Raw genomic sequence first — 72,089 nt, 5'->3', positions numbered from 1 at the left:
CATAAATCTCTAAGTGGCTCAATGTCAATTTTGTTTTATAACATGTCTCTGAAGGGTCTTGATGTTTTAACACTTATTGCTCATTTCAAGCAGAATACTGAAGAAATGCAGCAGGTGGAGCAGCATCTGGGAGAGACAAACAGCTACCATGTGTGTTTGACAAAACTCTTCAGCAGTCAGAGTCACAGATGTACAGCACAGAAACAGACCCTTTGGTCTAACTCGTCCATGCTGACCTTGTATCTTAAATTAATCCAGTCTCATTTGCAATGATTTAGCCCATATCCTTCAAAACACCTTTAAATGGTAAGGTGTTCAAGTCCTGCCCCGATTTGCCTTTCAAAATGCAGCATCTCACATTTACCTAAATTAAACTCCATCTGTCACACCTCAGGCCATTGGCCCATCTGATCAAGATCCAGAGATAGCCTTCTTTACTATCCACTACACCTCCAATTTTGGTGTGATCTGCAAACTTACTAATTATTCCTCCTATGTTCACATCCAAATCATTTATATAAGTGTCAGAAAGCAGTGGACCCAGCACCAACCCTTGCAGCACACTGCTTTTCCTATTCATATACCCATCCAGATGCTTTTTAAAATGTTATAATTGTACCAGCCTCCACCATTTCCTCTGGCAGCTCATTCCAGACACTCGCCACCCTTTATGAAAAAGGTTGCCCCTTAGGTCCCTATTAACTCTTTCCCTTCTCACCGTAAACCTATGCCCCTCTAGTTTTACACTCTTCTACCCTGGGAAAAAAAAACACCTTGGCTATTTATCCTATCCATGCTAGTCATGATTTTATACACTTCTAAAAAGCCTCCAATGCTCCAGAGAAAATAGCCCCAGTCTATTCAGTCTCTCCAACCCTGGCAACTTGCTTGTAAAGCTTTTCTGAACCCTATCAAGTTTCACAACTTTTTTCCTATAGCTGAAAGGCCAGAATAGATTGCCGTATTCCAAAACTGGCCCTGAACAGCCACAACATGACCTCCCAACCCCTACACTCAATGCATTGACCAATAAAGGCAAGTGGACTAAACACCTCCTATCTGCAACTCCCTTTCAAGAAACTATGAATGTGCACCCAAAGGTCCTGCTTTCAAGCCAACTTTGCATCCAAATGGCTAGATCTCCCTGGATTTCACGTGATCTAACCCATCCAATAGGGGAAACCTGAAGTCCACACAGATAGCATTCGCTGCTCTTACCTTCAATCTTAGTCTCTTCTTCAAAAGAAAACTTTAAAAAAGTGAGACAATTTTCCATGAACAAACCCATGTTTACCCCTAATCACTCAAAATGTGTAATCCTGTGTCAGGATTCCCACCAACAACATACCCACCACTGACATCAGGCTCACAGGTCTATAGTTCCCTGGCTTTTCTTTACCACCTTTCTTAAATAATGGCACCACATTAGCCAACCTCCAGTCTTCTGGCACCTCACCTGTGGCTATCAACGACACAAATATCTCAGCAAGGGGCCCAGCAATTACTACCCTAGCTTCCCATAAAGTTCAGAGTTACATCGGATCAGGTCCCAGGGATTTAATACACCTTTGTGTTATAAGACATCCAGCACCACCGCCTCAGTAACATGGACACCAAGATTTCAATCTCTCCAAGTTCTTTGGCTTTCATATCCTTCTCTACAGTAACAGCCAACAAAACACTCATTTAGTATCTCGGCCATTTCCTGGTATGGAGTAGGATGCTCCAGCTGGAGCTAGAATGCTCTGCCCATTCCCTCCACCCCTCCCTCAGCCTCCGACACACAACAGCCCGGTGGCAGCCTGCGGTCGGACAGACGGCTCCCTGAGCAGGTCTGCTGCACACAGGCCTTGGAAACAGATGGTGATATTTGCCTTTTTAACTTTGTTTTTGTTTATCTGACTAAGGGTATACTGCGTGCAGCTATAGGTAACTTTTTCTTCTTCATTTTTATATTCTGTAACTAAGGAATATACCTAGGTACTCTGTATCCAAAACCTGCCACGTATTGATGACATTATTACAATCTTGTAACTGAAGCTGGACCTAGGTATCTTTGGACCCAAGATGGTGCTGTAACTAGTGATTTAGAAACTTTCATTGTATTCATTTGAGTACGGTGACAATAAAGTTAATTCAATTCCTGGGGGGTTCCACACATAGGCTAAGCTTTTGATCTTTAAGGGGCCCTACTCTCTCCCGAGTTACTCTTTTGTCCTTTATGTATTTGTCGAATCTCTTTGGATTCTCCTTAACCCTATTTGCCAAAACCAACTCATGTCCCCTTTTCACTCCCTCCTGATTTCCCTGGAGTACACTCCTGCTGCCCTTATACACCTGAAGGGATTGAGTCGATCCCAGCTGTCCACACCTGACATACCCTTCCTTTTTCTTGACAGGAGCCTGAATTTCTCTAGCCATCCAGCATTCTCCACACCTCTCAGCCTTGCCCTTCAGGTAACAGGAACATATTGTCTCTGAACTCTCATTATGCAATTTTCAAGCCATTCCTTTACCTGAAATAGCCTTGCCTTTGAAAGTTCTTGCCCAATACCATAAAACCTGGCTTTCCTCCAATTTAGAACTTCATACCAAAACTTTAAACAATAACGAATTTCTCTCCACACATGCTGCCAGACCTGCCAAGTTTCTCCAGCATCCTCCTGGATTTCCAGCATCCACAGTATTTTGTTCGTATGTAAACATTTGGATTGTGCTGCTGCTGCTGGTGCGTGAAGCCCAGATGATTATTTGGTATTAACAGCCACTGAACTGTCAATAGCACTAAGATAATTAGATTAGATTAGATTAGATTAGATTAGATTAGATTATTTACAGTGTGGAAACAGGCCCTTCGGCCCAACAAGTCCACACCGCACCCGCCGAAGCGTAACCCACCCATACCCCTACATCTATATCTACCCCTTACCTAACATTATGGGCAATTTAGCATGGCCAATTCACCTGACCTGCACATCTTTGGAGTGTGGGAGGAAACCGGAGCACCCGGAGGAAACCCACGCAGGCACGGGGAGAATGTGCAAACTCCACACAGTCAGTCGCCTGAGGCGGGAATTGAACCCGGGTCTCTGGCGCTGTGAGGCAGCAGTGCTAACCACTGTGCCACCGTGCCGCCCAAATCAACTCTCCCAATCATAATCAACTCTCCCAATTCAAGTCAGTAATTTATAACTAAAATGACCCTCTCCTGAAAATGTCAAGTTTTTCCTGGAATACAGGTTTGATCAAGTCATTAATGGATTTTTCATTTGAGAGTCTTAACCAGCTATCAGAATGCAGAAGACACCAAGAATCTAACCAAATCCCATCTTCAACAAACAGGTTTCCTTTCTAGTAAGGATAATAGTTGTATGGATAGTCATCTGTGGTAAGAATCCTCTCTTTCCCTTAACAGCTGCTTGTCAAAACGAAGCAACTGAGGCGACATAAGGATCCAAACTGTAATCCACCTGGTCAGCCCAACGGTATTGCAAGGGTCAGCTTTTCCAAAGCTGCCAGAGGTTGTGTTGCCCATGGATCCAGAGTTAGTAGAAAGCATAATACGCGAAGTAACCTCTTGTCTCTGAGATCCTGGCAAGTGTCTTACTACTTTTTTTTAAAAAGGTGGGGATTGGAGAGGAGAAAGAAAGGAAGGAAGGGAGTGGAGATTGAGGGTATTCACTCTTTGAAGGCCAAGAGAAACTTCATCCCCAATCCCAGAGTGAAGTATATTTGGGGCAGCTAGCCATTACCTCCAGGTAGTGGATCACCATCTCTGCTATTTTTCCTGGTTCCTGCTCAAAACACTCAGCCCAGAGAGGAACCAAGTTGGAAGCATAGAAGGCAGTGTTGCTGTGGTTAGTTATTAAGTTGTAGTCAAACCAGACGCCTTGTGTTTCATCCCAGAAAACATCGTGTACAGCATCAATGCGATGCTTTAAGGCATCCTCATAGTACTGTGCCTTAGAAAAATTACCTGAAAAATAAAGACAGGTGAATTAAGGATCATATCAGCCCGAAAGACTCTTGTACTGGGGCAAGACAGGAATGGTAGAAAAGTTTGAGATACCAATCACTGCCATTCGGTGCAACCTGTCCATGCAATCCAATCTAGTCCCACCTGCTAGCATCCGGCCCATATCCCTCCAAACCATTCTTATACATATACCCATCCAGATACCCCTTAAATGTTGCAATTGGACCAGCCTTCACCACTTCCTCTACCAGCTCATTCCATACATGTACCACCCTCCGTGAAAATGTTGGCCCTTTGGTCTCTTTTATATCTTTCCCCTCTCACCCTAAACCTATGCCCTCTAGCTCTGGACTCCCGACCCCAGGGAAAAGACTTTGTCTAGTCTATTGACCCTCTCCATACCCCTCAATTTTGTAAACATCTTGGTGCAGTGTAACTGAAGCACTTCTCAGGGGACTTGGACTTCTGCAGTGGGCTGAATGAGAGTGTAACAGCACGCAAGAATCTGAATCTTACCATTTCTCCCTAATGCACTCTGCTGCCAAATGCAGGAGGCAATCAACACCAGTGTGGGAATATGCAAATAAAGTTACAAATGACAGTTGTTCATTGGCAGCTTTAACAATGTATTAACGAATGTCACTTCAGACAGCATAGCAGGTCAGCCTGGACAACATGGTCAAGTGCTGGAATGCAGCTTAAAAATTACATTGCAGCTCAGGTGACCACAGTATGGAGTCCTTTATTTAGACTTCCTTTTTACATGACTAATGCATTGCAAGTCTTAAACAATAGCAAACTGGGATGTAATAAAACAAAAGAAAACGAATATTAGATTTTTATGCACTAGCCCATAGAAGCATACCAACCCAGCAGCTTGTGGAACATTGCTAGAATTCGCTCATTCTTGCAGAGGACAGAGTTCAGGTCAACAGGGAGGATCTGTGTGGTTTTTGTGTCTTTCAAAGTTCCATTATTCTTCCCATTGGGGTCAATGAACCAGCGGGATGAAAAATCCCAACCAGACTCTGCTCCAGTTTTTAGCTCTATCCACAGGTCTTCTTGGGCAGAAGAGGACAAAAACAAATAGTATAATTCAACCATTATAAAGACAAGCTTTATTTTACCTACAGCACTCTGACTCAACTTTTAGTTTTAATGTGCCTCACCTGGGCATTGCAGATTCACTGCAGAGTTTGGACTAGAGACTCTAACCACGACCTAACTGGAAACGCTCCTACAGTGCCCTCAAATCACCAAGCTCATGCAGCATGGAGTTGGATACAGCACAAAGCTGTCTTATCATTTTCCTCCAATCTCTTTTGGTATTAAAATGATTTTTTAGAATAAAAATTACCTTCAGAGACTGCCTGAGCCAATTCAACATCCTTACTGTAGGACTCTGGCCTGTTTTTGAAAAAGGAATAAATTTAAATAAAACAATTGTGGATAAGCACAGCAGGTCAAACAGAATGATCAGATGAATAACTCCAGAGGTTCCCAAAAACAGGCCCCTTCCAGAGTTGCTAGGCTTTGTCCTTGCCCAGCTTTTTCTTTTAAAGAAGAGAGTCCTGAAGGGTTACACCCGAAACGTTGACTTCTATACCGCCTGATGCTGCCTAGCTTGCTACGTTCTTCCAGCCTTCTACTTGTCTATTTTCTTTTTAAAGTTAGCATGCATTCCCACAAAATGCTAGCATAAATTTAAAGTGGAGAAGATCATACAAAATGTTCATCTGTTCCTCCCCTAATAAATCTGAGGAACATGTTGAATAAGTTAGAGAGAGCAGTTCACATCTGTACAAACCTGGGACCAGCTGCTTCAACAATATACCGATTCAGACGATGAGTTTTGCTTCCTACACTGACAGGCATGACTCGATTCTTCATCCAGAATTCATACTCCTTATCCAAGAGATCAATACTTTGCCTGATTTTTTAAAAAAAATTACATTTCATATTATTCAAGCTTGGAGATGTGAACAGCACAAGCACCTGTCACTTTTCTGCTCAGGAGCTAGAGAGATTCAGCTTGCCCAAATTCTTTCACTGGGGTGTCCTCTGATAAGACTGGTATTTACTACTCACTCATTGCAAAATCACCCGAGAGCAAGCCTTTGACCTGCTATGATGTAGTAATACACCTGTTTGGCTTGCATGGACTTTCTGGACATTTCACAAAGATTGGTTCAGGATTTGAGTCACATAGGCCCAGAGTTGGTACACACTGATATCCTGCAGGGAAAGTTATCAGTGAGCCAGTTGAAATTTTAAAAACACACAGTCAGACAATTTACTGACATACCCATTTCATATAAAAACACTCCCCAACGATGTCAATACTGTAGCACAACAGATGTTTGCTCATTCCACGGTGCCCAGTGTAGCCTTGGAGTGGAAGAAAATACTCAAAAAAACCAAAACAGACATCACAGCTAACAGTTATCAACTAGCTCACTTTAAGAAGTCTAGATCATTTGTGACATTGATGTAACTCTCCATCATCAACACCAGGAAGGGTGGCTGACTCCTGCGTTCATAGTAAATTCGCCCTCCATTTGGGATGAATTCAAATCTGGGAAAAAAAAATCAACATGTTAAACATTAGTTATGTCATTCTTCTCCTCATCCCTCAAATTTGTGAAATGGAAGCTCACAATGTTTAACAGTAGGATTGATGGTAGAAGCTAAAGAGTCAAAACAAGTGACTGGAGACTGTAGTGTCAGACTCACCACACAGATACAGACCCCTTGGTCCAAACTTGAACAAGCTTCCAACTAAACTGGCCCCATTTTGCCTGTGTTTCGCCCATATCCCTCTAAACCTCATGAAAAACTGAAAGAACTGCAGATACTGTAAATCAAAGAAATTGCTGGAAAAGCTCAGGACTGTGGACAGAAATCAGAGTTAACACTTCAGGTCAAGAGATCCTTGTTCAGAATTCCCTCCTAAGCCTTCCTTATTCACATCTCTGTCCAAAAGTCTTAAATTTTACAACTATAAGTGTACTTACTACTTCCTCTGACAGCTCATACCACATACAAATTCCACCCTCTGGAAAGTCTGCTTCTCAAGTCCCTGTAAAATCTCTCTCCTCGCACCTTAAGCAGATGCTCTCTAGTTCTGAGCTCTCCTATTCTAGGGGAAAACACACAGCTAAGCTCCACAGAGCTAAGAGGAGAAAAATAAAATCAAAACAAAAAAGAAAATCCAAGTGGTCAGATTTTAAACATATGGATCAATTCCTAGCCAGGTTAAAAGGAACATCAACAACTTGGAATGATTTACTCACTGCCCCTCTCCAGAAAGTCAAAAATATTGGAGTAGGGTATAGAATAGAAATTTATTGTCACATGTACATTTACAGGAAAGGTTTTAAGTCACTCCATCACAGCACCTACAATGACAGAAGTCACACATCATCACATTTAAAAGGAAAATGAAGATAAAGTTCATCAGTTCAGTTAATGGCTCCTAGGCTCAGGATAAGGCGATTAAGGAACAATGGACTACCCTGAAGATGCAGTCAGGATGAGACCGCCATGCCGAGCCACTGGAATACTTGGATACCAAAGATTACCACACAGGGACAAAGCCGTCGTATTTCTCCTTCATGTATTCAGGCCTCACTGTGGACGTGGAACCTCTGCCTAGCCGGTGATTGCAGGCCAGGGGCCCCACTCCGGGGTAGCTCAGCTCAGCCTGGCATTGTTGCCACTGCTGCTGGAGACCACTTGCCAGGCTTAGAAGAGAGCAAAAAAAAAGCAAGAGAAAAAGAGAGAAAAAACAGGCAGATGGGAGCAGATGATCCTCAGACTCAGCACCCCCCTACTTCACCACCATCTTGGGAAAAAAAGTGGGAAAGAAAGATGGAAAAGGAAATGGGGTGAATTAGAGAAATTAGGTACAAAGAAATTCAGTGAAATGAAAAACAGGATTAAAGGAGAAAAGAATAATTATACTACAGCAAGGCTGATCCCTCACCAACATTACTGAAAACATCACAACTACAGCAGACCATTTGCTGCAATGCGAAGTGTTAATTTCACTGTTCTGAAAGAGGGACATTGGACTTGAAATATTAACTGCGCTCTCTCCACAAAATGCTGCTAGTCCTGCCAAGTTTCTACAGCAATTTACTTTTACTTCAGATTTTCAGCATCTGCAATTACTATGTTTCATTTCACCCTAAACTATTTCACCCTAGTTTCCTTTGACTTCTCAAACATGGTGCCTCTATTTAAAAAGAAAAGAAATGGCTTTGATGTAGAAATTGCATTACTGCTCACTCTTAATTTGCTTTGAAAAAGACAGCAGTGAGCAGCGTTCTTGAATATCTACAGTCAATTGGGCGGCACAGTGGCTAGCACTGCTGCCTCACAGCATCAGAGACCCAGGTTCGATTCCAGCCTCGGGTGACTGTCTGCGCAGAGTTTGCACATTCTCCCAGTATTTGGGTGGGTTTCCTCCGGATGCTCCAGTTTCCTCCCACAGTCGAAAGATGTGCAGGTTAGGTGAATTGGCCATGCCAAATTGCCTATAGTGTCAGGTGCAGGGATAAACGTAGGGGGATGGGTCTGGGTGGGTTGCTCTTCGGAGGGTTGGCATGGACTTGTTGGGCCAAAGGGCCTTTTCCACACTGTAGGTAATCTAATAAAAAATACAGTGTTTGTAATGACACTGGGTGTACTAAATAAGTTCCAGATTTGACAGCGGCAAAGGAACAGCAATATAGTTCTAAATGCAAATAGGGAGACTCAGAGGATAACTTGCAAGTAGTGCTGCGACCATGCTTTCTGTTACTTTTGTCCTTCTAGGTGGGAGGCCACAGGTTTGGAAAGCATGGTCAAAAATTGGTGCAGCATATCTTGCACATGCATAATTGCAGCAGCAGGTACCAGCAGTGGCTGGAGAGCTGATCAGGTGAACATGGTTCTGGTGTCAAGCTCAGAACAGTGTTGGAGTTGAACTCATCCAGGCCAAGTGGGATGGATTTCATACATTTGACTTGTATCATCTTATCGATGATGGACAGACGTTGGGATGTCAGATAATCAGTTACTTGTTCCAGAATCCCCAGTCTTTGGCTAGCCCTTTGACCTACAACATTTACTTGACAATCAGACACTGAACTGGACCATAGTAACCCCCATAGCTAATATTAATTAAAGTATTCACTCTTAGGGTTATAGGTCTCCTTGCCCGTTCTATTTTACCTTTGCATGAGATACAGAAAATTTTCAATCATTCCTTTAGAAGTTTCCCTCATGTCAGACAGCAGCAGCCCTTTTATTATCCAATAGGAGTCCCTAAGAATGAGAAGAAAACAATTCAGTATGCAATCCTGGTATAGTGCACATTTTGAGCTTTCACTACAGTGTAGGACCATTCTGCCATGATGCTTACAAATCAGCAATGTCAAACTTGTGCAGTACAGTAAAGATTTACTGAGTCTGAGTCTGTCAGCACATGTGCCTCTAAAAGACCTTAACATATTCCTGGCAGGACCCACTGACCCACAGCCACATCTACACCAGAGGTTGGCTGCTGAATAAAGATCTTAAAAACAAACCAAGTCACCTAATAGACCACCATTGAGATTATGTTTTACAGATGTACACTGACTTCAACAATAAGTGGCTCATGCAATGTCATTTCAGTTATGGTGTCTACTCGAATCCACTGGAAATCAAGGAACTGTAAGAGGCTCCAACTGAATCTTGTTACAGGATTTTGAAATTATTGAACCAATGCCTCATCATTTACTCAACCATTTTAAGTGAAAAACAGGTTTGCAATAGCACATCTGCAGATTTGACAGCATGTTAACAGGGCCCCAAACCTAATTTCTACATGCCACCTCCCACCCTTTTCAGGCCACCTGTCCCCATTCCAGTACATTGGCATTGGCAGGATAGTGCACTGGGACGGACACACATGGAGTCATCACAAATTCCACTGACACTACCCCAGTGAAACTTCCCAGATTGGAATAAGATCTAAAACCTTGGCCAATAGACCCCTCCTTAAAATGGGAGTAATGTTGCAATGAGCTGGGCAGAATGAAGTCAGGCTATATCTGCTACTTGTGATCTCCACTCTCGCAACAAAGAACTTCCAACTTATGTTTTGACATCAGAGGAAAAAAGGAAATTTGCAACAGGGAAAGAAAGCAGCTGAAAGCCACGATGACAACAATATTGGCAAGGTCATGGACTTCAGGATCATTTGAGCAGTGCTAAAACAGTTAAGGTTGGACAGTGTCACAGAGAATGGTGCTGGAAAAGCACAGCAGGTCAGGCAACATCTGAGGAGCAGGAAAATAGGCATCTCAGGCAAAAGCCCTTCATCAGGAATGAGGCTAGGAGGTTCAGGGGTGGAGAGATAAATGGGAGGGGCTGGGGAGCAGGGGAAGGTAGTTGAGTGTGAATAGATGGATGGAGGTGGGGTAATTGAGAGAGGGTGGAGCAGATAGGTGGGAAGCAAGATGGACAGGTAGTCAGATCCTGAGGGCGGTGCTGAGTTGGAAGTTGGAACTGGGATAAAGTGGGGTGGGGAGTGGTGAAAAAAAAGAAACTGGCAAAATCCACATTGATGCCATGTTGGAGGGTCCAGAGGCTGAAGATGAGGCGTTCTTCCTCCAGGCATTGGGTGGTAAGGGAGGGGCGACGGAGGAGGCCCAGCATGTCCTGAGCAGAATGGGAGGGGCAGTTTAACTATTCGGTCACAGGGTGGGGGTTGATTGGTGCAGGTGTCCCAGAGATGCTCTCTGCAAGAAGGTGTTCTTTCTCCCCAACATAGAGGGGACCACATTGGGAACGGCAGATACAGAAAATGACATGTAAAAGTGCAGGTGAAACCTCGATGGATGGCTCCTTTGGGGCCTTGGATGGGATTGGCGGTGGCGGTGGGGGTGGGGGGTGGAAATGTATACAGAGGTTGGTGGGGTGGAAGGAGAGGACCAGGGTTCGAGGGCGGAGGTACAGGAAGTGGATGGGATGCGCTGAAGGGCATCAACAACGTGGGAGGGGATATTGTGGTCTTTAAAGAAGGCCATCTGGTGTGTTCTGTTGTGGAACTGGTCCTCCTGGGAGCAGATGCAGCGGAGGCAGAGGAATTGGGAATAAGGGATAGCATTTTTACAGGAGGCAGAGTGGGAGGTGGTGTAATCCAAATAGTTATGGGAGCCAGTGGGTTTGTAGAAAACGTCAGTGCCTTGATTGTTTGTTTAAGTCTTTCACCTGTTAGAGTGACCATGTTAGCTTCTCTAACAGGTGAAAGACTTCACAAACAATCAAGGTATTTTTCAATGTATAATTTCAGTTACATCACTAAACTTTTTTGCTATAAATTCTGTGTCTTACAATTGCATACTCCACAACCACCTGAAGGAGCAGCACTCTGAAAGCTAGTGCTTCCAAATAAACATGTTGGACTATAACCTAGTGTTGTGTGATTTTTAACTTAGTGCTGAGCCGGTCATCGCTGATGGAGATTAAGAGGTCCAGGAAGGGGAGGGAGATGTCTGAGATGGTCCAAGTGAATTTAAGGTTGTGGTGGAATGTGTTAAAAGTTGATGAACTGTTCAACCTCCTCATGGGAGCACGAGGTGGTGCCAATGTAGTTATCAACGTATTGGAGGAAAAGGTGGGGAGTGGTGCCAGTGTAACTGCTGAAGATGGACTGTTCCACGTAGCCAACAAAGAGACAGACATAGCTGGAGCCCAGGCAGGTGCCCATGGCTACCCTTTTCATCTGGAAGAAGTGGGAGGACTCTAAGGAGATATTGTTGAGGGTGAGGACCAGTTCAACCAAATGAATTAGAGTATCAGTGGAAGGGTACTGGTGGGGACATCAGGAGAGGAAAAAACGGAGGGGTTGGAGGCCCTCATCATGGCAAATGGAGGTGTACAGAGACTGTATGCCCATGGTGAAGATGAGGCATTGGGGGCCAGGAAAATAGAAGTCTTGGAGGTGGTGTGGAAGTCCCATGGGTGGTGTCCTGAATGTATATGGGGAATTCCTGGACTTTTTGGGGTGGGTAGGGGGTATAGGACAGTATGACAACAATCACTGCTAACGAACAAGTCTACAATACACTCTTACCAGTAATAATACTCCCTGAAACGACCACCAGGTACTATCAATGGTTTGGGCACATAAACCTGGGAATACAGTTCTGGGTGTGCCTGCACATCCAGTTTAATCTGAAAGGATCAAGAGGTGCATAATCAGATTCAAGTAGAGGGACATGTCCCTAAATCCAACAATGAAACATACATCTCACCGTGCTCCACAAATTAAGACTAAGCTGGTCTATAACACCCATTTTGGGATCAATATAGCACCAAGTTTACAAGCAGATAGGCTTAACCTCAGACAGAGATGGAAGCAGTATTTAGGGATTAATGTATGGATGGTGGCACATGAGAACAATTTCTGTCTTCCTAATATTTAATTGGAGGAAAATGCTGTTGATACAGTGCTAGACATTGATAAGTGCATGGCTTGTTTGGCTGTTTGTGTCTGACATCCTGTATAAAAATGTTTCACAAGAACAGGAGTGGCCAGTGACGAGTTCGAGTTTGACAAGGACTAGAGCGTGTCTCAATAGGAATGCTGCCACAATCCATGGAATTTTACAAAAGGAGGCCCGCCCACTTAAATTCAAAACTGGGGTTCTATGTTCTTAATTGCTTATTTGTGGGAAAGGATGAGCTTGCAGGTTCAGTCCACACTCGGTGAAAACTGAAGCACACACCTACTACAAGCTTATAGCATCACTACCCTACCTACCCACTTTCGAAATGGAATTGCAGTGTTCAAATGTTTGCTGTTGCAGTGACTGTATTGGATCAACTGGTCAATTTCCCCCATCTGCACAACAAATCAGAAGTAAATCTATGCCAGTGAACATGCTGCAAGTACGATTCCACATATACCTTCCTCCCCAAGGACTTCCAGAGAGCATGTAGTTCTGTAGCCCAAAGGCGCAGTTTCTGGTCAGAAATTTTCTGAAGGATTTGGGGGCTGTAAGAGATGGTTACATTTTCATTAAGAGACACAAACATAGAAGCCATAACAGATGTGATCATAATGGATCTGCCCACTTCCCAGCTCCACATTCCTCATTTCCACGAGAGAAAAATTCTTGTTGAGCCTGAAATACATTCATTCAACAGTGAAGTGCCCACTACCCTTGATGTGTGCAACTCCAAAGTCTTCAATTTCAAATCAAAAACTACTGGCTGGAAATATTCAGGTCTATTTAGTACTGAGCAGGCAGAGAAACAGCTAGCATTTCAGGTCCTGACCTTTCAATGAGAACTAGAAACAACTACTTTATTTTTCCATCCAGAAATGCTGCCAGGCAGCCAAGTACTACCAGAATTTTCTTTTAGCATTCCAAAGGTCCACAATCCTCCAGTGAAGAAATTTCTCATCTCAGTTTTATTGATTCACTAGAGTCTCTGGCCTAGTACATGGATGGTCCAGCTAGGGGAAACAACTTCAGTGTCTATCCTGTCAGGTTCCTTCATGTTTCAAGTGAGTTCACTCCTCATTCTCCTGAACACCAGGCAAACGTAGGCCCATTTATTCAGCCTCATTACAAGAAGCAATCTTGCAAACCTTCAGTGCTATGTCACCAATACAATTACATCCTTCCTTGGTTAGAATGAACAAAAAAAAACTGCAGTGTTCCTGGCACGATCTCACCAAAATCCTAAGCAAATGTAGTAACACTTCCTTATTCGTGGACTCCAGTCTCCTTACAATCAAAAAAAAAAGCCAACATATTATTTGCCTTCCTGACTGCAGTTGGATACAGCAAGCAGTGAGTAACTTCCAAAGTATGGCTCCTGTTGCAGGACAGTCACTGCCAACTCTGCCATAGCATGGGTAATGATTTGTTTAATACTAAAAGTGCTACTAATTATAAAGTTGATTTATCAAATCCAACTTTATTTGCATATGTACAGAAGCCTACGTCAATTCAAAATGCTTTATGAGAGCGTCTATAATTCAGACATGCTATGAATTATGCCAGCATATGCACCAGCCATTTTACACATACTCAAATCTTATAGATAAATAGTACACGTTTGGGAAAAAAGTGCTAACCAGAACTCAACTTGTGAAAAGGAAAGTCAGAAATTAAAACCTATTCTATTATATTCAAAAAGATATCGAACATTGTACTGAGGGAGTACAACACTGAAAAGCCAAGTAGATTATGTAATGGGGTTGGATTACAACCCACACCCTCTGATTCAGCTGTCAAACTGATGCACAAGGTCAATTTGCCATAACACATATTTCATTAACCAAAGTTTGCTCAGACACAATTGACAAATTGGGGGTACTATTTCTAAAGCGCAAACTTTTAAAACGTGTGTTGACTGTAATGCGATTATATAACCATCACATTAAGCTCAGTTTCACAATTGTCCTATAAAGACAGGTCAAGAAGTCTTTACTTCCTGATGAAAGGCTTATGCCCGAAATGTTGATTCTCCTGCTCCTTGGATGCTGTCTGCTGCATCACACAAATTTAAATATAATTCAGCCAGCCTTGGACCTTAACCTCAGAAACAAAAGCTAAGACAAAGAGATTGTTATTTTTACACTTACTGATCACACCAGTCAGCCGGTGTCCATTTCTCAAACTCCTGCCCAGGAGCATCGAAGTATGTTTTGACAAAGAGTTTCAGTTGCTCCTTAGTTATCTCTGGATTAGGGGAAGTGAGGTTTCGAAAAGCTGCCAAAACGACACCTTCAGATTTTCAGTGGGGATAAGAGAAAGTTAAAAATGATCGAAATACGAAATCGAAGTCACAAATCAGTAACTTTCTCTCAAATGACCTGATCCATTGTAAAAACAAAGTTCATGTAGCAGGTACAGCAGAGACACAGACCATTTGGTTCAAATGGCATATTTCAGTACCACCAGATCAAAGGAAAAGGTTACAACCTGAAATGCTAGTTTTGTTTCTCTTCACAGATGCTACCATTCCAGAGCAATTAAGCATTTTCTTGGTTAAGACTCACAACATCTGTAGTATTTTGCTATGGGTTTAATATTGGTGCTTACATTGAAGTAAGATGAGAAAAGGCTTATGCACAATAATACTTTATTCTGTTCTCCTTCATATGCTCCAAATTTCTCAAACACATTTGCGGTTCTCCCCAACCATTCATTGTGATAAAGAATGGTGAAGGTGTGGAACACTGAGTCAAGAGGTTTCTCCTGACCCTTCAAATTTTTTTTTTGTTGACTTATTATTTTGTCTACCATGCTCTGGTTAACCACTCATTACTAGATCATCTTTGCTAGATCTACCCTATCAAATCCTTCCAAAATTTAAGAGAACTCCATGAGGTCACCTCTTTTTCTAAAAACAATGGAGTAATAATACACAGCCTGACTTCCTTGATAGGTAGAACCCCTCAATTCTGTCAAACTAGTCAATCTTCTCTGCTCTTTCCCTTAACATATTCTTCCCATATAATTCTCTAGCATGTTACTGAGTCAGACAGGTTCCATCTCTAGGCTTGTGCTCAAGGAACCTAGAAAGCAGATGCAAGGGCTTCAACTAGTCTTAACTCCTTGGGTAAAAAAAAGGATGACTACCCAACTGGCAAAACCACCAAGTGAGAACAGAACCAAGCTCAACTGTGACACACCTCAAAAATTATCCGACTACCCAACTGTCTTAGGCTCTCATGTGACAAATGGTCAAACAGTTTAAAAACACCCCAGTATGACTTTTCAGAAGATGGGGAACTAAGATGAGATAGGAAAAAAGATAGGAATGGAGGAGATTCCATGTTGAACATTCGTGCCCTTTAGCACACACCATGTAGGTAATGAGGCAACCAGATATTGAAAGATGAAATGGATTCATCTCTGAAGTGTTTTCTATGCATTTTTAGTCTCATTAGTCAGGTTGCCAATGGCACATAGAGATAACATTCACTGGACTAGCAACTCAAAGGCCCTGGGGTCACAGGCTCAACTCCCACCAGACTGGCTGCTGGAATCTGGAACTGAAAGCTAGTTTAATGGTACCCTTTGAGACTATTGTAAAACCCACCTGGTGCATTAGAATAGAGTTGAGAGTGTGGAAACAGACCCTTTAGCCCAACAAGTCCACAAAGAGTAACCCACCCAGACCCATTCCCTACCCTATTATCCTATATTTTACCCATGTCTAATGTACCTAACCGAGACACCACAATATTCAATAGGGAAGGAAATTTTCAAATCTTCAACTGGTTTGGTCTACACATTACTTCAGATCCACAGCAACAATGATTAAAACTATCCTCAGAAATGGCCTCACAAATCAGTTTAAGGCAATTCAGAATGGGAAACAAATATTGACCTTGCCAGCATTGCCCACACCCCACACCAAAACAAAAAAAGGGGAAAAAAACTTATAGAGTCAGAGTTATACAGCATGGAAACAGCCTTTAGCCCAAGTCACCCATGCCAAACAGATTTCCTAAAGCGAACTTGTCCCATATCCCTCAAACTTTCTTATCCATATACCTGCCCAAATAGGTCTTTTAAAAACTGTTGTAATTGTACCCATCTCTACCACCACCACCTCTAGCAGTTCGTTCCATATAGATAACTCCCTGAATAAGTTGCACCTCCGGTCCCTTTTAAAATCTTTCCCCGCTCACCCAAAGCATACGAACCCTAGTTTTGGACGACTCCGCCCTAGGGGAAAAAAAGACCTGACTAATCACCCTATCCATGCCCCTCAAGCTTTTATAAACTTCTATAAAAAGTCACCCCTCAACTTCCGACAGTCCAGGGAGAAAAGTCCCAGCCGCTCCTTATAACTCAAATCGTCTGGTCTTAGTGACATCTTTGTAAATCTTTTTTACAGCTTTTCCAGATTAATAACACCTTTCTTATAGCAAGGTGACCCAAATTAAATACTGTACTCCAAAACATGGCCATACTAAAGATCTTGCACAACATGATGCCCAACTCACATTGGACTATAACCTCTCTGAATTCATGCCAAGTTTGTAGCCATTACTGTGAAAGGTTGCAGGAGTGGATAAAACAGATGAGGATTCTGGATTATTCTGACTCTGGCAATTGACAGAACAACACTCCAACAAAGCCACTATCATCTCCTCAAACTCAGTGATTGACTAGACTGGCTGATTACTTTGAATTTTACTTACAAGTAATATTTTGAAAAAATCCTATCAAAGTATTCTTTGGAAACTAATGAAATGGAACCAAGTAGTCGACCAAGAAAAAAAGTCTTATACCTGGATTCATCTTTAATTTCATATCCACAAAATGTTTGTCATCATCAAAGAGCTTCGCCATCTGCACTGTGTGTAGAAGATTTCCAGTGCAGTAGATGTAGCTTGGGAAGTGAGAGAAGCAAGAAAGTGAGTGGACATTCTATACAAATTTGCTCACTGTTACACCACAGATTGTATCACACTTAGTAAACATTTAGCATACTCATGCCATTTAAGGTCCTTCAACAGGGAAATCCCTACATTCCAGTGGTATCCAAGTCTTCACCCCCATACTCCAAGTAGGTAGTTGTCATAATCGGAGGCCACGTATAAATCCATCATCTTATTAAATTGATTAAAATCCTGGTTACTAACAAATTAGATCAGTACCAAGAACAGCCCTTTTCTATACTCCAAATCCATGCATTTAAAAACAAGACAAGCCAGTGATGAAAAGATTTTCATGGCTACAGTTTGGATAGTTTGCTTCATGGTTAAAAGTTTACAATATCAGCTGCCTACTTCTGTAGTTCACGTACAATACGTAATTCATAGCGTTCCTTTGAGAGTCAAGTATAATGTACTGAATCATACACTTAACTGTGAGAATGTCTAAAACAATCTAGATTTCAGGGCATTTGCCAATCTACAATCCAGGGACGAACGGACAGACAAACGAACATATGTAAACTAGGTTTCATTAGACTCATCTGATGCGATTGGTGGCCCAGAGATTGTCAGACCCAACATCACTATGAATTCTTCCATTTGTAATGGTGTGCGAACTCCATCCTACATAACTGACTCCCAACTATCATTGCCTTAGCCAAAAAAATCCATGTCAAAGAGAATATAATTAGCTGGATAACATAGTATTACATTAATACATATTGTCTTTAGGATAGGTTACACATCCTTTTATTCAATGAGTTAAACCATTGCCATACATTCAAACACCGAGCCATCCCAATATATATGCAGTCTTTGGGTAGATTTACCTGTAGGGCACAAAGGGCAAATTAGTAAGGACATTTACTCCAATCTCTACCCAGGGGACTACTTAAAAATGCAATGGAAGATTTCAGTCAGGAATCTAATTCAGGTAAAATAAAAAAGGAGAAAGATGGGTGATAAAACTGGCAGATCAAAGAATGAGCAAAATACTAAGAAGGTTTCTACAACAGCAACATACCTCAAAAAAAAGGTAGCCCATATTACAATATGCAAAACAGTGCTTTTCAAAAATATCCACTGAAGAGGTTTGAGGATTACTGGAAATAAAAAAAAAACAAGCCACGTTCACCAACTACTTTAAACAGAAATTGAGAGCCACTTAATATCTGTGTATAACAGAGGGAATCTTGTTCAGGACTTCAAACCTAAAAAGGCAGGTAGAGCTTGGAGTGAAGGCACCACCAATAGTGCTCAGCATTACACTGGAATGCAATCTCTGGGAGAGTTACCAACCCACAATTCTTTAACAGAAAAAAAACTACCAATTGAATTCATTTTATACTCCACAGAAAATAAACACTTACCTGTCACAGGGGGAAGGAAATCTTGTTGCAGACCCATGATCACATAAATAAAGTGCTACCACCAGCCAGTTCCAAGACTTCAGAGCCATAATTAAACAAAGCTTGGAGGCAGCAGCCTCAATTAGTATAACAAGAGCGAGACTATTCAGCATTAAATGAAAGTTAATCTCAGTGCAAAGGTCTAAATAACAGGAATCTGATAAGTCAGCAAAAACAAAAAAGGGAGAAGAAAAACCTATTCTCAAAGTTCAAGGCAGAGAAGTAACAGCATTAATAACTAAAGATGACTAAATGTGGCATTCAATAAAGGCTTAGAGTTGACATTCACCTAATTCTGTGAAGTTTATATTTCATTTAAAAAGTCTCTATATCCAGTTGAATATACTTTAGATGTAATTAGGAATTGTAATTCATAATTTTAGTTAAATTTGGGGAATTGCTGTTACTCCTCATCACCATCCAGTGAACCTTGAAAAAATATTGTAGGCAAGATCTGACAGTGATCATGGCACTATGTTCAGGATTGGGGTTCAGAAAAGTATAAAAACCGGTTTTGAGACATTTCAGATAATACATCAACACAGCCTTTCAGTTCAGATGCATCATGGTTAGTGGTTGGCCACATGTCCATGAGCCCAATGAAGTTGCTAACAACATCTAATTTTGCACAAATTTAATTGATCAGAACATATGGAAAGATTTGCTGCTTCATGTAAATGCACATACACACACATACACACACAGGTAACCCATGAAAAGATTAAGTTTTACTTTCATTTCTCACCAACCTGCAGTCAAGGTACAAATATTCATAAACAAAAGTTGGCATACTCCTAGCCCTAATTAAGGGAACCTTTGAAAGGAAATATGTATTTGCAACCTTCAAAAGGTATCCATGACATCAAAAGCCTGAAATGAGCACAGGAGGAGGACCCTTCAAGGGAAAAGGGGTATTGTCATAAGCACAGGAGCTATACAGCATGGAAACTCACCCTTTGGTCCAACTTGGCTAGACCAACCAGACATTCTAAATAAAATCTAGCCCCATGTCTCAAAATCCTTCCTATTCATATACCCATGCAGATGCCTTTTAAATGTTGTAAATTGTACCAGCCTCCTCCACTTCCCCTGGCAGTTCATTCCATACATGCACCATCCTCGGCATTAAAACAGTTTTCCCCTGAGGTCCCTTTTAAAATTTTTCAGTTCTCACCTTAAACCCTCACATTTTGGACTCCCCACCCTTGTGAAGTGACCTTGACGCTTTATCCTATCCATGCCCCTCATAATTTTAAGCCTCTATAAAGGTCAATCCACAGCCTCCAATGCTCCAAGGAAAATAGCCCAGCCTCTTTCTGTAGCTCAAACCCTTCAAGCCTGGCAACATTGTCAATCTTTTCTGAACCCTGCACAACATCCTTCCTGTAGCTGGGATACCAGAATTGCGTGCATTATTCCAAAAGTGGCCTAATCAATGTCCTGTACAGCCACATGATCTCCCAGCTCATATACTTAATGCTCTGACCAATAAAGGTAAGCATCCCAAAAGCCTTTTTCACAATCCTGTCCATCTGCAACTCCACTTTCAAATGAACCTGTATTCCTAGGTCTTTGTTTAGCAACACTCTTCAGCACCTTACCATTAAGTGTACAGTCCTGCCCTGATTTGCCTTTCCAAAATGCTGCACTTCACATTTGTTTAAATTAAACCCCATCAGCCCATCTGATCAAGACACTGTTGTACTGAGACAACCTTCTTTGCTGTCCATCATCTGCAAACATACTAACCATTCCTATGTTCACATCCAAAATCAAGTTATAAAAAGCAGTGGACTCAGCAGCAGTCCTTGTGGCACACACCTCCAGTCGAAAAAGCAACCCTCTGACACCAGTTTTCAACCATCAAGCCAGTTCTGCATCTAATGGCTAGCTCTTGTATTCCAAAATGATCAACTAGGAGAAAGTGAGGACTGCAGATGCTGGAGTACCAGAGTTGAAAGGTGTGCTGCTGAAAAAACACAGCTGGCCACGCAGCATCTGAGGAACATGAGAATCGACGTTTCGGGCATAAGCCTGAAGAAGGGCTTATGCCTGAAACGTTGATTCTCCTGCTCCTCTGATGCTGCCTGGCCTGCTGTGTTTTTCCAGCACTTTTCAATTCCAAATGATCAAACCTTGCTAACTTGAGGAACCTCGTCAATTGTACCAGCCTCCTCCACTTCCTCTGGCAACTCATTCCATACATGCACTATCCTCTGCATTAAAAAGTTGCCCCTTAGGTCCCTTTTACATTTCTCAGTTCTCACCTTAAACCCTCACGTTTTGGACTCCCCCCACCCTTGTGAAGCGACCTTGACGCTTTATCCTATCCAAATCTTGACACTTTCCCATGCTCAAAGCCACACCGACTATCCTTAGTGCTTGCTTTTCCAAACATACGCAAGTCTTGTCCCTCAGGATCCCCTCCAGAGGGGTCAGGCTCACCAAACTGATCTAGTTCCCTAGGTCTTCCTTGCCACATTAGCAATCCTTCAATCTTCCAGCACTTCACTTGTGGCTGTCCATAATACAAGTATCTCAGCAACGGGCCCAGCAATCACTTCCCAGAGTTCTAGGGTACACGGATCAGGTCCTGGGGTATTTATTCACTTACGCATTTCAAGACATCCAGCACCACTTCCTCATAAAACAGACATGTTTCAACATGTTGCTATTTATTTCCCCACATTCTGTCTTTTCAGTTCTTTCTCCACATTAAACACTGATGAGTATTTAGCATTTAGTATCACAATCTCCTGCAATTCCACACAGACAGCCTTGTGGTCTTTAAAAGGGGCCATATTATCTCCCTAATTACCCTCAAGTCCTTAAATGTATTTGTAGAAATCTTTTGGATTCTCCTTAACCCCCATTTGTCAAAGTGATCTCATGCCATTACACACTCCTGATTTCCCACTTTAAGTATACTCCTACTGCCTTTATACACCAAGGATTCACTTGATCCTGCACCTGACATATGCTTTTCCTTTTAAAAACAATTTCAATTTTAGTCATCCAGCACTCCCTAACCTACCAACCTTCCCTCACCCTAAACAGAAACATACCTCTCTGGACTCTCCGGTTTGAAAGCTTCTCATTTTCCACCTGTCCCTTTACCTAACATTCATCTCAAATCAACTTTTGAAAACAATTGCCTAATACCGTCAAAATTGGCCTTCCTCTAATTTAGAACTTCAACTTTTAGATCTAGTCTATCTTTTGCTGTCACAATTTTAAAACTAAGAATTATGGCCAGTGCTCTCCCACTGGACCCTAACACCTCAGTCACTTGCCCTGCCTTATTTTTCAAGAGTAGGTCAAGTTTTGCATCTTTTCTAGTTGGCACATCCACATACTGAATCAGAACATTTTGTACACTTCAATTCTGCCCCATCCAAGCCCTTAACACTATGGCACTCCTAGTCTACGTTTGCTAAATTAAAATCCCCTACCATAACCACCCCATTATTCTTACAGATAACAGATCTCCATATAAATTTGTTTCTCAATGTCCTGAGGGTCTATAGTACAATCCCAATGTGATCACTACTTTCTTATTTCTCAGTCCCACCCAAATGACTTTACTGGACATACTCTCAGGAATATCTTAAGTACAACCAGTATTACCCCTAATCAAAAACACAACTGCTGTATAAAACAGGAGTGAACAGACAATAAAAACAACCCCAAGGCACTCCAGCGAGGATAATTAAAAGGTTATGGAAGATGAACAAAAATTAGAAACTACTTGCTGGGGAAAGGGAGAGTGATATGAAGCAGGGCAAGTTACTTTCTCTGGGCAGGAGATGCTATATTCACAACTCAAAACAGAGAGGGTTTCAGTATCTCTGGCCAACACTGCAAAAGGCAAGTCAAGGCCCACAGCAGTCAACTTTGCAGACAAAATACTAAAACGGTGGCTTTCCTGCTACAGTTCAATATTTCACAAATGAAAAATATCTGTTACAAACAAAAAAAACACACACAAAGAGATTCCAGTGAGTTTTATTTAAATGAACGAAATGCAACTGGAGCTTTCTTTTAACAATCTCTCAACTCATTCTGAATAAGCATTCAAATCATTTCACAACCAGTCCACATAGCATCAGCCTTAAAGAAAAGTTCTGGTATGAAAGTAAAGTTTTCTTTTAGTTCACTGGAATATTGAGAGCCAATTACACCCATTATAGGGAACCAAATGTGTGTTCAATTTAAAATAGACTTTTCTTCATATAGGAAACACTATTCACTTTACTTAAGTGTTACCATTTAACAGTCCTAACATTTCAGTGTCCTTAATGCAGAGGGTTTGAGATTATGCTTTATTTTTAAGCCGCCAATTTAAGAATCTTTGTTCAAACTGGGGATACTTAATTTTTCTTGAACACTGAAATGGGACAGGTTTGCCCTTTGTTTTTAAATCCCAATCCCGTTGCTTCCGCCCCCCCCCCCCCCAACTTTGGTAAAGATCCATATGGCATTATTTGAACTGTGTTCAACAACCCACAACCCCTCCCCCTCCCAAAAAGGACTACATCTGCACAATATAAGGAGTTCTATATTCCCCAAATCTCTCTCCCTCCCCCCCCCTCAAGATAACAAAAAAAAGGAAAAATAAGCAACATGTCCAATTATCCAAGTCAAAATAACTGATACTAGGATGGTGTTGATGGCCATTAACAAAATGACTTACTCAGATGGCCATGAGGCAGACAGTTGTACTTCCTAGTGGTATAGTGGAATTTTCAAATCATTTCTCACCATTAAATGTGTCAGATTTTGAACTACCTGGCTTTCATGCAGATGAAATCCTCTGAACAGCAGAATCATCTACCATGCTTCCCCACTCCCCCCACCCCCCACCCCCAAAACAAAACAGAATGAGATGACTTGGTCACTTTGTGCGTGAAGGGCTCAACCGATGATACTTTGAGCCAACGTTTAGCTACTTCACACATCAGAAATATGCTACGGAGAACAAGGGAAAGATGCTCTCATCTCATTCCATATTTAAAAAGTTTTGGCCCTTCCCAAAATAACCCTCATTTTATCCCCAAGAGCCAGTTACTGATTTAAAAAAAAGTGAATGGCTACAGCACAACCCTTTTGTAGGATTACCCCATTGTTAAAAAGATGCTTCTCAATGAAGATAACTGTTCTTCATTTTAGTAGTATCTTTTTGAGCTGTATCATGACCAAGTTCTTAAAGCAGTTTGGTGTAGGCATCTGCTGCTATCTGCCTACAACACTGGCTTTTATAGTTTGAAAATCATTGTTAAGGCAGAGACGTAATTACACACTTGACTCAACAATGGGAAGTCACAAAGCATCTTTCCCTATCCAAAACAAAATTTGCATACTCCGGCATAGTCTTGCATTCCCAAGATAACCACTGACACCAGAGGTTATCAAGGGGATAATCTAGTAAATTGCCAACTCTCACAGGAGAGGCCAAAAGTTAATACTACTACATATTTTCAACTTTATCTGTGCTTCGGTAGGGATCGTTGAACCATGGCACCAGGCTTGTTTGTTAATGATGGCAGTGTGTACGCTCAAAGTCCAACACATTTTGTGTCTGATGTGCACACTGCCGTCGGCTCTTTATTTACAAGACGAGAAGTGAGTGTGTGTGGAACGATCCCTTCACCTTTTATCCATGGATGACGAAAGCTGCAGCACAAGAGCAACATGCTATTTTTGGTCAATTCCTTTTCTTTCATCTATACCCATCCCATCATTCCCCACCCAACCCAACTCCCACCTGCTGCAATCAGAACTGCTTTTATATGAAGTACCTGCAGAACAGGTGGTGTTTTCATAGCTGGTACCCGTGCTCAGGTCTTAACACAGCTTTCTGCTACTGACACTTATCTTACAGCATTTTAAATCTTGTAAACCCTATAATCTTTTGCACATTAACAAAACGGAAGTCTGTCAAAGAGGCACCTGCACATACCCAGAATTCCACTCCTCAAAAAGTGCAAGTTCGTTAAATTCAAAAATGCTGATTAACAAATAGTTGGCAATATAATGCACAGAAATGTTCACTGTACTCCATTTGTGCAAAGTGCCTATTCATGTATGCTTTACACTTTAACATGAGACTCTAGTTCTGATAAATATCTGCATTTTCCCCAAAGTGATCCCCAAATGTGTAAGTGGTTGTTCATTTCACAAACTGGAAAAGGAATTAAATGCTGGAAGAATCCAGTGTTCTATCACAGAGTCCCCATACAATAAAACCAATGCAAAGTTTGCAAAAGAACTAACCAATCCAACACGCCAATAAGACCGCTCCAGGATTAATGGACTTTTGGGTGTTTGCCAGTGTTAAGTTATAACTACACTTACAAACTTAATACTAATAGCTTGAATGTGATCATTTCTTCCAAGGGTTCGAATTACAAGGTCTTGCTCTCTTGCCCTCAAATACATAAGCTAGTGGAAAATTCCAGAGGAATCACTGACTACTGGTCCTTGACTAGCAGTTTATTTCAGAACTAAAAAGAATTCTTCCACCTACCATATTGCATTTGGATCACAGATTATCTTAACGTTTGAGTGTGTGGGAGTTGATCAGAAGTACAGATGCCTCTGAGACAGCAGTTACTCAGGCTGGAGGTTACTAGCAATCTTTTCTGACCCATTGCTTCACATTGCCTGTACATCAGGCCAATCTGCCAGCACACTGTGAGGGGTACAGCTACAGGCAACAACAACATTAAAAACAGATTACAACCATTAGTTTACAAAAAAAACCTAATATAGTTCCCAAGCTGTTTACCATTAAGTCTCAAAATTTAAATGGTGAAATTAGTATTCTGTAGACAAAGTGAAGTTAAACTTGAATATTCCTTACTGTTCAAAAGAACTTTGCTATAAAAGACACAACATCATTACCAATACTTAAAAGGGTTCAAAAAGTAGAGGTAATGGCATCCTATCATTTTCAGAATTATAAATTTCAGAACGGTCAATAACTCTACTCTTCAATTTGCCTTTGCATTAAACAATTTAAGAGCAGAATGTAATTGGTGACTACAGATGCTGACTGACAGATTGGTGGGTGGGGGCTTCATGTCTAAATTATTAGTTCATGGAGGACATTGTTCCAGAAATCTGATTCTCTCATTAGTAATTCTGAATATTTATTAAATGTTTAAAGTCTGTACTGGTTTCTGCAGGAACTGATTTTGCATTTCATATTAAAAAATCACAACTGTGACTTCACTTATCAATGGTTCATGGTAAAACTTCACAGTTCACCTCCATTTGGCCAAACCATGCCAAACGGAAACAACTACAGAAAGACGAGACTACATGGGAAATTTTTGTTTTGTTTTATCAACAGGACTCCTAATCCAAAAAAAATTACACTAGAACAGGAATCTATACAAATCAAGAGGGGTAGAAATAAGATTTTAATGAAGAGGTACAGATAGCCAATTAAAAAAGGCACTCAGGCTGCTTTAATGCTCTTAAAGCAAGAGCAAAGATGGAGGACAGGATTGTGGCAGCTACAGAACATGTAGGTGCGCTTCAATCCTTGCAGTCGAGGCTATAGCTTGCACTTGGAAAACAAAGGCAACAGTTGCCTGGGTAACTTAAAAGGCTTTTTGCTTATTTCACTAAAAGTACGGATCTTTAAACCAGCGTACATCAACAGAGTGGATGGTGTTTTAACATTTTAAGATGCAGTTCACCACAAAGTATTTGGGGTCAAAAAAGGTTTCATTATGTTCACTTTATCCAAACAGTTCAATGCAGGAAAGAGGAGGTGTGCCTCCTTCTGTACCCGTGTTACCAACTCCCAGCTATAGGATGCTGGATGCCTTTTACTCTGCGTGATCAGAAATCAGCTACAATGCTGGTGTTGTATGCAACAGTGCCCCTCACAGCTGGAGCTTCACAGCAACATCCTACACATTCCCTTCCAGCCCCAGTAACCAATTTTTTTTTATATCAAAGGTAACAAGATGATAGAAAAAACCTATTTACATGTTTACAGGTGTATACACATCAATCTTCTGTGGGACACACTTCATCTTGCTGTCAGAAGGAAAATAGATGCCTGTGTTAAGAAGTCCCCGAGTCAGAGTGTAGTTGCTGCAGAACAGTCTACATTCAAGTCTAAGGGAGAGGAGGGAGGGAGGGAGAGCAAAGGAGAGAAGAAGGGAAGGAGGGGGAGGGAGAAGTGGTAGACTGAGGGTTGGGCGGGTGGGGGGGGGGGGGGTCTTTAGTGTTCTGCTAGGGTCATGCTTGGAGTTTTGCGGCCAACCTCCAAAAAGAAAACAAAAAAATTTTAAAAATGCACAAAGCAAGGTTTCCTTCTGAGCGCAAAGTCAACAAAATTAGCCCCAACATATTTAACATATATACATCAAGATGACATCTCATCTGGAGTTCCAGCTCAACTTCTCCAAGGAAAATAGTCCCCTTCAAAAATTAAAACACTAAAATCTTGCAGATTTTTCTTCTCTTCTTTGCCCCCACTCAACCACCCACCCCCCTCCCCCCTCAACCAAATACATTCCATTTAACTCTCACCAATGGAAAACAGATGAAGTTAATGTCACATAACCCCCCCCTCCCAACCCTGACAAAAATAAGTGACAGATGGCTAATCTAGGGATGGTATTCATATGGTCCTGCATCACCGTAAGGCACTTTATACAAATACCATAAAAACTTGGTAGCCTAAGACTGATGTGTGTGTGCTGGGAGAAGTTGAGAAGCCATCAGATGAATATCCTGGTCAGTGGCTTCAGCAAAATTAAAGATAAAATGGAGGGGGTAAAGAAGAAAAGGAGGAGTCAACAAAGTGTGCTGTTCGCTGTTCAGTTCAGCTCTTCAGTGCCGCTTAGTCTAGAACCCCCGTGCCAGTTAGTGCAATAGTTGTCCACTCCCTGCACACAGTGCAAACCATTGAGCTCAGGAAGAAATGGTCCTTCACAAAAAAAAAATCAGGGAACTACACTTTGTGTCATCAAATGAAGGAAAATAATGATGTTGTCTGAGACAAATAAAAGAGAAGGGTATCCCAAGAAATGATGTGTTCCAGACCAGGCCAAAAAAAAATTCTTCGTTTCTGTATTCCGTGATCAGCGCCTGCAAACACAAGAATAATATCAGAATGCAGAATTAGAATGGTGCTGGTTAAAAACAATTGTTTTAGAATAGCATCACCTCTCCTGCCCCCGTGCCCCCCCCCACCCTCCCCTCAAAAGTAGTCACTTTGTCCATTTCCATCCTTGCTTTCCTCTAGCTGAAGGACTGCAGAAGTTTGATGGCCCTTAGTATTACAAGGATATGTCACATGGTTTTCTATCCTAAACCCCATTTCACCTTCCCGCCCCCCCCCCCCCCCAAAAAAAGTTCCACTTCAGTCATCACTAAAGGAAACTCAAACATAACCTGAAAAATCCCAAACTATAATAGAAGGGTTTTTTGTGCTGAAAATTAGTTGCTAGGATTGCAACATACTTTGGCAGAATTTCCTTGAAATTTGTGGTTATTGTTCCACAGCAACAATCAAAAATTAGGTGGACACCACCCACTTATCTCCATTAGGCAGCATGTGTGGTCAACTATAAAGCAAGCTTGCTAGTGTTACACCAGTTAAGAATAGTAGAAGGCCAACTGGTATGTTAGGATTGGAGAGCTAATAAGGATAAGAAATAATCTGATGATTTTTCATTTCAAGTGCAAATACTACTATGGAAAGTCTGACTGAAAGCAGTACCCACAGAGTTTCATTTAGTACATACCGGTTTGTTTGCACGGTTACTGTTTGTCCTCCCCATCTGGCTCACTGTGGTACTCTGCAACGTACAAACTCTTGTCAATACTCCCAGGGATGGGCTTGATCTCTGTTCCGAGTTGCTCCTCAATGGCCTTTAGATTAAAGCGATCATCATACGTGATGAGGTTGATTGCCAGCCCCAGGTGGCCAAACCGTCCTGCAGACAGACAATTAAACATTCCTCAAAATAAATACTGCTGCCACAAGTACCTAGTTATGTCTCTATTTTGGGGCAAACGCCTGGGTTCTAGACCCACCTGCATGTCATAATCTACCTGAACAGGTTGATTAACAATATCTAAACTGGCACTAAGAGAGCTAGCAGTTTAAAGCATCGTCTCTATTCTGGGATGCAGCAGTGGTTATGTTGCAGAACTGTAACAGGAGGCCAGAAATAATAGCTTGAATCAGTTTCAAGTTCAGTTTGAATCCTACAGCAGTAGAGATAAGAAATAGCGAGACACATGCTCACAGATTAAAAGAAGGAGCTAAGAGAAAGGCACAAGAGCTAAATGATAGGTAAGGTGTTAATGGGAATTGTGTACAGCTGAAAGAGGGGTTGGCTGTACAGGCAGCAACCCATACAAAGCAAGATCTTGGTGATGGTGGGATGGGGGATGTAAGGTACCCAGGTAGAAAAGGAGTTGCAGTAAGCAAGCAGGATCATCTGTACTCAAGAGGTTAGCAATTTTGCTGTATGTGCATGGTGGGGGGAGGGGGGTGAAAAGAGAAGAGAATCTGAAATAAAAAAAGCTATTACAATTCAAGGTTAGTCACACAAAATTCAGGGAGGATGATGTTTCCTCTGGTTGAGAGTCTACATCCAGGGCCATGCAATCTTAGGACATAGGGTAGTTACATAGAACAAGACAAAAAAAGTTTTTCATTTAAAGACAGCAAATCTGTGGAATTTTCTAACAGATTGCAGTGGGGAGGCAGGAAGTCATCAAATGTATTCAAAGAGAGACATTTTAAGAAAAGGCATGAAGTGATATGGGTAGAAAGCAAGAATATGACATTAAAAATCTGCCATGATCCTAGTCAGTTGTACAGTACAAAATAGACCCTTTGGTGCAACTCATCCATGCTGACCAGTATTCATCTTGGACAGAGGAGCAGGTTTGACAGGCCAGGTGACTGACTCTTGGTTACTATATTTCTATTAGTGTCAGCAAATGGATGTATAGGAGTCTGATTTCAATTTTAAAGTGAGTGCACTTTGAACTGGTTAAAAAAAAATCAAGCCCTTGGAAAAAAGGTTCACAAAGAAGGCAACTCCAAATTCCCCAATCTCAACTAAAAAGGCACTACCAGAAAACAAACACAGACAAACTCTTTCCCAAAGGAGAGAAAAAGTGAAGTTAGCAGATACCTCAGCGTACAGTAACCTCCTGGGAAGTAGAGAGCATCCTCAAGTTAATGTTATCTAGGGAAATAAATAGGCTTTATCCTCACCTGATCTGCCAATTCGATGTAGATAGGTCTCTGCAATCTTTGGGAAATCAAAGTTTATTACAACATTCACAGCTTGGATATCAATACCACGAGTGAACAGATCTGAAAAGTTTAAAAAAAAAGACATTTGGCTGAAAAACCTGCCTTGAATATTCTTCAGGTTTACACATACCACAGTTCAGTCAGAGGCACTGGTAACCAACATTAAAAATGATTCATGACCACTCTCCTCTTCCCTGCAAGGGTATATCCAGTTACACCTGACCCAACTGCACTATTTGCATTCATTAACTTAGCAGCTTTCCAAACTAAGAAATAAACTGTAAATGAGATCAGTTTCCTTGATTTAAATATCATCCAGGTTTTTAAATTATAGTTAGTACTCCCCCCCCCCCCCCCAACGTATTTAACTGGTTCAGCAGCACTTTAATTCACCAATAGTAAGAAGAAAAATTCAGCTAGGCCTGCATGCACATCCCCTCTTGAAACAGAGCACATTAGGAAACTCGGCGTCGCACTTCACTGGGAGATGCAATCTGGAAGGATTAACTTTCCCTACTGATTTTCCTTCCTTTGACTGAAGGTACATCCAAATGTTTCTGTAATAAGTGTGCAGAACTACATAACCCAAGAAAAGCCAAACAAAATTCTCACTTTGCATGGCTGATTATAAAACACATTGGGAAGTTTAATACATACCAGTGCAAACCAAATTGCGGCACATTCCATTTCTAAAATCATGGAACACACGGTTACGATGCTCCTGCCAAAATAAAACAACTCATCTTACTAAAAGGAACTGTTAAATCTTTGCAAGAGTTCAAGGTTACGTGCAAAATGACCTAGTTTTTTTAAAAAAGTTAGTTTTGTAATAGTTGCTAGTCCAAGGGATCTAACTACTACAAAAAGGTGAAAGCCATGAAAGGTATTCAAAGGCTTTTACTGCGCTAGTCCCACTGTTATGCCACACCAAAAACATCAGACAAGTTCTCACTCCAACTAACTATTCAGCAATACCTTCTACAAGTACCGTTATACAGGACAGTTGGGACTCAGGTTTTAAAAGATGCCGCAGTCAACGATCCTAACAAGTTAGTTCAAAAAATGGTAGCGAGTAAATACTAGAGAATGCCAGGTGCCTGTTGGACTATAGCTTTAAAAAGCTTAGCACAATCTACAAAGTTTACAAAAAAAAAAAGAATGGCAAAGGAGGAACAGCAAGTTACTTGGAGCATGAAAATTAAACTTAACTTGTTAGAGTTCAGTTTTAGATGCAAGCCAGAAGAAAAACAAAAGAAAAGCAATAAGCAAACACAGTTTTTCCCCTCTAAATATAAGTCTCATTAGTGGGACTGTAGCTATAGAATAAACTTACATGACCACAATGAGTTAAGGGATAGACAATTATTTTCTAATAAATGTTCGTAAAACTCAACGTGCAGCAGCTAAATTTACAATACTGTTTCAACATGGAGAAGTCCTTTTAAACTCCAAATCCTTTTTATGAACTCACCTGCCTCATTTTAGCATGAATGTAAAAACAGGAGTAACCCAACTGGGAAATTTTCTTAGCCAGCAGCTCCACTCGTTGGGAGGAGTTGCAGAATATAATTGACTGGTTAATCTGAAGCTAAAACAAAAAAAAAGTTTGTTAATAAAATAGTTGAAACCAGTATATGTACATTGATCTACTGAGCTACGACCTTCCCTATTTAATAGTGGCAGTTATGCAGCCAGCCTGATGGACCAAAAAAATAGTGGAGAACAGTGACTGGCCTTAAGTGCTCAACTTTTCCCTCGCATCACAACAGGACTTTAAAGCGCTCTTACAATTCCAAGAAGGATATAGATTTACATTGGTAACACTCAATTCCATGAAAGCAGCAGCTGAAAGAAGAGTCAAAAAGCCCAATTCCCAAATCAGATTGATTGATGCCTTTGGGATATTAAAATGTAGACATCTGGTAAAGACAGGCAAAGTCCCTACTCTTCTTTAAATTGAGCTGTGGAACAAACAGGATCTAAATCATTCAAAGAAGAAAAAAAAAAGAAAAAAAAGTGACAACATCCCTAACAAGGATCATGATAAACAGGAACATCAGATGCACCATGAATAAGTTTCAATTACAGCCATTAAAGTGGCTGAAGATCAGATTAATAGCCAACTGCACAATTATGAAAATACGTTGCTTACCCTAGAGAAGAGGGTGTTGAGACAGTGCACTTTCTGCCGTTCTGTAACATAGGCATAGTACTGGGTTACTCCTTTCAGTGTCAGCTCTTCCATCAGGTTAATTTCATATGGTTTCTGCAAATGTGAATTCTGCAGAGACAGAAAATTGGAGCACCATTATTCCATATCATTTAACATCATTCCTCATGATATATTGATTAGCAAGGTTAGATCTCACTGAATACAGGGAGAACTAGCCATTTAGATACAACTGGCTCAAAGGTAGAAGACAGAGGGTGGTGGAGGGCTGTTTTTCAGACTGGAGGTCTGTGAGCAGTGGTGTGCCACAAGCATCAGTGCTGGGTCCACTACTTTTCATTACTTATATAAATGATCTGGATAGGAATATAGAAGGTATAGTTAGTTTGCAGATGACATCAAAATTGGAGGTGTGGTGGACAGCGACAAAAAGGTTATGTCAGATTACAACAGGATCTTGATCAGATGGGCTAATGGGCTGAGGTGGCAGATGGAGTTTAATTTAGATAAATGTGAGGGGCTTCATTTTGGAAAAGCAAATCTTAGCAGGACTTATACACTTAATGGTAAGGTCAGAGGGAGTGTTACTGAACAAAGAGACCTTGGAGTGCAGGTTCATGGTCCCTTGAAAATAGAGAGTTACAGGTAGATAGGTTAAAGTGGCATTTGGTATGCTTTCCTTTATTGGTCAGAGCATAGAGTATAGGAGTTAGGAGGTCATGTTGCAACTGTACAGGACATTTGTTAGACTACTTTTGAAATATTGTGTGCAATTCTGGTCTCCTTCATATCGGAAGGGAGGGAGTCCAGAGCTAGGCAACATGGGTTTCGGATGAGGGGAAAGATATATTTTAATAAAAAGAGACCCAAGAGGCAACTTTCTCACAGGGGGTGGAGAGCGGATGGAATGGGGAAGTGGTGGAAACTGGTACAACTGCATTATTTAAAAAGGCATCTGGATGAGTATGCGAATAGGAAGGTTTAAGAGGGATATGGGCCAAGCGCTGGCAAATGGGACTAGATTGGGATATCTGGTTGGCATGGACAAGTTTGAACAAAGGGTCACTTTTTGTGCTGCACATCTCTATGATTCTATCCAAATTTAATGGACACTTTCTCAAAACTTTATTCAATTCAAAACAACCAAAGCAAAGGGAGAACATTTCCATTGTATAAGCAGGGGAGTTCTGACCAGAGAGGGGGCATGGAAAGAAGGTACAGAGAAAGGCAGTATATTAAACATAGGTGAATTTCAAACTTCATGTAAATTGGAACAGTCAAGATTTTCAGAAGCAGCCAAGAAGAATTAAGTGTCTGTTAAGAATATGCAGTTGATCCAACTAGGAAGATGTTTTTTTGGAACAGATGTCAGTAATGAGGCAGGTTTAATCAAGTTAAAAAAAAAGATTCTCTTGGAAACAGTGACCATGATACAGTAGAATTGAACTGTGAGGGAGGAACTTGGGTCACAAACAATTGTGCTAAAGTCAAATAAAGGGTAATTGCAAACAAATAAGTTACAGTTACCTGGAATGGACTGGGAAAGGAATTTAGGTGCAAAGGCGGATGAGAAACAATGGCAGATATTTAAGGCTCAGCAGATCCCAGGTGATCAAAAAGGATCCAAGGAAAAGGATACGCCATCCAAGGTTAATCAGAGAAGTTGAGGCAAGCACCAAATTGAAAGCAAAAACAAAAAATGTGGCAAACATTAGTGGGAAGGAGGAATGGGAAGTTATTAAAAATCACCAAAAATTAAAAAAAAGAGGGACAAATAAATTAAGGGTAGATTTGCAAGTAATATCAATATGGTCAGCAAAGTTTTTTTTTAAAAAAGTGAAAGAACGGAATTAAAAAGAGAACAATTATATGTTTACTGTTGCCTATCCATCATTATCCCTTTAAAGTTGCACAAATTTAATCTTAGCTAGCTTGTGACTCTAACCGTCACAGCTTCCTTTTAGATTCAGGTCCCTAGTCTCAATGAATTACAATCGCTCCATCTTGAAGAGGAACCTTGTACCTCTTTCCCAAGGAGCCTCGCACACCAAGACTATTATTTCTTTTGCATTACACAATACCCAATCTAGGATGCCTGTTCTGTATTTGATTCAACATATTGATCTTGAAAACCAGCCAGTGTAAATCCCAGAAATTGCTCCTCTACAGTACGGTTACTGATTTCATTTACCCAAAATATATGCAGATTAAATTTACAGATGTAAATTTTATGCTTGCATCACAACTGCCTGTTTAAATTTCTTTCCCAATATTACCACTACAGTTTAAAGTGTCTAAATACAACCCACTGTCTTGTTCTGTCCTTGGCTGTTTGAGCTCTACATATTCCACTTCACAGCTGATGTTTCCTTATGGTGCATTAATTTTATATAATTGGCAATACAACTTCACCTTTTTTTTGCTTGCCGTTCCTAAAAAAAACCTCCAGATATTCAATTCCCATCCTTAAATCACCTTGTAGCCATGACACACTAATCCCAACTATATCATACCATTTAGATCTATTTGCACAATTAATTCATTCACTGTAGGCCAGTTATCTTAGAGGCAAAAACAATGACTGCAGATGCTGAAAATCAAATACTGGATTAGTGGTGCTGGAAGAGCACAGCAGTTCAGGCAGCATCCAGCTTTTGCCCGAAACGTTGATTTCGCTGCTCGTTGGATGCTGCCTGAACTGCTGTGCTCTTCCAGCACCACTAATCCAGTTATCTTAGAGGCTTACAGGAAAAGTTAGGTTTAACAAAGAATGTAATAGCAGTGCATTTAGATATACATAATCTAAATCAAGCAGATTCAGCATTGCTTAAAAAAAACAATCACATCTGGTAAGTTTCTAGAAGAATTCCTCGAAGAGTAACAATAGGGATAGATAATGGGGAAGCAGTAATTGGAAAATATTTGGATTTTTGATAAGAAATACAAGGCAACATAATCAAAGATAACAGCCAGTGTTGAGTTAGTATAGAAGATCAGCTATCTAATAGAACACATTTGAGAGAAGGGGGTCATTTTCATGATGGCAATCTGTAACTAATGGATTGCCACAGGGATGGAGCTGGGGTAATTATTTATAAATATTTATGATTTGGATGAGGAAGTGAATATACAATAGTCAAGTCTGCAGATGACAAAAACAGGTGGGAAGGAAAGTGGTGAGGGTGACAGCCTGTAAAATGGATATCCACAGATTAGACATGTAGACAAAACTTGGCAGATTGAATGTCATGTGGGAAAATGTGAGGTTGTACAATTTAGCAGGAAGAGGAAGAGTTAAATATTACTGGGATCTGGAAGCCTGTGTGCTCAAATCAAAAAGTGGGTAATCCGGAAGGTAAACAGACTGTTGCCTGTTGTTTCAAAAGGAAAATGGAGTAAAGCAGATGTTTTGTTGCAACTATTCAAGTCGGGCCACATCTGGAATACGGTGTACAATTTTGGGCCCCGCTGAAGAAAGATATACATTTGAGGCAGTCTAGAGAAGGTTCACATGGTTAAACTAGGAATAGAGGAACATTTTATAGACAGAATTGGAGTGGGTTAGGCCTGTACTCATTAGAATACAGATGAATGAGGAGACTTTATTGAAGGAATGATCACTAGGATAGGTGTGGAAAGGCTGTTTGTGGGAGTGTTTGGGACCAGAGGGAATAATCTCAGAACAAGGATCACCCCTTTCAGATAGAGATGAAGAATTTCTTGAGGGTGGTGAATCTTTGGAATTCTTTACTGCTGAGGCTGAGCCATTAAATAGATTCAAGAATTCTTAGAATTGCTACAGCGTGGAAGGTCATTTGGCCCAATGAGTCACACTGGCACTCCAAAGAGTATCCCAGCCAAACCCACCCTCCTGCCCTATCACCATTATCTTGCATTTACAATGGCCAATCCATCCAACCTGTACATCTTTGGACTGTGGAAAGAGACATGAGGAGAACACACAAATTCCACACAGACATTCATCCAAGGCTAGAATCAAACTTAAGTCTCTGGCACTGAGGCAGCAGTACTAACCACTGAACCACTATGTCACCCCAAGACTGAAACACATTCTTAAAATCAGCAAGGAAACCAAGGCTGATGGGGAAAGAAAAAAAGACAGAACTGTGGAGCCAAACATCAGATCAACTTTGATATCATTGAATGGATAGAAAAGATTCAGTGGACTGAATGGCCTATTTCTGCTCCAACATCTTATGGAAAAGCACATACCTAGTCATTTGACAAGACTTGGGCTATGCATACCATTTCAAAAAAAAAAAGAATTTGATTTTAAAGGGGCCTCAACCACTAGAATGTGGTCACAGCTTACTAGCCAGTGTTGCATCAGAACTTGCAACCCCAAAGCTTTAGTTGCCAAGCCCACTAGGGATCATGACTCAAAGGTCAGGAAGCCCTGTCTCAAGGGTTTCAGACTAGTGAAGCCTAACATCTGGGTGCTGGTCTATTTTTGTGAAGGGGTTTGAAAAAACAAAAACTAGGTTATTCTTTTCAGAACCAGTGTACAATTGAAACAGCAGGTGGCAAAGCCTCCTAGAGCATTAATAGGAGTTTGTTTTTACTGTGAAGGTTTACAGCAGATGAGAGAAAACATTAAAGGTATCAGGTGTAGCAGTGAGCAAGGTTTAAAAATAAAGTTGAAAAGCTTTTCGGATTCAGTTTGAACACCCGACTGGTGTTAGATAAACATTTTTTTTTCCCCTCCAGGAAAAACCATTACTCAGCAGTTAAATGAAACTCTCTTCAGGGAAAGAGTATAGTTTGAGAAACTTCCAGACCAGGGAGTTTCATTAGAAATTTGCACTGGTTATTCAAAGCTGAGAAAGCCCAAGATGTCTGGTCCATGGGCATTCAAGGAAAACATTTGATGACTCAAGGAACTGAAAGTAGGTCATTCAGTAGAACCTTTGAGATAGTAAAATTTCTCTGCTGTTTTTACAGTTAATGTGCCTGTATGTTTTCAAAGCTCTCAACCATTATAGCTAGATAGCTTGGTTTGTGTTTATTGGTTTTATTTGTTAATAAGTTTCTGTTCTATCATTAAAGTAGAATCTGCATCCATCTGCTTATGTCTCAGTTCATTAGCAGAGGGATTGAATTCAAGAGTCGTGAGGTGATGTTGCAGCTGTACAGGACTTTGGTTAGGCCACATTTGGAGTACTGTGTGCAGTTCTGGTCGCCTCACTTTAGGAAAGATGTGGAAGCTTTGGAGAGGGTGCAGAGAAGATTTACCAGGATGTTGCCTGGAATGGAGAGTAGGTCGTACGAGGATAGGTTGAGAGTTCTCGGCCTTTTCTCGTTGGAACGGCGAAGGATGAGGGGTGACTTGATCGAGGTTTATAAGATGATCAGAGGAATAGATAGAGTAGACAGTCAGAAACTTTTTCCCCGGGTACAACAGAGTGTTACAAGGGGACATAAATTTAAGGTGAAGGGTGGAAGGTATAGGGGAGATGTCAGGGGTGGGTTCTTTACCCAGAGAGTGGTGGGGGCATGGAATGCGCTGCCCGAGGGAGTGGTAGAGTCAGATTCATTGGCGACCTTTAAGCGGCATTTGGATAGGTACATGGATGGGTGCTTAATCTAGGATAGAAGTTCGGCACAACATCGTGGGCCGAAGGGCCTGTTCTGTGCTGTATTGTTCTATGTTCTATGTTCTATGTTCTAAAAGAAAACCAAAATATGATCGTGCAAGCTAGACTTGATTCTGGAATGAAATTGTGTGGTAGAACATCAGCTGAGATTGTAACACAATGATATCAGTGTCTAGTGAAATTGGGCAAATGCAGATGGACAGCAAGACGACAAGATTGTAGAATCATGCTCACTGGTTTCATTATCTGTAGTGGGTTCTGGTCACTTCGAACTACGGTGAGTAACTGAATTAGAGAACCACTGATCAGTTGGGACCAAGGGGAGAAATGACAAGTTTCTGGTACACAGGCATATTGGATCATGTGGTGGCACTTACCATAAACTTCTGTACACTGAGTGGGAACGTGGCAGAGTAAAGCAAGATCTGTCTGGATCTTGGTAATGTAGAGATTATGTCCTCCATCATCTGCACAAAGTCCTGTGACAGCAATTTGTCTGCCTATGGGAGAGAAACAAGTTAACCAGTTACCTTCAAAACTGATTCAACTAAAATAAGTCTAGCTGAGCCAATAAAGTACCAATGAAGGTCACAGTTTAGTCACTACATGATATTTATAAAAAGAACTACTATCAAGAACTATGAATAGTTCAGTAAGATAGTGGTTAGCCTGTAGAGCAGTCTCAGAAGGGAGAAAATGAGAACAATTACTGAGCAAATATTTTGGGAACTGTACAAATAATGAGACATTACTTGTATAAGCATATGGGTGGGAGGAAAATTTTGGTTTCCAAAACTTCAGTATTAGGGTTTTCACCACCTTGCCTTTAAAATATGTGGTTGATTAAAGATTTTGTTGTACAGGTTCTTCTATAACACAGTGATTGCAACCCATTATAGAAAAACAGCACCTCAAGTGTAGGTGATGTAATTGCATTTGCAGGCAACACATTTTTAAAATTTGCACTTTAGAAAATGTGTCCTGTTGTGGTTCTGTTCACCGAGCTGGGAATTTGTGTTGCAGGCGTTTCGTCCCCTGTCTAGGTGACATCCTCAGTGCTTGGGAGGACAAATTCCCAGCTCGGCGAACAGAACCACAACAAATGAGCACCTGAGCTACAAATCTTCTCACAAACTCAATTAAGTTAGTGAATTTGAGTTAACAAAATGCATGTTATAGCAGAATGTCCTGTATCTCCCAATCATTGAATCATAGAAGATAAAGTTGACAGGAAGTGATCAAATAATAAACAAACAAAATTTCTAAATCTGAGGAGCAAGGCTAATTAAACTAATGGATTCTCTAGGTAATAAAGGAGAGCAACAGCTAAATTTTGAATTAACAATCTTACAGCAAATTACATCATTCTGACAAAGGCACTTCCCAGAAGTTACTTTAAACACCCAACAGCAGCTATTTTCTTCTGGCCATTTAAAAACCAGTGGTAAACATGGTCTCAGACTCCTGAATGTGGGTAACAACACAAGGAGACCTGAGAAAATCTCATCCTGAAAACAACAGCCACAGTACAATTGTTACTTATTTTGTTTTTCAAGAAAGTTTCCATTTTGCTTCATGGAATACATCTAGTCAATCTAGGATTTTATACAATAGCGTTTTTAAGTGTGTACGGCTTCATGGTGAATAAAAGCACCAAATAATTTACAATCTCGCTTCAGTCAAGTGCAAGGACCCTAAATTCAAAAACTGTTACAAATACAAAAAGGAAAAGCTAAAGGAATTTAGTTTTAAGTGTAAAATTCTAATCGCTGCAGTTTTATTGTTACACTATTTAAAATGGTGCATTACCTCATCTAATACAATCATCTGTATGTTGTCCACTTTAGCCAAGCCTTTTTTAATCAAATCAAGGATTCTTCCAGGGGTTGCAATCACCACGTGGACTGTATTTAATGAAACAATAATTAGCACTTTAAAAAAGTAGTTATAATTTTAGGCATGCAGAGAACAATACAGAACAAGTCACGCCCCACATAATTGAAGCACACCCAATCGCAAAGCTGTAAGAGGGAGCCATGAAATTAAATGCCCATGAATAAGCAGTCAATCTACTCAACTGAAATCTTAATGTGTTTTAACAGGAATCCTGGGTACCAGTTGAGCAATAAGGTTTGGTACAAAAATAGGACTCTGAAGAACTCAAATGGAGCTTAAATGTCACCTTTGCTTTCTCTCCACAGATGCTGCCAAACCTGGAGTTTTTGCTAGCAATTTGATTTTGCTCAACTTCTAGCACCCACAGTTCTTTCAATTTAAAAATAAAAATTTGTAGTTAAGACATACATGCAATTAAAGCTGAAGTGAAAATTGGAAAGATGGGGTCAAAAACTTAAAGGATATTCTGCACGAAATCATAACAGCGATTTTACTGTTAATTTATACAATAATTAAACACAACGTTAATCTACATGTAACTTCTCTCTGGCTCATCTACACTGACTGTACTTGACACTTCTCTTTTTAATCTTTCAAAGTCAAATGTGCTTAGACTGACATTACGATTGCTGTTTCAGTTGTAACTTGACAATTCTTAAACTCTAGTGATATCTATTGATTCATCTCATTTGAAAATGTAAGATCCTTGTGCAAAAACAAGAGACTGAAGAAACTGGGAAAAATGATCCTTAAGAGTTTAACCATGCTTAAGTCAGAATGGATATTTTCAAGGAAATTTACAATCAATTTTCTAAACTATTTCTTTAAAACAGAAATTGCTCCTACGTGTAATGCAGTTGCTAGTGATCTATTCAGGATCAGAAGGTCGCAGGTTCAAACACTACTCCAGAACCAGTGGGCAAAAATCTTTGGCCACCTCTCAATACTGTAATAGGGAAGTGTTATTCTGCTGGAATGGCAAATTTTCAGCTGAAATTAAATCCAGGTCTAGATCCAGAAAAAGCTTAAAACAGATTCAAGAACAACTTCCTGTTATTAGATTTCTGAATAGGCCTCTCAAATTTCAAATGTAATGTTGTTCCAGTGCACATTCTCTGTAGCCATAACAATGTATTCCTTGCTCTGCTTTAATACCCTCATGTACTTGGTATAGTATGATCTGCACATATTGCATAAAAAAAACTTTTCACTGTACCTACATCCATGACAATATTAAATCAAATCTCAAAGATTCAATATACCATTTCAAAGAAAATATTCGTCCCCTATTAGCCCTTCCAACAAATATTAGCTGTAGGTCTGCCACCACTGACTCAGACCTCTGATTGCAAGAGGAAATTCTATTCTTCAGTACTGAAACCTATATAACCTGAAATTTCATGGTATAATTACATTTATTGCTAGAAATTAGAATTTCAGATTTTGAAACGTGGGTCAGATCAGAAAGTGATGACATCAGGCTACATACTCACCTGTCTCATCGAGCCTCAGGATGTCATCCCGGAGATTGGTTCCTCCTGTGGTAGCCATCACTTTCACACCACCCATATGCTTGCTGACTTGGATACAGATTTGACTGACTTGCAGTGCCAACTCTCGGGTAGGCACGATTACCATAGCTTGATATACCAATAGCAAAAAAATAAAAAAAAAATCAACCTCGGGTTAGTTATCAATGCAGGCAACAGTAAATAGCAACAGGCAACAAAACCATGGGAACATTCAAACTTCAAATAGATCACTTAGAATCATTTCATTCTAACAGGGATTCTAAATCCAATTTAAAATGGATTACCTCTGCCATTTCACATTAGAGTCTCAGAACAAAAGGTAACCACCATCTATTGTGGTCAGGTTCTACAACAGCCTTTGTTTTACAGACCCAAGACTTCCCTTTAATCAGTGTGTCTTCCATGCTTTAGAAAAGTTAGCAAGCACAAATGGCTTCACTAGCCAGTGAATGCAGCCTGAAACCAAGGCAGTTTCTTATGGTATCCAGAGAAACAACCCTTTGGATCCAAGAATTTTTGGGTCAACATGCTAATGAGAGCAGCAATACTAAGTCAACCTAGGCTGACCAGCACAACACACTACAGAGATAGAAAGCTACCATTTAAGTCTATTCTTGAGAAATAGCACATTAGACTAGTGACACTAACAGGGAAATGATTTTCATGTCATCATCATCAATGGTGACTGGATGTTCGAGGCTGGGATGTAAATATTCCACAATATTTTGCACCTTCAAATATTTAGATTTAGATTAGATTACATTACGTGTGAAAACAGGCCCTTCAGCCCAACAAGTCCACACCAACCTGCCGAAGCGTAACCCACCCATTCCCCTACATTTACCCCTTACCTAACACTACGGACAATTTAGCATGGCCAATTCACCTGACCTGCACATCTTTGTGACAGTGGGAGGAAACCTGAGCGTCCGGAGGAAACCCACGCAGACACGGGGAGAACGTGCAAACTCCACACAGTCAGTCGCCTGAGGCGGGAATTGAACCCAGGTCTCTGGTGCTGTGAGGCAGCAGTGCTAACCACTGTGCCACCCATCAGCCTTGAACATCCAGTCACCATCGTTGATGGGATGGCATCAAAACCCTTTCTATCTTAGAGTCACTAATTTATTTTAATTGCAGATACTTCATGCAGTCTAGAACACCTTCAATGTTTTTTTTAAAAATCACTTTTTTCTGTCATTTACTTCGTTAATATCCAATTTCAGTCCACTCCTGTCCTTTTCTATTGTCATGAGCTACATTAATAAGGCGAGAGGGGAAGATAAAGAAAAGGACCTAATTGGCAACATTTGAGGGTGGAGTTTGTATGGAATGAGCTGCCAGAGGAAGAGGAGGAGGCTGATGCAATTACAAAATGCATCTGGATGCATACGCGAATAGGAAGGGTTTAGATGGATATGGGCCAAGATTAATTTAGGATATTGGGTCAACATGGATGAGTTGGACCGAAGGGTCTGTTTCCGTGCTGTATGACTCTACAGAGAATTCAGTGCAGCATTGCCTCACTGAGGAAGACTGAACTTGTACTACTTACCAATTTAGTACAAGTGACAATTTGTGCCAAGGAAAACCAAAACATAACCACAAATAAAAGTAATGATTGATGAAGAAACAAACCTTGAATACAATCTCTTTTCAGGTCCAGCCGTTCAAGTAATGGAATGAGGTAGGCTCCACTTTTACCTGTTCCGTTTTTGGCTCGGGCCAATATATCTCTGCCAGACAACGCAATAGGAATACTCTCCTCCTAAAACAGAAACAGAGGTCAGATTCTCAGTTAAATCATATTTTCCCATTCTTTAATGGGATATTACTATTGCAGGCAAGGCCTGCTATTGCTCCCTCATCCCCAACTGCTAGAAATGGGTAGTTCATCAGGTCATTTTAGACAAGGTGAGTATCAACCCGGAAACTGGAGTCATGTGCAAGTCAGCTGAGTCAACTGAATTCCTTTTAAAAAAGGGACATTTTATTTTACAACACTGGTAGTTTTATGATCACCATTACACAGGTTAATCATTAATTAGAAAATGATCCATTAATGGAATCCAAATTAGTCCAATGCCCTGGTGGGATTGAAGCCCATTTTCTGGACCTCTAGATAATTACTCAAGTGACATTACTGGTCTTCATTTATGACATCTTCACAACAAAGGGCTGTACCAAATGATCTCAAGTTTACAAAGAGACATAATGGGTACAATAGGAGCGAGTGTAACAGGGTAACTGTTATAGGGGACTTTAACTTCCACAGTATTAACTAGGAACACCAGGTTCAAGCAGTTTAGATGGGTCACTTTTTTCAGTGTGTGCAGGAGGGGTTTTCTGACACAGTAGGTAGACAGGCCAACGGGGGATGCCATATTGGATTTGGTACTGGGGAATGAATCCAGCCAGGTGTTAGATTTGGAGATAGGTGAGCACTTTGGTGATAGTGACCACAATTTGGTTATGTTTTCATTAGCGATGGAAAGGGATAAGTACATACAGCAGCGAAAGTATAACTGGGGGAAAAGGCAATGATGATGTGATTAGGCAAGATTTAGGATGCACAGGATAGGGAGGGAAACTGCAGGGGATGGACAATTGAAATATGGAGCTTATTCAAGAAACAACTACTGCAGGTCCTTGATAAAAGGTATATACCTATCAGGCAGGGAGGTAGTTGTTGAGAGATGGAGCCATAGTTTACTAAAGTAGTTGAAGCTCTTCTCAAGAGGATGAGGCACGAAGAGTTAGAGGACTCAAGTGTTAAGTTAGCCAGAAACAATCTAAAGAGAGGTTGAAGAGGAGCCAGGCATGGACATACGTAATTGCTAACAGATAGGATTATGAAAACTCCAAGGTCTTCTATTAGGTATATCAGGAATAAAAGGAATTACTAGACCAAGATTAAGGCCAAAGATAGTAGTGGGAAGTTGTGTGTGGAATCTGAGGACATGGGGACATGCTACTGAATACTTTTCATCAGTACTGTTCACGTTGGAAAAAGGCAATGTTAGGGAGAATACGGAGATACAGGCTACTAGATTAGATAGGATTGCTGTTGACAAGAGGTTTTAGCAATTTTGAAAGATCTGAAAATAGATAAGACCCCTGGGCCGGATGGGATTTATCCTTGGATTCTCTGGGAAACCAGGGAAGAGATTGGCTTTGATCTTTATGTCATCATTGTCTACAGGAATAGTGCCAGAAGACTGGAGGATAGCAAATGTTGTTCCCTTGTTTAAGGGGGAGAGTCGGGACAGCCCTGGTAAATATAGGCCCATAAGCCTTACTTCTGTTGTGGGTAAGGTTTGGAAAGGGTTATGAGAGATAGGATTTATAATCATCTGGAAAGGAATGATTTGTGGACGTAGGTTGGCTCATTGAGCTGGAAGGTTTGTTTTCAGATGTTTCATCACCATACTAGGTAACAGTGATAATTTGATTAGGGATAGTCAACATTTTTGTTAAAAGGTAGGTCATGCCCCACTAACCTCAAGTTCTTGAGAAGGTGACAAAAACAGGTGGATGAAGATAAAGCAGTAGATGTGGTGTATATGTACTACAGTAAGGTATTTAATAAGGTTTCACATGCAGGCTATTGCACAAAATATTGAGTTTTGGGATTGAAGGTGATGTAGCAGTTTAGATCCGAAATTGGCTAGCTGAAAGACAGAGGATGGTAGTTAATAGGAAATGTTCGTCCTGGAGCTCAGTGCCTCAAGGATCTGTTTTGGGGCCACTGCTATTTGTAATTTTTATAAATGACCTGGATGTGAATGTAGAAGGATGGGTTAGTAAATTTGCAGATGACGCCAAAGCACGTAGTGGGTTAGAGAGGGACATATATGAGATACAGAGCTGGGCTGAGAAGTGGCAATTGGAGATTAGTGCAAAAAAAGCACAAGATAGTTCACTTCGGAATAAATAACAGGAATGCAGAGTACTGGGCTAATGTTAAAATTCTTGGGAGTGTAGAAGAGGAGATCGGTGTCCAGGTGCATAAATCCCTGAAAACTGCCAATCAGGTTGATAGGGTTGTTAAGACGGCATATGGTGGGCTGGGGTTTACTGGTAGGGGGACTGAATTGAGTTTCGGAGCCACGAGGTCATGCTTCGGCTGTGCAAGATACTGGTTAGGCTGCATCTGGAGTACTGCATACAGTTCTGGTCACCGCATTCTAGGAAGGACATGGAAGCTTTGGAAAGGGTGCAGAGGAGATTTACTAGCATGTTGCCTGGTACGGAAGGAAGGTCTTTAAGGAAAGGCAAAGGGAACAGAGGCTGTTTTTGTTGGAGAGAAGGAGGTTGAGAGGTGAATTATTTGAGACGTACAAAATAATCAAGGGTTAGATAGGGTAGACAGTGAGAGCCTTTTTCCTCGGATGGTGAAGGTTAACATGAGGGGACAGATTTAGGACACACATCAGGGGTAGCTTCTTTACTCAGTAGTAGGGACGTGGAATGGCCTGTCTGCTACAAGAGTAAACTCGCCAACACTAAGAGCCTTTAAATGAGCATTGAACAAACACATGGATAATAACAGAACAGTTTAGGTTAGATGGGGATCAGTTTAATTTCACAGGTCGACGCAACAGAGGGCCAAAGGGCCTGCACTTCACGGTGACACGCTATGATACAGTAAACACAGCTCTAACCCAGTTTCAATTTCCTTAGCAAAGCTCTCTAGTATCCTATCAAATAGATTAAAGAAAGTGCTTACACACCTGGATTGGTGACGGTTTCTCCCAGCCCATTTCGAAAATGCCCATTAGCAACTCACGCTTCAAGCAGTAATCTTCAAATTCGTTTCCTTTCGTGGCTGTTACATCCTAAACAAAGGCAAGAAACAAGATTGAAAAGTACCCACAGGCACTAAGTGGAGTTATCAATATGCTAGCCAAACAACCCAATTCTGATCTGTATAATGCAAAAATTAGTATAAAAGCATATTTTATCATTTCATAGAATTAGAATCCCTACAGTGCTGAAATAGGCCCTTTGGCCCAACATGTCTACCCTCTGAAGAGTAACCCACCCAGACCCATTGCCCTACCCAACTAATACCCCTAACCTGCACGACAGTCAACTTAGCATGGCCAATTCATCTGACCCGCACATCTTTGGATTGTGGGAGGAAACCCATGCAGACACTGGAAGAATGTGCAAACTCCACACAGTCAGATAGTCGCCAGAGGCTAGAATCGAACCCAGGTCTCTAGCACTGCGAGGCAGCTGTGCCAACCACGCTGCCCTCTTACCGGTGACGGCTTTGCCTGTGGCTCGATTGTAGATACTATAACCTACTTACACTGATTAAAACAAACTCTTAAAAAGTGAGCTAAATCCAGGACTGGAATTAAGGAGTGGTATCTGAAACTGACATTCTGAAGACAAAGATAATGTAACTGCCATACTGCTCAGTCAACAAAAACTACGAGTTTTTCTGAAGTAGAATTTCACTTGCTTCAAACTATACGATGCACTTAAATCTAGGAAGTAAATATCTCAATTAATTATAACCTTACCATTAGAAAGTTAAAAATCACAATATCAAGTTCTTGTCTAACAGGTTCATTTAAAAAGTACAAGCTTTTAGAGCAATTTTATGATTTTTAAACTTTGTCCACCCCAGTCCAACACTGGCACTGCCATATCATGCTTACCAATAGAGACCGCAATATCAAATTCAGCGCCTTGCTAATGCTAATACAACAGCCAAGTTCTCCATGGTAGTCACTGCAGTCAGAAGTGCACAAACTGAACAGAAACTAACCACCCTTTTTGTAAGATGTATAAAGAGCAAATAATTGAAGTTCAGGCTTGCTATCTTTAAAATCATCCAAATCCTTTAATTTATACATATTCCATCAATGCTGTTCTAGTACCACATTATCAATTCTCCCAATTTTACTTGCAGTTTCAAGTGAATGTTCTGTATACAATTAAGTTGAAGAGAAACATCAGCATCACACTCCTTTCCCCCACCACCTACTTGCACAAGATAAAGCACTGACATAGCAACTAAGCAATCCTCATTAAAGTGAATGACAAATTTGCCTAATCAAAAGCATTGAAACTATGCCACATTGCCGCATGATGATAATGGAGCATGACAAAGCAACAAACTAATTTTTCTCCATTTATGAAAAATGTAGAAGGATTAAAAGTAAGCACATCATAACATGGGAACGAGAGTCCAAACTTCCTTTTGAGCACAGTGTTAACAGCAGTGACTGAATTCCTAACATCAGGAGTAGCATTATTACTAGCATGCCAAAATATTTCCACATTCACAGACAAATTCGCCAGTGCAAATGAAATAGTTTAGTATACAAAAAGAGGGAGAGGAACTATAATCAGAATCTGAAATCAAGAGGTTTGTGTATCTATAATATTTGGTTGGTAGAGAGGTTAAGGAAGAAAACAAAAAAGGGGTTTATCTTGAAAATACACCTCAAATCACTATGATCATAGTTAACATTGCAATGATTAACAATTTCTTTAAAAAAAGTTACAAAACAGACCAGAGTTTAAACAATTCCAAGTAGAGATCAGATGGAATTTTTTTCCCTTACCGAAGTTTTCATCCTCCTGTCTTTTGGAGGTAATTTTAAACTTTTCTTCCAGTCATCACCTGGTCTGAGTGAAAAAAAATTACATAAATATTTACATATTTAAAAGGGGGCACACAATCAAACTATACCAGAATAAGACAGTAGGTATTCAGGAAATTTGATGCAAAGTGGGAATTTGTGCAGAGGGAGGCAAGAGAGGATGTTAAAATTTATTGCAAGAACTTACAATGTGCTCAGATAAATAGAGGTTGAAGGTGCTCTTGTAAGGACTCTTTCAAAGTCAGGAATTTTTGAGCAAATTATTTTTTTTTAAATTGACATTTTCTGGTGCTAGGTTACTACAAATGGTTTACTTAGAGTGACAGGGTAGTTTGAGCAAGTAAAATACAAGCATTTCAACAAGCGTTGCCACCTAGTCAAGGACATGAGCACAAATATTACTAGCTGCACAAGTTTGAGCTTTAAGTTCAGGACTTCCAGTAGCATCAGAGGCTGAGAGCTACAAGGATAGCATAGTCAGAGAAATGGTGACACCACAGATTAAGGACACACCGGCAGATAGCCACATAGTACTGGAACTATAACAGATATGGCTCGAGAAAAGACAGAACTGGATGTTGAATAGTCCTTAAAACAAATGTGTTCAATAAAGGGAAAAAAAGGTGGATGGCAGTATTGATCGAGTAAAGCACTGCAGTGCTGCAGAAAGAGTTCAACAGCTTCAGAGAATGAAAATACTAAGGATGCATTAGAAGAACGACACGAAAATCACATCTGAAGACAGACACAAATAGGTACTCTAGAAGAGACAGAAATAAGTGTTTATGACAAGTGTCAAGTAGAAAATAGATTTGAGAACAAGATGAATACAGGCTCAGAGGAGGTGAATAAGCAAATAAGTGTCAAAAGAAAGACCAGCAGCTAACAAAAGGAAGCCAAAAAAGTCTAAAGACATATATACAGTTAAAAAAAGTTAGTGAAAAGTTGGACTGACTAGAAAGGGATTTAAATCATGGCTGAGGTGTATTTAAAAAAAAACCTTATTGCTATCTTTCCTAAGGAAGCAGTTGGGGCCCAGGCAGTGACAAAGGAAAATATGCACACACTAGAAGAGTTTTTAATTGGGAGGAGGAGGCAGTGATAGACTGCCAATATTTAAAATTGACAAGGCATCAGGGTTGGATGAGATACATCCAATATTAGAGGAAAGTTAATGAAATTCGCAAAAGACCCCATAAATCTTTCAAACTTGTTTAGACCGAGGAGGTGGTGCCACAAGACTGGGAGAATGCCAAATACAGTCAATAAAGAGTGTGGAACTGGAAAAGGCACAGCAGAGAAGGAGTTGACATTTCAGTTGGCACCTTTCATCTGGACTGGGGGCCATGGGGGAAGAGAAGGACAGAGAGAGAAGAGAGAAAAGAGGCTGAGAATTGAATGGGGGGGGGGGGGGGGGGGGGGAGAAGAGGAGAAAGAAAAGGGTCAGGGGGCAATAAGATGGGTGGGATGAGAATAGGTGGATACAGGTGGTTGGGACTGATTGGTCAGTGAAGAGAGAGTGGACCAGATAGGTGGGAAGGACAGACAGGTTGGGTCAGGTTTAAAAAAAAGGGGTGGAGTGGGAGAGGGAGGGATGAGGTGGGAAGTGGGGAGATTTGGAAGCTGTTGAATTCTATGTTAAGGCCCTATGGCTTGAAGCTCCAGAAGATGATGAGGTGCTTTTCTTTCAGTTTGCATGTGACATTATTATAAACAGCGGTGGCAGCCCAGGATGGACGTGTCATAAGGGGGCTGAAATGGCTGGCCACCTGACAATGTGGTTGACTGGAACCTATGCACCCTAAACTCTCTGAACTAGTTACTGAGTTTGCGCTCAGTCTCCGATGTAGAGGAGACCATACCTGGAACAAATCAAATTAAAGAAAACACACGAAGATTCTTTAGGACCTCGGACAGCCATGAGAAGTATGGGCAGTCAGGGTTTGCACCTATTGCTCCCAATGTGGTCTCCTCTACAAACCAGAGAGATTGAGTGCAAACCAGTAAAGGGAACATTTATGGTCCATATACTCCAATCAACCTCACTTTGTGATTGCTAGCCATTTCAACCTCTCCCGACACCATGCCCATCTTGGGCCTCATCCACTGTCACAACAAAACCAAACGCAAACTGAAGGAGGAACACCTCATCTTCTGCCTCAGGAGCTTACAACCATACACCCTTAACATAGGATTCACCTGCATCCAAAATCACTCCACCTCACACCCAGCCCCCTCTCTCCACCCTGCCCCAATATGTCCATCTTCCTTCCTATCTGTTCCACCCTTCCCACTGACCAGACATCTACTTACATCCACATATCGCCACTCCACCCCCCCCCCCCCCCCACTTCTTAGCCCCCCTTCCCCAGTCCTGATGAATGTTTCACGTCAGAACCTTCGACTCCCCTTCACTGATGCGGCTTGACCTGCTGTGCTTTTCCCAGCCCAGGCCTGTTCTGTGCTGTACTGTACTGTTCTATGTTCTCTATGTTCTATCTGCAGTCCTCTGTCAGAATTCTAAATATAACACCTTTGTTCAAAAGATTGCAATGGTAGTGTTAACATTGAGTTCACTGACTAGAGTTCCATTAACTCTTTCTCCAGTTGCTGCCAGACCGGAGCTTTTTCAGCCCATTTCATTTGTTTCAGATCTTAGAAATCAACAAAACCTTGACTACCTTTTCAAATAAAAAAGTGTTTAATTTCAATAGTGAAGAAACTCCTTGAAAACAATTATTCAGAATAACCCACATTTTACCACATGGCTATTTATAGTCAAGAAAAACATATTCGGTCTTCCCAATTGTATCCAACTTGGATTTTTTTTTGAAGAAGAGGTAGCAGAGATAGAATAATGCTAATAATGTGGTGCACATGAACTTCTAAAAGGCATTCAATACAGTGGAACAGACTTAAGGAAAGTAATAGCTCAGGAAACAAAAGGAGATAGGAGCAACATTGCTTCATATACCTCAGCCAGTTTTGTGGCAGAGTATTGATTAATTGATATCTTTCAGACCAGAGGAGGTTACAATGAAACGCTCCATGGGGCCGATTTCAGACGGTTACCTTTTCTTGATAATAATTAGATCTTCATGCCCACAGGAAGTAATTTCCAAGTTTGCAGATGAACACAAGAGAGAGCCGGACAGTATAAAAGCTTAACTTACAAATCAGAGTAGGAGACAAGTGGCAGTTGAAGCTCAAATGTGGAGAGCGGGAGGTGGTAAATCTTATTTAGGAAGATCAGGAACAGTATGAAGTAAAGGGTGCCACTTTGAAGGGTCTGCAGGAGCAGAGACACCTGAATGTGTATGTATATGTCACTAAAAAGTGACAACAACTCGAGTGAACTCGAGTTAAAGCAAACTGCAGGCTAGGTTTTAATAGGGGTCTAAAGTACAGGAGGAGTTTATGCTGAACTTAAGATACTAGTTAAGACTCCAGCTGAAAAATGGTGTACAGATCTGAGCATCACAGTACAGGAAAGATAAGAACGCAGTAGTTTGTGCGCACAGGAGATTCCCGAGAATGGTTCCGAGGATGACAGGTCAGCAATGAAGACAGACAAGATGTTAGGACTGTTTCCTTTGGGAGAAGATGAAGCTTTAATAATTTTCAAAGTCTCAAGGAGGGGGGCTGGGCAGGGGAGAAAGAGAAACTGTTCCCTCTCAAAAAAAGGGATGGAGATGGACAGCACACAATAGAAGATAAATTTAAGCAAATAAAGAAAAATTCATTTTACAATCTAAGTAATTAGGATCTGGAATACACTGCTTGGAATTATGGTGGAGGAAAATTCAAAATCAACACACTTAAGAGGGCATGGTTTCTATTTAAATATCCTTCCAATATGCAAAGGTATGAGAAAATGGCATCAAGTCAGAGAAACAGTACCAGGACAATGGGCTGAACAGACTTCTGCACCATAACAATTCTGTGATTACAATACTATCCAAAAGGTAAGGGACAAGTGTAATCATTAAGTGAAATCACAGAGCTTTAGTAGGTATAACTGCAAACAATCAAAAACAACAATTTCAAATCTGACGCAAATGTTCATTTCCTTGTAACAAAAAAATTTCCTCAATTATAAAGATACAGCATTCATTATACCTGTGTAAATCTGGATTCAAACTGAAGCAAGATTTTAAAATCAATATATTAAATTTGTATTAGGTTCGATTACATTATAACTGAACATCAACGGTCTGTAAAACTTGTGCCACAGTATAAAACAGTAAAGTTATGCATGATATTTTACATAGTACTTACACTGCTTGCACTATCAAGATCTACAATGTAATAATTTTTACAATATAAATAGTGGAATAACTGCCATACCCAAGGGAATTTGTACAAAGGACAGTGCCTAAACAAGCAAATTAGTGTGGCACTGTGCTTTAACAGTGTCTGACTTCTCTGTACTACATTAGTTGACTTCAACAAGGCTGAGAATGGAAGATTGGACCTATAATTTTATTACTTTTGATAATTATAGACAAAAGAATACAGTGACTGCTGAAAAGAGCACAGACAGATCAGATAACTTTTATTCCTTCAAAGTGCTTGGCACTTTGTTAGCTTGGGAAAGGAGAGCCTAGCTATGTTAAGAGATACAATGTTCAGCTACAAGCACCAATGGAATTTTACTGCAAGTGCACAAAATGTCAAGAGGTTGGATTGGATGTGGACAGAACAAATGCTAATAGCAATGAGTTCTACAATTCTAAAAGTACACAGGTGATATATGAACGAGGAAAGAATGGTCTCTACAATCGATTCACCAGATCATTAGCAATATTGAAATACAGCTGTTTGGAACAACGCATAAGTTGTGACTACACACAAATGGGCAGAAGGCAACACAAAAAGGGTTTCATTTCTAAAAAGGTAACTTTCTAGAAACAAGGTGGTATTAAACAAACAGTTTATGCAATCTTTGACACTAACCAAAATTCCTGACTTCCTTTAGAAACTCAAGTTTCACTTCAGAACAGGATAATTTGTTTAGGATATGGGTTTGGAAATTAATCAGTATTGACAGTATACAACTAAATCAAAATGCTTCCCCAATATAAGAGGGGTGGAGAAGGGGAATCAAAATTGAGTAAAGCAAATCAACAGAAAAAAAAGGGGATTTGTCATCCTCAGCAGTGATTACAGGACTAAATATTTCAGTACAGAGAAAGGCCCATTGGGCCAATATGCATATATTTCTATAATCAGTTAATTTAAATTCAATTTCCTAGCTCATTCCCCATACTAACAATTGTTTACCTGCAGAGTCAGAAAGTGTGGCACTGGAAAAGCAACGCAGATCCGACAATATCAACAGGACAGCAGAGTCAATGTTTCAGGCATAAGCCGTTCATCAGAATATTCCAGATGAAGGGCTTAAGCCCAAAATGTTGACTCTACTCTCATCAGATACTACCTGACCTGCTGTGTTTTTCCAGCACCACACTGACTCTCCAGCACCTGCAGTCCACACTTTCTCCTAATTGTTTACCTGCATCAAGGATTTCCACAAAGCCTTCTATAAATTGCCACAAGGACAGAAGTGGAGAAAAGCTGACTAGATAGTTTTGTTTCAACCCTTTTCTGTATGGGTTTTGAAAATAACAACATTCTAATGGAATACAGTGGAAATGCTGCTCTCAGATGAGATGTTAAACCAAAGTACTATCTACCAGCTGACAGCACTGAAGATTGCAGACACTATTTCAAATGAAGAGCAAGCGAGCTCTCCCAGACGCCCTGCCCAATATTTTTGGGTCAGCTAATACCAAACTGGATTATATGAATACATTAACAGTTGTCACAGTTAGCAAGTTTGGAGAAGATTCGTAGCTCAAGCTGAGGTTTGGATGTAGGTTTGCTCACTGAGCTGGAAGGTTCATTTTCAGACGCTTCTGGGGAACAGCTCCATCTGGAGGCTCACTGACTATGTTACCTGGTATGGTGACGAAATGTCTGAAAATACACCTTCCAGCTCAGCGAGCAAACCTACATCCATTTGCCACATTTCCCTGTTACTAAAAATGTTAATTACAAGTGCGAATTATTTCACATGGTCATTTCAACTTAATTTTTTTTGGGCTAACACATTTGATCCCAGGGACAACATCCCAAACAGCAATAAATAAGAAACCCATTTCTAGATGAAAATTAAATATAATGACAAAAGTGCAAAATTGACAAGCTTTTTTTCAAAATCAGAATAGATAATAGTTTAAAAGCAACTTACTTAATAGTACTGCTGGTTGTATGTGCTTGCTGCTGAGTGCCATTAAGTGTGCTGGCATTTTTCAGCTGCTGTAGCTGTTGGTTGGTCTGAGAGACTTGTGGCGACGGCATCCCTCCTGGGCCTGCACTGGGTTTCAGTGGGCCTCTCAACTGCCCGTTCTGAGTAGACAAACCCATGATAACGGGATTTTCCGTCCTGGCTGTGGTCATTGTATTTATGTTTATATGCAGTTTCAGTTTACAGCCCAAGGTTCATACAGAAACTGTAATAGTTTAAACCTCTTCAAATGAAGAGATAATAAAGTCTGCTCAATATATACGAGTCCTTTGTTGCAATCAAGGCAAGCACTCGTATGAGTCTTAAAAAGTCAAGCAGTCACTTGCACTGATGCTTATTAGACAATACTTTTCACATAAATCCTTTTCCATAAAAGGTTGTGCGCATATTCACTTCCACCTGCAATACAAAAAAAGTTAACTGATTTAAATCTGAGTGCTGGAGCATAATTCACCGGAACAGTAGCTTTTCCATTCTTTGGCAAAGTTCAGTCTAATGACTGCCTGAATAAAGTTTACTTTTAAACTAGAGGTCATTATTATTAGTTACAAGGTTCAACATCCTCAATACACTGTTTATAGAAGTCATACTTTGAACACCAAAATGCATTGTCCTCCTTGTTCTTTCCTAGGTTTTGAAGGCATGACATTAGTGGGAGAACAGCAAATGCATGTTTTGACCAACTCCATTTCTTTACTTGCAGGTGAAAACAAAAGCATTGCCAACCACTCCACACAAACCGAAGACAATTACAAAGTTTGGATTGCATACACAGGGCAGCACCACATTTAATTAACTGAACTATAGTCGGTTCTACTATAGAGTGTGTTTTTTCATTAGGCTAATAGACTTTAATGTGATCGAATAACTTAGCCCGTTATTTATAGAAGGCTAACTTTCCTTCCCTGTATTGGCCATCACGAGATTGCAAACCTATCAAGTTAAAATGGTGCGGCTGATATGCGTGATTTTCTTATAACGGAAGAACGGAACTATCAGAACAGACCATCATTTTTCCTCTGATTTATTAATCATGGCCCAAGCTTGGGCAAAATCATCCCTACTTTTGATGCCCTAATCCCCAGTACAACCATTACACACACGTCCTAATCAGAGCCCCTAGCACTGCCACTCCCTTATGTGCAAGAACACATGCTTGAGTGAATATTGCGGACAACTGGTTTGGTTATTCACTACCTATGTTTTTTCGAATTGTGTCTTCTTCTGGGTGGATTTCAGAGATTCATACAGCAACTTCTGAAATTTGAAGTCATTGCTGGGACCTGCAGCAGTTGACATACACAGACCCTCAAAAGTAAACTGCGTGGCCACACAGCTTAGAAAACATTCACTCATATCTGGCTTGACCAGAGCCACTTCTGCATCTGTCAAAACTGCTTTATTCCAAGGTTATCCCAAGGCATACAAATGGAGAGGAGTCCATGAAAAGATCAGCCATTATCTTACTGAACAGCAGAGCAGGCTCAATGGGCCAGATGGCCTACTCCTGCTCTCATTATTCTGATGCAAAAATCAACAAATTCTATTGTAAACCTGGTTTTTAAAATCATTCACCAGTGTTTCCTCACCTATTGACTTGTCACCACCATGAAGCCTTTCAGGTCAGCTGCCTCTGCCATTTCTCTTCCTTCCCCAGATTGCCAGGCCAAGCTTCCTAGGGTCTTTCACAAATTTCCCTATCCTGCTAGTCATCCAAAATCAGTGCCAGTTTCCATATGTAAATATTCCAGTCTGGACTTTAACATTTTACTCTAAGCAGGAAATCAAAGCCTATTCCCGCATCCTAATTTACACAGTCCCATTTGTGCATCAGCTAATCTTGCTGAGATATCTTGGTTTCCAGTTAAGCAAACTTATTTTTTTTAAAAAGTGCTCATTATATTTTAAATACCTCATGGAATCAGCATCTCTAACTCATCCAGTCCTACAATACTCTCAATAGATCAGTTTCTCAAATCTGACTTCAAGCAACCAATTTTAATCTACAAGTTCACAGTTAAATTGGGGGGAGGAAATGGAGCCTAAAAATTGGCGTCTTGCTAGAACAATACAAGGCATCAGTCAGACCACACCTACATTACTATGTACAGTTTTGGGGTCCTTATCTAAAGGGAGATAGTCTGCGACCGGAAGCAGTCCAGAGATGTAACACTTTATTGATCCTGAGAATGTAGGGGTTCCTTGAGAGGTTGGGTTGGATTAAGACTGACAGCTAGAAGTACTGAACCAAGAAGGCAGATTTTACAACAATCAGGCAGTCATATTGCGAGCACTGATTGCAGTTGCGCATGAGGTCCCTACAGAATCCCACTGTAGGGCATTCTGAAGGAACTGCCCAGAAAATTGCATTTCCCACTGGGCAATTACACCACATGTGTAAAAATAGCAGGCACTGGATGGTTCGGGTGAAGTTCAGCAAAAGTCACTCAGGAAAGGTTAAGACCAGTAATCCGCCAGACTTTTCACCCCAAACAACCCCCACTTCCAAAACCAGGTCCCAACATGCCCTACCCTTGATCTAAACCCAAATCCACATACATCTACCATAACCTGACCGATCCCCAAATCCACTCTGCCAGCAGACCTAGCCAATACCCCAGGTGCTGAAGTGACCATCCATTCCCCTGCCTGCCTGGCCATAATGTGACCCCTCTCCCCCAACCCGACCCACCGCCTTTGCTGTGTCAGACCTGAACCACCCAAACTCAACAACTACTGTCCTCTCACCCAAGATTATTTCTCCAGAACATCCTGACCTACTCGAAACACTTTCCTGCCCTATTGTATCCTGCACCATTCCCAATTGGCACCCTCTACCTATCTATCATCCTGCCCCTCCCTCCTAGCCATCTGGAAACCAATCTTCCCAGCACCCAAACAGTTTACTTCCGTTGTACATGTGGTCTTTATGAAATTACATCTGGAGTAGGTGTCCAGTCTTTGTTTCCATATTTAACTAATCACCTCCTCCCCCACCCAACCCCGTAACAATCACCAACCAGTTCAGAAATATTATGACAGACATAATTGAATTATACAGCATTGAAACAGACACTTCGGTCCAACACGTCCACATCGACCAGACATCCTAAACTAATTAGCCCCATTTGCTAGCACTTGGCCCATCTCTCTAAACCTTTCCTTTCCTATTCATATACCCATCAGATGCCTTTTAATTGTAATTCTAATTGTAACTGTACCAGCCTCCACCACTTCCTCTGGCAGCTCATTCCATACATGCACCACCCTCTGCGTGAAAAAGCTGCTCCTTAGGTCCTTTTTAAATCTTTCCCCACTCACCCTAAACCTATATCCTCTAGTTCTGGACTCCCCCATCCCAAAGACCCTATCCATTGCCCTCATGGATTTTATAAGCCTCTGTAAGGTCACCCCCTCAGCCTCCATTGCTTCAGGGAAAACAGACTTCCCCTATTCTATGTTCTATTCAGCCTCTCCCTATAGCTCAAACCCTCCAACCCAGTCAACATCCTTGTAAAAGATTTTTCTGAATCCTTTCAAGATTCATAACATTAAGAGAAGGGTTTGATGCTGATGATACTCATCAGGATTCCCAGAAGGCATATATCCAGTTCCACTCAAAATATTTGAATACTAAGTTAGACACTTGAAATTAAAAAAGGGAGATAACAGCAAGTGATAGGAAGGAGACAGCAACAGTCAGTGGATATTTTCTGGGCTGGGGGGGGGGGGGGGGGGGGTGCTTCTTCAAGGATCTGTGCTGGGACCTTTTCCAATATAAGAATGATGAAGTGCCCTAGGATATAGAGAATACTTCCAAAATCTGTAGTGTTACAAAACTGGAAGCATTATAAACTGAGGACAACACAGAACCTTCAAATGACTAGCCAAGTTGCTGTGGACAGATAGGTGGTAGTCAACATTTTATACTCAGAGGGCTGATGCATTTTGGCAAGAACATATAAAGTTTATAACTTTGAAGTGGACGCAGAAGCAGTGTGACCTGGCAGCATATGCACACATATCACTGGAAGGCACAGGACACAGTTAATAAAGCACAGTATTATAGACTTTATTAATAGAGAAATAAAAGCACAAGAGCAAGGACTTTATGTTGAATCTAAATTGCATTTCAGCTTTAGGTAAAATATTTGTGTACAGTTCTAGTTAGTACACTTTAGAAAGCATGTGAAAGCACTGGTGATATTGGTGAAGAGGTTTACAAAAATGATTGCAGGGATGAAGAATTTTAGTCCTGAAGATGATTCAAATTGGAACTATTCTCCTTGGAGAATAGAAAGCAGAGAGGAGATCTCATTGAAGTATTCCATGTCTGAGGGGTCTGAACAGAGAAAGCAAAGTGAAAAAGTGTCTCATTCACTATGACTTATACTTTGTTCTTTTAACTTTGTATAAGCAAAAGCAATGGGAGGAAAAGCTTTTACATACTGAGTGGTCAGGGTCTGAATTGTACCGTCTAAGCTTGGGGTAGAAGTAGGATTGTAGAGGCATTTGGAAAGGAATGAGATGATTACTTTAAAAGAAGAACAAGAGGTACAAGACAATAGACAATAGATGCAGGAGTAGGCCATTCAGCCCTTCGAGCCTGCACTGCCATTCAATATGATCATGGCTGATCATTCCCAATCAGTATCCTGTTCCAGCCTTATCTCCATAACCCTTGACTCCACTATCTTTAAGAGCTCTTTCCAATTCTTTCTTAAATGAATCCAGATACTGGGCCTCCACTGCCCTCTGGGGCAGAGCATTCCACACAGCCACCACTCTCTGGGTGAAGTAGTTTCTCCTCATCTCTGTCCTAAATGGTCTACCCCGTATTTTTAAGTTGTGTCCTCTAGTTCGGCACTCCCTCATCAGCGGAAATATGTTTCCTCCTGCCAGAGTGTCCAATCCTTTCATAATGCTATATGTTTCAATCAGATCCCCTCTCAGTCTTCTAAACTCAAGGGTATACAAGCCCAGTCGCTTCAGTCTTTCCGTGTAAGGCAATCCTGCCATTCCAGGAATTGACCTCGTAGAGAAGAACACTAGGTGACACACTCTTTCAGGGACTGACTGACAGTGGGCTGAATGGTTTTCTGCACTGTACAATTCAGTGACCATCAATACATGCTTTCCACAATGAAAAAATATCAAATTGTAGGAAGATAATAAAGATAGCTAGTCAGTTCGCTGTTTTCATGCTAGCTCTGAAAAAGGTTATTCCACTAACCTTCTCCACTGCCCTTTCCAAAAAAATTCTTAGTATTCACATTTTGAAAAGTTAATATATTTCCATCTAATTTTTAAACAGTTTGCTCCAGATCACAATAACACCTGAAAACATTTCCTTAGATAACTTTTTCTGCTAACTGACCGCTAAAATTGATTATTCACTAAATCCACAGTTCTGAACACCACTATTAAAGAAAGATTAATATGTTCAAGAACAACTCCAGCCTCCCTGCATAATTGAAGTCCTAAATCCCTGTTACCATTCTGATAACTTCTGCACCCTCTCCAAGGTCTAACTGTGTATTATTCCATTATAAAAAAATGGAAGACACTTGCCATCCATATCTCACTAAAAAAAACATCGCCAATCATCCAGTGTCTTTTAGGTCACTAGGTCTATTGTAGCAACACTTGATTTGTCACAATTTAATTTCACAGCATCCACTATGACTAAACTGATCAACCATGATTTGAAATGAGCCACTGACTTAATAACACTGCTGAACTAATTTTAAAGAAAACACAAATTGGGGGCAGATCTCCACTAGTCAATGGCCTTGTGGTATTATCACTAGACTATTAATCCAGAGATCCAGATAATGACCTGGGACTTTGGTTTGAATCCCACCACAGCAGGTAGTGGAATTAGAAAGGAATCACTGAATCGAATGGCAATTCTTGGAAAAACCCATCTAGTTCATTGATGCCCTTTAGGGAAGGAAAGCCACTGTCTTTACTTGGTCTGGCCCACACCCAATGTGGTTCACTCTTAACTGCCCTCTAGACAAGTAGAGATTGGCAATAAATATTGACCTAACAGTGACACCCTCATCCCATAAGTGATTTTTTTAAAAACCTGCTTTTGCTCCCAATATGTAAACTTCTAAACCTTTCAGGCATGTCAGCTGGATTTGCAACAGCACATAAAACTTCCAAGAGTGTCAGAATATCCCTGAATGTTTCTTCAAATTCCACACATCAAACCTAAGCAATGAGAATCAACTTCCCTAAGAAGGCTCACCACATCACATCCAAGTCATGACATGCTCCAACATGTTATATGGTCACTTTTGCATCACTATTATTTTTGCTACACAATACAACACAAAAAAGTATAATTGTACAGTTGGCCTTAACCAATTATGGAGTAATTTGAGGAAAGGCTCTAGATCAATAAGAAACCAGCTGGAAGACAATTTAAGAGAAGAATCCTCTCCAATGTTAGGTTTGGAATCTGTCTTGTCGGTGGCTAGGGAAGGAAGCCTATTTGAGGACCATAATTTCTCACCCAAAAACTAAAAGGTTACAATTTACCAGGTAGCAATGATCCTCAAGTTATTACATGCTTTATAGTTTTGCATTACATACAACAGGGACCCCAAAGTGCTTGATGTTCCACTATAGGTGCCTTTACAGGATCCTCCAAATCTAGTGGCAAGAAAGCCAAACCAAGATGCCCATCGTGACACTAATCATGCGAAACCAATCTGAGCAGGACATGATTTCCACATGCCCGAGGTCAAGCAAAACTACTAACTCAAAAGGAAACCCTGGCATGTGACAAATGTTATTTTAGGAAGTCAGCAAACTCAAGTCAGGAACAAAGGCAAAAAGAATTCAGGGAGTGTATCAAACTTCTGAAACAATTATCTTCCTACCCATCATACATCAATTGCCTTGCATGTGACAGAAAAGTCAGACTTCAGCTATCTCAAAATCTGTCAAACTAGAGAGAAATCAAGTCATCCTTGATCGAGAGGCATAAGGGCAGGACAGGACACAGATGCAGGAATTGGGAGCCTTGGTACCTTGATTATATATGAGAATACATGTGCAAATAATACACAAATATCAGAAAATGACAAGACACAATTAAGAGGTGAACTAAAAGTCTACCTAAACTTATCATATCAAGTAGTGGAGAGACAGAATGATTCTGGCTGCTGGTGAAAAGCATAACGAGAGGCCATTAATACAAGCTGGTTTTCTTAAGAAATCTAATAGGGAATTCAGAAAAAATTCTAAAGAACAAGGCCAGAACCTGGAAAGCACAACCACAAGGAGTGGCTGAAGGGATGTATCTAGGGATAGCACTAGACAGGCACGAGAGAGTTTACAATAATAGATTTAGCGTAGGTAGCGATGGGAAGGGTCTTGTGGAGTATTAAGACTGGCATAGACAGGTCAGGTCAAAAGGCCTCCAGCATATTTTGTGTACAGTAATGAGAATTTCAAATTACTTTGTCACCTTTTTCACACCCAAATAGCTTGCCCATTTTTGCCAGCCAAATAATTTTTTATCCAATTTACATCAAGTAGAATACTGCATTGGACACAGGTTATTAAACATTAAAACCTGCCATTAGCTCTTTTTATAATGGAATAGACGAATAGCTTTGCCCTTTATACATTGGTAGTCAAGTATGTAGCTATTTTGGTTATTACAAATTGTTGTAAAGTTAAACACATCTGTATCAAACACTGGATTAATTGCTGACTTTACAATGCTTTAAACAGCATTACTCTAAAACATTAGATTAGATTCCCTCCAGCATGGAAACAGGCCCTTCAGCCCAACCAGTCCACACCAACTCTGAAGAGTAGCCCACCCAGATTCATTTCCCTCTGACTAATGCACCTAACACTATGGACAATTTAGCATGGCCAATTCACCTGACCTGCACATCTTTGGATTGTGGGAGAAAACCAGAACACCCAGAGGAAACCCATACAGACACAGGAAGAACGTGCAAACTCCACACAGACAGTGGCCCGAGGCTGGAATTGAACCTGGGACCCTGGTGCTGACAGGCAGCAGTGCTAACCACTGAGCCACCTAAGTTAAAGAGATAGTTAATATCGAATAGAAAATATAACTCAATCATTTCTGCCTCGAGAACTTGAGTCTTAAAGTTGAAATAAATAGCTTGACCAAATCAGAAGGCATTTTTTGTTCAAATGGAATTTAAGTTAGACAACTTAAAAAAGTAATAGCCTGTACAATCTATTCCAACCAATAATCAACCTTCCAAAAACAAACATGGTTATGTAAAAAAAGAGTGAACACTCAATTTTGAATTAAATTGCCCTACATGTTAAACAAGGAGAGGAAGAATCAAAAGAAGCTGATCAACAAATTGAGTCTAAATTCTGGATTTCACTCCCAAAATCTACAACTTTTACCTTATTTGCTTCCTTTGAGACACTCCTTAAAACCCACCTCCTTGTCCAAGCTTTACCAATGGCGATTTCGCATTGTGCCTTGATATCATTGTCAAAACAATGTTCTGGTGCCTGGGGAATGTTTTACCACATTAAAAAAGATGATGTACAACTAGTCATTGCTTTTCTAACATTTAGTAAAATTTTTTTTTACTTTATTCTGTCTACATTAAACAGCACAATTGCATTCACAACATAAAAATCAAGATTGAAGTGTTCAAGTTTGCTATGTAAACAAATTTATGTAATAACTGCCCTTAAACAAGGGGGCATAGAAACTTTAAATTACAAAATTTAACCTTAGCCAGTAAGAGGTAGACTTGCAAGTACAACTTAGACATTTTTAATTTTAGAAACAAGTCTATAATTTGAATTAAAGAAAGCATTAATATTCACACACAATTTTTCCGTTAGTTTCTTATTTTTTTGGAATATTTGCGAGATTGTTTAAAACGCTGAAGGCCCAATGCCATCTGTCACATTGCAATGACACAAACCGAACGCAAACCGGATTAGAAAATCTATCTTCAAAAAGAGTAAACAAAAACCCATGCGTTTTATTTAATAGTTAGTTAAAGATAAATATTTATGTACTTTTACCAGCCAGCAGACGGAGTGGAAAGCTATAGTCTACAAGAAAGAGAGAGAGTGAAGTGAGGCAGAAAAGGGTCAATATTTACACCAGCTCACAAATAAAATTCCGGCTGCCTTCCATCATCCCGAAAAAGAAACACCACAAACCCAAACACTTCCTAAAATTATTCATAAAAGACAAAAATAAGCCACGACTGCACAATCAGAAATTAAGTAAATTACACAGTGTATTAAGTAAATAAAAGATACGTTTAGTATATTTGGCGAAAAAGCATAGTACTACAAAACTTGATTCAAAACACGAAATTTTAAAGAGACACGGATAAACATATTAAAATAAAAGACAGTAAAACACAGCATTTCGGGCCTTCCAACAAAGCAACGGCCAACGGAAGAGAGGAAAAAATGATCAACTTCCTACGCAGCTTTATAAATGAAAGCGGCGAACCGACCGTTTCCAAAAATAAGAACACATCCCAACCCCTGACACTGGAACAAAGGTGCTAAGAAGAAAACATCGATGAACAAACCCTGGATGGCGACGATTTCTTTCCGATTCGCCTAATGTTTATTCGCTTTTTTTGTCTGCCCGATTCCAATATGGCGTCTTCCCCCTCGGCCCAACGTCATCGGCCGAGCCCGAATCAATCAGTCGACTTTTAAAGCTATCCCACCCCAAAAAAAACATCTGGGTTACCTCATCAAACTCGATAAATCAACTACAAACTGTCAGAATATGCCGTTAGTATAACAATTAAATTTAAGTTGAAAGGTGGCGTGTTGGACAAAATAGCCTTGTCACGTGATCTTCCCCAGTCCTCCTCTTCCCCCTCCCCCATGGCAATGTGTACCTTGACTTTGTCCTTTAATAATGTGGGAATTTTTTTGTTACTGTTGCTCTTGGTCGCCTGTTGTTTTCTCTCTCTCCCTTCCTGGATTTGTCCCGATTTATTTTGTTTTGTTTTCTGTATTTCTATCGCTGTTTGTTGAGGCTCTTGTTATTCCAGCCAGTTCGCGCCCTCTCCTGGCAGCTCCATTTTCCCCTCAGGATGTGGCAAGGGTTTGGAAATACAATCCCAGCAAACGCAGAGTTAGTCTTAGTTACATGTTCACTCAAATTCCCCAATCCGTTCCAGCATACCTGACAAATGCTCAAAGTTTTTTTAAAAAGTTGGAACATTGACATTTTTTTTTGCCACGGGAGTGTTTAATGCGATTTTTTGAGGTGATTATTTTGAATAATCATTAGATTTGAAGAGCATGCAGGGCTGTAGTGGGACTAATTTAAGAATAGTTGGCTTTGTTTTGTGCTCTGAGCTCCTGTTTGATGACCTCCCTTCTGCTCCCTCAACTACAGTGGCCCCAGTTTAACAACACCACAATTTTTTTATTGTTCACTCATAGGTTGTCAGCACCACTGGAAGTTGTTGCTCCCGATGTGGTCTCTTCTACATTGGGGAGACAGGACAGAATTTTCCTGACCTCCACACATGTCATCAACTGTGTCCGTTGCTCCTGATATGGTCTCTACACTGGGGAGACAGGACGCCAAACTTGTGGAACATTTCAGAGAACATCTCTGGGACACACACTAAACATAGCCGAATATTTTAATGCCCCCTCCCACTCCACCAAGGACATGCAAATCCTGGGCCTTCTCCACCACCAGATTCTAGCCACCCAATTCCTGGATGAAGAATGCCTCATTTTCCACCTTAGGACCCTCCAACCACACAGGATCAATGTTGATTTCACCAGTTTCCTCATCTCTCCTCCCTCACCTTCTCCCAGATCCAGTCCTCCAACTCAGCACCACCCTCTTGACATGTCATACCTCTACGTCTTCCTTCCCACCTGTCCACTCCACCCTCCACTCAACTTGTCACCATCACTCACCTTTATCTACCTATCGCATTCCCAGCTATCTCCCCCCAGGCACAGATATAGTCTGAGTTAACCTTCTTTGCTGTCCACTACACCTCCAATTTTGGTGTCATCTATAAACTTATTAACTATATCTCTTATGCTAACATCCAAATCATTTATATAAATGATGAAAAGTAATGGACCCAGCACAGATCCTAGTGGAACTCCACAGATTACAGGCATCCAGTCTAAAAACAACCCTCCACTACCACCCTCTGTCTTCTACCTTTGAGCCAGTTTTGTATCCAACAGAGTAGTTTTCCCTGTATTCCATGAGATCTAACCTTGCTAATCAGTCTCCCATGGGGAACCTTGTCGAACACCTTACTGAAGTCCAAATAGATCACATCTACCGCTCTCCCCTCATGAATCCTCTTTGTTATTTCTTCAAAAAACTTAATCAAGTTTTTGAGACATGATTTCCTATGCACAAAACCATGTTGACTATCCCTAATTGATTCTCCTGCTCCTCGAATGCTGCCTGGCCTGCTGTGTTTTTCCAGCACCACATTTTTCAACACTTTATCCCTAATCAGGCCTCGCCTTTCCAAATACATGTACATACTGTTCCTCAGGATTCCTTCTAATAACTTGCCCACCACTGACGTCAGGCCACTGGTCTATAATCCCCTGGCTTATACTTACCACCTTTCTTAAATAGTGGCATGTTAGCCAATCTCCAGTCTTCCGGCACCTCACTTGTGACCATCGATGACACAAATATCTCAGTAAGAGGCCCAGCAATTACTTTCCTAGCTTCCGACAGAGTTGTAGGACACACCTGATCAGGTCCTGGGGATTTATCCATTTTTATGCGTTTCAAGACATCTAGCATTTCCTCCTCTGTAATATGGACACTTTTCAAGGTGTCACCATCTATTTCCCTACATTCTATATCTTCCATGTCCTTCTCCACAGTTAATGCTGAATCAAAATACTTGCTTAGTATCTGCCCCATCTCCTGTGGCTCCACACAAAGGCCGCCTTGCTGATCTTTGAGGGGCCCTATTCTCTTCCTAAATACCCTTTTGTCCTTAAAGTGTTTGTAAAAACCCTTTGGATTCTCCTTAACTCTATTTTCCAAAGCTATCTCACCCCCTTTTTGCCCTCCTGATTTCCCTCTTAAGTATACTCCTTCTGCCTTTAAACTCTTCTAAGGATTCACTTGATCCACCCTGTCTATTGTGGTTGCTTAAATTAAAGTGAGAGAAATGGCTCTTAAAATTGTGAAAGAGGTTCTAGAGTTTGAAGATGATTCCTAAATTTGCCAAGAATGTTTAGAAAGAAAAGAAAGGACCATACACTTAGAATTGGCAAAGAGGTTAGAATTGGGTTTAACCAAAGACAAAAGTAAAGCTGAAATTGTAAGGAAATTACTGAAACACTTAGACAAGTGCAGTTTTTTTAGAAATATTACAATTGAGGAAAATGGAGTGAGAAGTTACACAAGTGAGATAAAGAGGGAGAGAGAGAGGGGAAAAAGAGAGAGGAAGAAGGTTCTTAGTTGAGCAAAGAAAGAGAAGAAAGTGAGAGAGAAAGAGATAGAGAAGAAAGGGAGAGAGAAAGAGAGAGAAGATTCTTAGCTGAACAAAAAGAGAGAGAATTTGAAATTGAGAAGTTGCAACTTAGTCAGCAAAGTCAATAGAATGGAGATTAAAAGAGAAGGTAGTGACATATACAAATATGTCAAAATTCTGCCACACTTTGAAGAGAAAGATGTCAAAGCCTTCTTTATTTCATTACACAGATGGGGTGGTCCGAGGATTTATGGGTGATGCTCGTTCAGACTAAACTGGCAGGCAGAGCTAGTGAGGTATTTGCCACGCTGTCAGAAGAGGGGTCAAGAGATTATGAAGAGGTGAAACAGGCTATGTTAAGTGCTTGTGAAATGGTACCAGAAGAATATAGACAGCTGTTCAGAAACACAAAGAAGGAACCAGATGAGACTTAAGTTGAGTTGGAAAGAATTAAACATGGTCATTTTGATAGATGGCTGCATGCTTTAAAGATAGAGAAGACCAATGAGGCTCTAAGAGAGATTATTCTGCTGGAGGAGTTTAAAAGCTCACTTCCAATGATGATAAGAATTCGTGTGGAGGAGCAGAAAGTTGAGGAAGTGAGAAGGGCAGCAGAATTAGCAGATTAATACGTGTTGGTGCATAAGACAAGCCTCCAACCAGAATTTCATCCTGTGAGGGATAGAAATTGGGAGAAGGGGAGATCCTACACTATGAAAGAAAGAGTAGAGAACACTGGTAAGCGTTTACTACATGTTAAAGAAGCCCAAGAGGGTGGAAAGGAGGTGAAAGGCCTCAGGTGTTTCCACTGTGGTAAAGTGGGACACGTAAAGTCACAGTGCTGGTCGTTAAAGAAAGGCACGGTGGGAAAAAATGTGGTAAAAGAAGCTAAACCAGTGGCATTAGTGAAAGTAGTAAAGGAAACCCCAAGAAGAGTCGAGGAGCTGCAGGAGAGTGCACAGCCTAGGCAGCGGCAGGATATGGTGTTAGTACCTGATCTCTATAAAGAATTCGCCTCTGTGGATAAATTTTACTTAGAAAGAACAGGAGGAGAAGGACAAGAAGTTATAATTTAGAGAGATACAGGATCTAACCAATCTCTAGTAGTAAGAGATGAGCAAATTTGCACTCTTTCTGATCTGTTACCTGGGAATGTGGTAATTTGTGGGATAGATGGACAGAAATTTAGCATTCCCCTATGGAAGGTCAGGTTGGAGTGCCAACTCAAGACTGGAGAAGTTACAGTGGGAGTGACTGACAGAGTGTCAGTTCCAGGAATTCAGTTTGTTCTTGGGAATGATTTGGCAGGGTCCAAGGTGGGAGTGACACCCCCTTGTTGTGGAGAAGCCCAAGGAAGACCAAGAAACTGAGGAGTTAAAAGAAAAATACTTTGGTATTTTCCCATACTGTGCAGTAACAAGATCCCACTATCATAAGTCACAGCACAAAGCAAAAACTAAAGAGAAAGATGAAGAAGTTGAAGTTCAGTTCACAGACACTCTATTTGACATAATGGTGCAGGAAAAACCTGAACAGGCAGTGGGTCAGACCGAAGTGTTTAGTCCTGAAAGCTGAAAGGCTAAGGGACTTGTAAAGAAATACCAGAAGATAAAAGACATATATGTGGATGTATACTCCAAAAAGGAGGCAGAGAAAATTCCTGAGGGTTATTATCTGAAAGATAGAATCCTCAGACGGAAATGGAGACAACGGCAGGTTAGTGCAGAGGAGAAATGGGCTGAAGTGCACCAGATTGTGTTGCCTATAGCATACAGACAGGAAGTGTTACAGGTAGCACATGAACTACCTGTAGGAGGTCACCTAGGGTTACGAAAAGCTAAGAAACAAAAATAGTTTTATTGGCCTGGAATGCACAAGAATGAAGTTAATGTTTGCAGTACGTGTCATCATGTCAAATGGTAGGTAAGCCACAGGCGGTAATAAAACTAGCCCCTTTGTTGCCAATTCCCGCATTTGAAGATCCTTTCACGCGGGTTATAATTGATTGTGTAGGTCCCCTCCCAACATTGAAAAGTACGAACCAGTACTTGTCAGCCATCATGGATGTACCTACCAGATTTCCAGAGGCAATTCTATTACGGAGTGTCAAGGCAAAAAGATGGTAGAGGGGTTAGTAGTTTTCTTCATGCAGTATCGGCTACCCAGAGAGATTCAGTCAGACCAAGGCTCTAATTCTACTGCTAGGCTGTTTAAGTAGGTTATGGATAGTTTAGGTATATAACACTTTAAATCAAGTGCATATCATCCTGAATTCTAGGGAGCGTTAGAAAGGTGGCATCAGACCTTAAGACCATGTTGAGAGCATACTGTCAGGATTACCCGAAAGATTGGGATAAAAATATCCTATTCGTAGTGTTTGCCATTAGAGATGCCCCAAATGAATCTACTCAGTTTATTCCCTTTGAGTTAATTTTCGGGCATGAAGTGAGAGGCCCTTTGAAATTAATTAAACAGAAATTGCCAGAACCAAAGTTGGAGATTTCACACTTGTATTGGAGGTGAGGGAGAGATTAAATTGGGTAGATGAGTTAGCTGAATAGCACCTAAAGAGGGCCTAGCATAGAATGAAGCAGGTGGCAGATAAAAACTCTGAGACTCGGATATTTTCCTGAGGGGATGACATGTTTGCACTGTTACCAATGATAGGAGATCCCTTCAAAGCCAGGTGTAGTAGTCCCTAATAAATTGAGAAAAAGTTGAGCCAGGTTAACTAATTGGTAAAGATGCCAGATAGAAAAAATGGTATCAGATATGTCATGTGAACATGTTGAAACTGTTTTATACCTGTACTAGAGAGAAATAACTGGAGAAACAGGTGTTAGTTACTGCCCCTCAGAGTGAGGAATCAAATCCAGATGTTGTGGATTTTGATGTGCCTCAAAATATGTTAAAAATGAAGAAGTCCTTGAGGAGTGGGATAGGTTAGTAAACTGTCTCGGGAGCAAAAACACAGTTGAAAGGTTTGTTACTGCAGTATGAGGACATACGTAGGAATCAGATGAGGAGGACTAATGCTATTGTACATGAAGTAGACATAGGGAATACTGCTCCAATAAGACAACACCCCTATCGGCTTAATCCTCTCAAAGCCAGACAAGTCCAGAAGGAGGTGGAGGCCGTGCTCAATGAGGATATCATCAAATCGAACCAGAGCCAGTGGAGTTCGCTGATCATCTTAGTCCCCAAACTGGACGGGACTCAACGATTTTGCATGGATTATTGGAAGTTCAACGCCATTACAAAATCGGACTCATATCCAATTCTGAGATTGAAGAACTGTATCAAGAAGGTTGGACAAGCCAGTTACGTCACCAAGTTGGACTTACTGTGTGGTTACAGGCAGGTACCTTTGCCAGAGACAGTGAAAGAAATTTCTGCGTTTGTAACCCCAAATGTGCTATAGCAATTCAAAGTTGGAATGAAGAACGCACCCGCCACATTCCGAAGACTCATGAACAGAGTTGTGGCTGGGTTAACAAACTGTGCAATCTATTTGGACAACATAGTGATCTTCAGTAAGCCCTGGAAAGATCATAGTACAGTTGGCAGAGCTCTTTGAACGACTACAGGAAGCAAACTGGTAATAAACTGAAACAAAATTGAATTCACGAAAGCAGAGGTGACATTCTTGGAACATAACATCAGTCATGGAAGGTTGACCCCACAGAATGCAAAGAAGAAGGCTATCAAGGAATTTCCACAATCAACCTTGAAGAAAGAGATGCTTCAATTCTTGGGACTAAGCGGATTCTATCCGAAGTTTGTTCCAAACTTCAGCAATGTAATAGCACCATTAACCGATTTGCTGAAGAACACAAAGTTTTGGTGGATGGAACAATGCCAGGAGGCATTCATAATAACCACTGCACCAGTTTTAGCTACACCAAACCTTTTGAAATGTTTCAAAGTTGCCATCGATGCTTGTGACATAGGAATTGGAGCTGTACTGCTACAGGAAGATGAGGATGGGATTGAACAGCCAGTTGGTTACTTTTCAAAGAAACTCAACATCCACCAGAGGAAATACTCCACGATAGAAAAAGAACAAATGAGTTTAGCCTTACAACATTTTAATGTGTACATCACGAACAATGTGTCAGGGACAGTTGTGTACACGGATCACAATCCCTTACATTCTTGGAACATTTTAAAGACAAGAACATGAAACTATTCTGTTGGAGTCTTATGTTACAGACTTTAAATTTACAAATCGTCCATGTTGCAGGTCATAAGAATGTATTCGCAGATGCATTATCATGGATTTAACTGATAAAGTATAGATGAGATTGCTATCTATTCAATGTTTTATATATGTGGGAAGAAATTAAAGTGAAGTCATATGTATGTCATGAGAATGTGGTTAAGGAATAGAGGGAAAAAAAATGAAGCCATCTTTTCATTATGATGGCTCCTTTTTCTTAAGGGGGGAAGTGTTATGAAGGTGTAGGTGTATACTGTACCTTTAAGAGAGAGAGGAAGCTGGCACAGACTTAGAGAAGCACAAAGTGTCCTGAACAATGTAAAAATATAACATTCGGTCAAAACAAATAGCTGGAGTTAGAACAACAAAGAACAAAGAACATTACAGCACAGGAACAGGCCCTTTGGCCCTCCAAGCCTGTACCGATCCAGATTCTCTATCTAAACCTGTCGTCTATTTTCTAAGGATCCATATCCTTCTGCTCCCTGTCCATTCATGCATCTGTCTAGATACATCTTAAGTGACGCTATTGTGCCTGCCTCTACCACCTCCGCTGGCCACACGTTCCAGGCACCCACCAGTCTCTACATAAAGAACTTTTCACACATCTCCCTTAAACTTTTCCCCTCCCACTTGACAGGAACTGACATGCGTCTGTCGTTTCTTGCCCTTTCTTCAAACTTTGAAAGGATTTGTTCTATGCTAAATTCTCCTTGGTCTTGATAAACGCAGACAGACACAGTCACAGTTGCCATGGAACAAAAATAAATACAAATTTGGCCAATCAGTTTAAATTATGCCCTAGGTACCAAAATCCAATTGAATTTGAATTTTACTGTTTGGAATCACATCAAACCAAGGAAATGATCCAATGTTTTGGGGTGTAAAACCGGACGTTTTGAACAATTAGATTAGATTACTTACAGTGTGGAAACAGGCCCTTCGGCCCAACAAGTCCACACTGCCCCACCGAAGCGCAACCCACCCATACCCCTACATCTACCCCTTACCTAACACTACAGGCAATTTAGCATGGCCAATTCACCTGACCTGCACATCTTTGGAGTGTGGGAGGAAACCGGAGCAAACCCACACA

At 40.7% G+C, this 72,089-nt stretch overlaps 2 protein-coding genes across 12 annotated transcripts in view; both read right to left on the bottom strand.

Moving 5' to 3' along the window:
• treh (trehalase (brush-border membrane glycoprotein)) overlaps positions 1-20,883 on the bottom strand; it is a 26,805-nt gene extending 5,922 nt beyond the window's left edge. The window contains exons 1-11 of one of the 2 annotated variants that reach the window (XM_072593479.1): positions 18,791-20,883; positions 17,274-17,374; positions 14,610-14,751; positions 12,920-13,007; positions 12,084-12,184; positions 9,194-9,286; positions 6,435-6,551; positions 5,784-5,906; positions 5,334-5,383; positions 4,846-5,037; positions 3,753-3,976 (exon numbers count right to left, since the gene is read on the bottom strand). In XM_072593479.1, coding sequence (XP_072449580.1) covers positions 3,753-3,976; positions 4,846-5,037; positions 5,334-5,383; positions 5,784-5,906; positions 6,435-6,551; positions 9,194-9,286; positions 12,084-12,184; positions 12,920-13,007; positions 14,610-14,751; positions 17,274-17,374; positions 18,791-18,942 — 1,383 coding nt within the window. In that variant the 5' untranslated portion in view covers positions 18,943-20,883. The remainder of the gene's footprint in view (positions 1-3,752; positions 3,977-4,845; positions 5,038-5,333; positions 5,384-5,783; positions 5,907-6,434; positions 6,552-9,193; positions 9,287-12,083; positions 12,185-12,919; positions 13,008-14,609; positions 14,752-17,273; positions 17,375-18,790) is intronic. The other variant, XM_072593480.1, reaches the window with a different exon arrangement.
• Positions 20,884-22,818: 1,935 nt separating this feature from the next.
• On the bottom strand, positions 22,819-64,354 carry LOC140494243 (probable ATP-dependent RNA helicase ddx6). Of its 10 annotated transcripts, none has more exons than XM_072593472.1 (16): positions 63,859-64,120; positions 63,425-63,486; positions 62,696-62,806; positions 54,221-54,676; positions 47,929-47,992; positions 46,078-46,182; positions 42,983-43,112; positions 41,306-41,452; positions 39,726-39,820; positions 38,294-38,416; positions 32,284-32,412; positions 31,603-31,719; positions 30,789-30,852; positions 30,090-30,191; positions 28,600-28,791; positions 22,819-27,940 (listed from the first exon to the last, which is right to left on the bottom strand). In XM_072593472.1, exons 4-15 carry the CDS (start codon positions 54,427-54,429, stop codon positions 28,616-28,618), a joined length of 1,461 nt encoding a protein of 486 aa, XP_072449573.1. In that variant the 5' UTR covers positions 54,430-54,676; positions 62,696-62,806; positions 63,425-63,486; positions 63,859-64,120; the 3' UTR covers positions 22,819-27,940; positions 28,600-28,615. The 10 variants fall into 10 exon arrangements, with proteins under 10 accessions (XP_072449573.1, XP_072449576.1, XP_072449570.1 ...); XM_072593475.1 differs by having other exon boundaries at positions 62,733-62,806; XM_072593469.1 differs by lacking the exon at positions 63,425-63,486 and adding an exon at positions 63,329-63,364.
• Between the last annotated feature and the right edge of the window lie 7,735 nt (positions 64,355-72,089).

This window comes from Chiloscyllium punctatum, chromosome 23 (assembly GCF_047496795.1).
Source record: "Chiloscyllium punctatum isolate Juve2018m chromosome 23, sChiPun1.3, whole genome shotgun sequence".
In the NCBI taxonomy this organism is placed as follows: domain Eukaryota; kingdom Metazoa; phylum Chordata; class Chondrichthyes; order Orectolobiformes; family Hemiscylliidae; genus Chiloscyllium; species Chiloscyllium punctatum.
Note: the sequence above shows the minus strand (reverse complement) of the source record. Positions and strands in the feature narration are given on the sequence as shown.

Bases quoted from the DNA above. Each gene is read 5' to 3' on its own strand.
- LOC140494243 (XM_072593477.1), bottom strand. From the start codon at position 54,429: ATGACCACAGCCAGGACGGAAAATCCCGTTATCATGGGTTTGTCTACT. The intron at 43,113-46,077 runs GTGTGTAAGCAC...TTTCTGTTTTAG, and splicing joins AGAAACCGTCACCAATCCAG to GAGGAGAGTATTCCTATTGC. The intron at 28,792-30,089 runs GTGAGGATAAAG...GTCTGTCTGCAG, and splicing joins ACATCGAATTGGCAGATCAG to GACGGTTTGGCCACCTGGGG.